Source organism: Panthera leo, chromosome C2 (assembly GCF_018350215.1).
Source record: "Panthera leo isolate Ple1 chromosome C2, P.leo_Ple1_pat1.1, whole genome shotgun sequence".
NCBI classification, from domain to species: Eukaryota; Metazoa; Chordata; class Mammalia; order Carnivora; family Felidae; genus Panthera; species Panthera leo.
This window is the reverse complement of record NC_056687.1, coordinates 124,771,064-124,838,500: the sequence shown is the minus strand read 5'-3', so window position 1 is coordinate 124,838,500 and position 67,437 is coordinate 124,771,064. Positions and strand designations below refer to the sequence as shown.

The 67,437-nt window shown below is 45.6% G+C and overlaps 1 protein-coding gene across 5 annotated transcripts; it reads right to left on the bottom strand.

Annotated features, from left to right (window-relative positions):
* Window positions 1–19,688: 19,688 nt before the first annotated feature.
* DZIP1L (DAZ interacting zinc finger protein 1 like) lies at window positions 19,689–60,769 on the bottom strand. 5 transcript variants are annotated; one of them, XM_042903171.1, is made up of 17 exons: window positions 60,100–60,769; window positions 59,568–59,833; window positions 52,953–53,534; window positions 50,492–50,576; window positions 46,623–46,744; window positions 45,778–45,939; window positions 42,256–42,384; window positions 37,969–38,031; window positions 35,901–36,041; window positions 33,589–33,619; window positions 32,502–32,555; window positions 32,025–32,158; window positions 30,090–30,282; window positions 26,539–26,755; window positions 25,909–26,096; window positions 22,069–22,208; window positions 19,689–20,493 (listed from the first exon to the last, which is right to left on the bottom strand). In XM_042903171.1, exons 3-17 carry the CDS (start codon window positions 53,451–53,453, stop codon window positions 20,332–20,334), a joined length of 2,322 nt encoding a protein of 773 aa, XP_042759105.1. In that variant the 5' UTR covers window positions 53,454–53,534; window positions 59,568–59,833; window positions 60,100–60,769; the 3' UTR covers window positions 19,689–20,331. The 5 variants fall into 5 exon arrangements, with proteins under 5 accessions (XP_042759105.1, XP_042759106.1, XP_042759102.1 ...); XM_042903172.1 differs by having other exon boundaries at window positions 59,754–59,833; XM_042903168.1 differs by lacking the exons at window positions 59,568–59,833; window positions 60,100–60,769 and adding an exon at window positions 56,656–56,665.
* Window positions 60,770–67,437: the final 6,668 nt, after the last annotated feature.

Sequence of the window (67,437 nt, the reverse complement as noted above, 5' to 3'; positions counted from 1 at the left end):
TTAAAAAAATAATAATAATAAAAATTTTAAAAAAATTAAAAAAAAAGAAAAAAGAAAAGAAATATGTACAGCACCGCCCCCCTCCTCCCGCCCTGGGCAACAATGGAGTCCCAAACGGTTAGACACTTCACTTCCTGGTTCTTCTTCCCCTCTCCTTTTCTTGAGCTTATTTTTCAAGAGCTTATTTTTCACTGGCTTTGCAATGAGCATGCCCCAAAGAAGTGAAGTCTCTGCGTCACCTCAAGGAAGGTACATTTGTTCCAATCAGACTACTTTTTGCCTTACGTGGACATAGGTGACTTCTGGGTAAGGCTGTAACCTCTGTGGTACTCAACCAATGAGGAATAAGGGGAGGGACTTCCCGCTTCTAGAAGATAAATTGTCTGCTGTAACTGCCCCAAGTGTACCTGTCCATCAGACACCCACTCTTGCAAGAACATTGATTAAAGCCTTGCTTCACTGTGCTCCAAGTCTCTGCATCCCTCCTTTGATTGGGTCAGTGGGCTTATTTCTCACACCCATCAAGCCAAAACTCACCACAGCCTCACCTCCTGTGCCCAGTGTGCACAGGCCTAGGACTCTCCTCTGCCTCTGCTAATGGTGTTATGGTCATCTTAATGAGGAGAAGGGCAGGAGCAATATAACACTTTGACACAGGCAGGCAAGGGGCGCAGGCCTCAAGGGCCTCTGCTCTTTCACATGGCCCCATTAGGATTTTCAAAGTCCCCTCCAGGGCCTGGACTAGCCAGGGCAGCAGTACCATCTGATAGGGCTCCTTAAGCCCAGAGAAGGGCACAGAGAACTCAGTCCCTGTTTCTCCCCTTCTCAGTGCTCTATGATTCTCTACCCTAAATGAGCGATCAATCAGATGCCCAAAGGGATTCTGGGACTTGTGGCAGCCAGGCAAGCACTTCACTCTTACTAGTCGGTGCGTTGTTTCTCTGAGGGATCATGCAAAACTGGCCCCTAAAATGGTATTAACAAGCTGATTTGGAGTGACATATTTCTTAAGAATAAGTTTGGGGTTCTGAGCTACCCAAAGTCCACTGCCACATGTATGGGCCATGCATTAACTCTCACCCTTCCATCCTCAGTACCACCTCAGAATGACACCGTTGGATAGCAGCAGGTGTCATTTATCCTGTGTGTCCCTCATGGCTGGCACCCAGGGCAGTCCTCCAAGCCCTCCATGCCATGTGTCCAGCAGTCCTCTGGGGGTGGTCCCTTCTATACCCCCTGAAGTGTTTTGAGACTATCATTATGCAACACAAATGAGTTCTTCCAATTGATGTCCTCTCTTGCCTCCAATTGATGTGGTGGCATCTTGCTCTCCTGAGTCAGTCTTAAGCCATGGTCAAGAACATATGGACATACTTTACTTAATGGACATACCTTGTTCTTCCCCACCCACAGCCCCTCCACCCATCCTCACTACAGGAATCTCTCTGTGGAAAGCAAGAGTATGGTCAACATGGAAAGGGATCACATTCTAGAAATGCAGCAATTAAAGTCTAAAAATTTCAAGAGAAGGGGGCCTGGGTGGTCCAGTCAGTTGGGCATCTGGCTTCAGCTCAGGTCATGGACTCGCAGTCTGTGGGTTCAAGCCCCGCATCAGACTCTGTGCTGACAGCTCAGAGCCTGGAGCCTGTTTCAGATTCTGTGTCTCCCTCTCTCTCTGCCCCTCCCCTGCTCATGCTCTGTCTGTCTCTGTCTCTTAAAAATAAATAAACGTTGAAAAAAAAATTTTAAATAAAAATTTCAAGAGAAGACATGAACGGAAGATGTGTTACTCTATATTTATGTTATAAAATTCTAAATTTTATAAATTTGTTATAATATACAATATATATAATTTGTATATGTATATATATACAATATATATGATATATTGATATATCATATATATTTATATGATCTATAAAGTATATAATTTGTTAAATTCTAGATTTAACAAGACCAAAAAATTACCACCCTCATTTTCCCATATACTCTGGGCAAGATTTATATTTATGCTCATCAACAACAAAGCACTGCAAAAATATTTGAAAGAGTCATTGGAAGAGGTATTCACAGGTTGCAAGATGCAAATGTGGCATTGTAAGCAACGACATAACCAGCATTGAATAACAGATATCAGGGAATTGCAGAGACAAGTAGATCTATATTGCTTCAATACACACAGCCAACAGCTTTGGGAGTAATAACAGTGTTGCTACCTTTTCCTCATGATGAGGGAGATGAAATTAGTGGGGAATGGGGCATTTGACAATAAAGAACATGAAAAGATGGTTCCTGGACCTGAACAGGATGAGATAGTGCCAGGACACTACCAAGGGTCTTCACATGCACTGACTAGACAATAAATAAATCCAAAAGTCCCTGTTCTCCACCGATTTGTCTGTGTTGCCCTGGATAAATCACTATATCACATATGAGCCCATGAGTTTTGTAATTCTTTGTTTTAATAAAATTGTTTATGTAGAGAGCCCCATGAAAAATATTTGCCCAAGGCCCTGCACAGCCTGGAGTTTCCCTGGGCAGGGGTGTCTTTCTGAGGCAAGGGAATGGGATTTGTGGTGAAGAGCTGGGCAGAAGCTTGCTTGGGAAAGTGCACTCAAACCTGGGCACCTGGGTAGCTCAGTCCGATAAGTGTTCAACTTCAGCTCATGATCTCATGGTCCACGAGTTCAAACCCCACGTCAGTCTCTGTGCTGACAGCTCAGAGCCTGGAGCCCATTTGGGATTCTGTGTCTCCCGATCTCTCTGCCCCTCCCCCACTCACACTCTGTATCTCTCTCTCTCTCAAAAATAAATAAAAACATTTTTAAAAATTTTAAGAAAAAATATGAGGACAGGAGAACTTGGTTATGAGGGGAGGCTTTTGTATCTTTCAAATAATCTTTATTAGCCTCCCAAAGCCTCCCCCAATATAAAAAAATAAATTGTAAAAAAGAAAATTGGGTAAAAATAAAGGTTTGAACACTTGAGGTTAATGTCAAAAGGAAGTATAGCAGAGTGGTTAAGAACAGTAGCTTTCAGGGGAGCCAAGATGGTGGTACAGCATGGAACTTTTTTGTGTGTCTCACATCCATGAAACACACCCAGATCAACACTAAACCATCCTGCACACCTAGAAAACTGATTTGAGGATTACAAAACAATCTGCACAACATGAAACACAGAATTCAGCAGGCACACGGCACAGAAAGGTGAACTTGAGAAGCAAGAAGCCGCAGTGGGCAGGGAGCTGTTTTTTGGGTGGAAAGGATGGAGACAAGGGGGAGGGGATATGGGAAAAACACCCCTCCCCAAAAGCATCTGGAGAGAAAGTAGAAAATTGGAAACAGCCGCAGGGACTAAACTAAAAAGGGAGAAAGGAGAAAGGAGAGGGTTTAAATTCCATTAAGACTGTAAACAAGGGGAGCACAGTCTGCAACTCCGCAGCTTGATAACTGGCGGTGCTCTGGTGGGAAGGGCAAATCCCCAGGAGCAGAGTGGGGTCCGGGAGGTTCTCAGGCTACACGAGGAAAAGCAGTTCCACTGTTGGAATGACATTTGGTAGAGACTGTGAGGCAGCCTGGGCCCAGCAGACCCCAGAGAATGGCCACATTCACTGGTGCTGGAACAAGGTCGTTAAGGGTGGAGCTTGGTGCCAGATGTGTGTTGTGATTTTCCACAATCCCTGAAATGCTGCTGCTACACTATCTCTCAACTTTTTCTGGGACAGGCTGGCACCTGACCACAGTCTCTGGGCTTTGGCAACATCATGATCCCGAGAACATTCCTGGGTAGGGCCAACATTCGGCCATTGCTCAGGTAGACCCTCCGCAGAGGGGCAGAACAGGTCAAATCTGCAGTCCCTCAGAAGTAAGGGGCCAGGGAAAACATCTGCATCTGAGACAAAACTCGGGAGAGAGGTACTACCTGGGGCTTGGTCACCGACAGTGCAAAAGCGGGGAGTGGATGAAACCTGAAGACAAGGACGGGTGCACGATTGCTGATTGGGGAGAACAGAGTTCTGATACTAGAGACTGGGTATCTGGGTGGCGCCATTTTCACCACTCCTGCACATGCGCATATGCACCAATGAGCGTCCAAACAACCCACACCAGTAGGCTAGCAGTGCCATCTAATGGAAAGTGGAGCGATTACACTAAGCCCTGCCCAACTGGGCCAACCTTCCTCTTCAAGAACAGAAGTCTCACAGCCTGTTTAGTTTATGGACTATAAAGCACTTCATAGTCTGACACTAGGGGAAAATGAAGTAATTTCAGTCATATTTCAGTCTGTTAGCAGGTCCATCTATTCAATTTTCTTTCTTTCTTTCTTTCTTTCTTTCTTTCTTCTTTTTTTCTCTCTTTCATTTCTTTTTCTTGAATACAGAAAGAAAAAATTCATTTTTATTTTTAATTTCCATTAAAATATTTTTCTTTAATTTTTTTACCATATTTTCTACTTTTGTGTAAATTTTTTCAAATTCTAGTTTACTTCCATCATTTCATTTCAGTCTACTTCAGTGTACTTTAGTCTACTTCATTTTTTAAAATTTTCAAATGATTTCCCTTTTTTTTCTTCTTTCCCTTTTTTTCTCTAATGTATCAAGCCACTTTCTTTTTTTTTTTAATTTTTTTTTAACGTTTATTTATTTTTGAGACAGAGAGAGACAGAGCATGAACAGGGGAGGGGCAGAGAGAGAGGGAGACACAGAATCTGAAACAGGCTCCAGGCTCTGAGCTGTCAGCACAGAGCCCAACGCAGGGCTCGAACTCATGGACCGTGAGATCATGACCTGAGCTGAAGTCAGACATTTAACTGACCAAGCCACCCAGGCGCCCCTCAAGCCACTTTCAACACCCAGACCAAAACACACCTAGGATCTAGCATCATCTATTCGATTTTGTGTGTGTGTGTTTTTAATTTTAATATTTTTTTATTTTTAATATTTTTTAATTTTAATTTTTTCGACCTCATTAATTCCTTTCTCCCTTCAAAATGATGAAATGAAGGAATTCACCCCAAAGAAAGAGCAGGAAGAAACAACAGCCAGGGACTTAACCAACACAGATATAAGCAAAATGTCTGAACCAAAACTTAGAATCATGATAATAAGAATACTAGCTGGAGTTGAAAATAGATTAGAATCCCTTTCTGTGGAGATAAAAGAAGTAAAAACTAGTCAGGATTAAATAAAAAATCCTATAACTGAGCTGCAATCATGGATGGATGCCATGGCGGCAAGGATGGATGAGGCAGAACAGAGAATCAGTGATATAGAAGACAAACTTATGGAGAATAATGAAGCAGAATAAAAGAGGGAGATTAAGGCAAAAGAGCATGATTTAAGAATTAGAGAAATCAGTGACTCATCAAAAAGGAACAACATCAGGGGTGCCTGGGTGGCTCAGTCAGTTAAGCCTCTGACTTCAGCTCAGGTCATGATCTCATGATTCCTGAGTTTGAGCCCTGCGTCAGGCTCTGTGCTAACAGCTCAGAGCCTGAAGCCTGCTTCGGGTTCTGTGTCTATATCTCTCTCTGCCTCTGTCCCACTCACACTCTGTCTCTCTCTCTCTCAAAAATGACTAAACATTAAAAAAATCTAAAAAAAAAAAAAAAAAAAAGAACATCAGAATCATAGGGGTCCCAGAAGAAGAAGAGAGAGAAATAGGGGTAGAAGGGTTATGTCAGCGAATCATAGCGGAAAGCTTTCCTAACCTGGGAAAAGACACAGACATCAAAATCCAGGAAGCACATTGTGAATGGGATCAGTTTCATTATTTGCCTTTCTGTTGGCTTCAGAGAAAGACAGATACCATATGTTTTCACTCCTATGTGGATCCTGAGAAACTTAACAGAAGACCATGGGGGAGGGAGGGGGAGGGGAAAAAAACAAAAAGGTTAGAAAGGGAGGGAGCCAAAACATAAGAACAAACTGAGAACAAACTGAGGGTTGATGGTGGGTAGGAGGGAGGGGAGGGGAGGTGATGGGTATTGAGGAGGGCACCTGTTGGGATGAGCACTGGGTGTTGTATGGAAACCAATTTGACAATAAATTTCATATTAAAAAAAAAGGAAAAAAAGACCTTTATTAAATAAAAAAAAAGAAAAAAATCCAGCAAGCACAGAGGACTCCCATTAGATTCAATAAAAACCAACCATAAACAAGGCATATCATAGTCAAATTAACAAAACACTCAGGCAAGGAGAGAATCATGAAAGTAGCAAGGAAAAAAAAGTCCTTAACCTACAGGGAAAGACAGATCAGGTTTGCAGCAGACCTATGCACAGACACTTGACAGGCCAGAAAAGAGTAGCAGGATATATTCAGTGTGCTGAATCAGAAAAATATGCAACCAAGAATTCTTTATCCAGCAAGGCTGTCATTCAAAATAGAAGAAGAGATAAAAAGTTTCCCAGACAAACAAAAATTAAAGGAGTTTGTGACCACTAAACCCGCCCTGCAAGAAATTTTAAGGGGGACTCTCTCAGGGGAGAAAAGATGAATAAATAAATAAATAAATAAATACCAAAATCAACAAAGATTAGAAAGGACCAGAGAACACCATCAGAATCTCCAACTCTACAAGCAAAATAATGGCAATAAATTCATGTCTTTCAGTACTTACTCTAAACATCAATGGACTCAATGCTCCAATCAAATGGCCTAGGGTAACAGAATGGATAAGAAAACAAGATCCATCTATATGCTGTTTCCAAGAGACCCACTTTCGACCTAAAGACACCTTCAGATTGAAAGTAAGGGGATGGAGAACCATCTATCATGCTAATGGTCAACAAAAGAAAGCCAGAGTAGCCATACTTATGTCAGACAATCTAGACTTTAAAATAAAGACTGTATCAAGAGATGAAGAAGGGCATTATATCATAATTAAGGGGTCTATCCACCAAGAGGACCTAACAATTGTAAACATTCATGCTCCAAAGTGGTACCACCCAAATATATAAATCAATTAATTACAAACATAAAGAAACTCATTCATAGTAATACCATACTAGTAGGAGACTTCAACACCCCACTCACAGCAATGGACACATCATCTAATCAAAATCTCAACAAGGAAACAATGGCTTTGAATGACACACTGGACCAGATGGACTTAACGGATATATTCAGAGCATTTCATCCTAAAGCAGCAGAATATACATTCTTCTCCAGTGCACATAGAATGTTCTCCAGAATAGACCACATACTGGGACAGCCCTCAGCAAGTACAAAAAGATCGAGATCTTACCGTGCATATTTTCAGACCACAACGCTATGAAACTCGAGATCAACCAGAAGAAAAAATTTGGAAAGGTAAAAAATACTTGGAGACTGAAGAACATCCTACTAAAGAATGAATGGGCTAACCAAGCAGTTAAAGAGGAAATTAAAAAGTATAAGGAAGCCAATGAAAATGATAACACAACAACCCAAAACCTCTGGGACACAGCAAAGGTGGTCATAAGAGGAAAGTATATAGCAATCCAGGTCTTCCTAAACAGGAAAGAAAGATCTCAGATACACAACCTAACCTTATGCCTTAAAGAGCTGGAAAAAGAACAGCAAATAAAACCCAACACCAGCAGAAGACTGGAAATAATAAAGATTAGAGCAGAAATTCAGAAATTATTGCTATCAAAACCAAAAAAAACAGTAGAACAGATCAATGAAACCAGAAGCTAGTTCTTTGAAAGAATTAACAAAATTGGTAAACCACTAGGCAGTTTGATCAAGAAGAAAAATAAAAGGACCCAAATAAATAAAATCAAGAATGAAAGAGGAGAGATCAAAACCAACACAGCAGAAATACAAACAATAATAAGAGAATATTATGAGCAATTATATGCCAATAAAATGGACAATCTGGAAGAAATGGACAAATTCCTATAAACATACACTACCAAAACTGAAACAGGAAGAAACAGAAATTTTGAACACACCCATAACCAGTAAGGAAATTGAATTAGTAATCAAAAATCTGCCAAAGAACAAGAGTCCAGGGCCAGATGGCTTTCCAGGGGAATTCAACCAAACACTTAAGGAAGACTTAATACCTATTCTCTTGAAGCTATTCCAAAAAATAGAAATGGAGGAAAACTTCCAAACTCATTCTATGAAGTTAACATTACCTTGATTCCAAAACCAGACAGAGACCCCACTAAAAAGGAGAACTATAGACCAATTTCCCTGATGAACATGGATGCAAAAATCCTCAACAAGATATTAGCCAACCAGATCCAACAATACATTAAAAAAATTATTCACCACAACCAAGTGGTATTTATACCTGGGATGCAGGGATGGTTCAATACCCGCAAAACAATCAGTGTGATTCATTACATCAGTAAAAGAAAGGACAAGAACCATATGATCCTCTCAATAGATGCAGAAAAAGCATGTGACAAAATACAGTATCCTTTCTTGATAAAAAAAAAAACCCTCAAGAAAGGAGGGATAGAAGGAATCATACCTCGAGATCATAAAAGCCATATATGAATGACCCAGCGCTAATATCATCCTCAATGGGGAAAAACTGAGAGCTTTCCCCCTAAGGTCAGGAACAAGACAGGGATGTCCACTCTCGTCACTGTTATTCAACATAGTATTGGAAGTCTTAGCCTCTGCAATCAGACAACACAAAGGAATAAAAGACATCCAAATCAGCCAGGAGGAGGTCAAACTTTCACTCTTCACAGATGACATGATATTCTATATGGAAAACCCTAAAGATTCCACCAAAAAACTGCTAGAACTGATTCATGAATTCAGCAAAGTTGCAGGATATAAAATCAACGCACAGAAATCGGTTGCGTTCCTATACACCAACAATAAAGCAGCAGAAAGAGAAAACAAGGAATTGATCCCATTTAGGGTTGCACAAAAACGATAAAATACCTAGGAATAAATCTAACCAAAGAGGTGAAAAATCTATACACTGAAAACTATAGAATAGAAAGCTTATGAAAGAAATTGAAGAAGACACAAAAAAAATGGAAAAAGATTCCATGCTCCTGGATAGGAAGAACAAATATTGTTAAAATGTTGATACTACCCAAAGCAATCTACGTATTCAATGCAATCCCTATCAAAATAACACCAGCATTCTTCACAGAGCTAGAACAAATAATCCTAAAATTTGTATGGAACCAGAAAAGATCCCGAATAGCCAAAGCAATCTTGAAAAAGAAAACCAAAGCAGGAGGCATCACAATCCCAGACTTCAAGTTATACTACAAAGCTGTAATCATCAAGACTTATGGTACTGGCACAAGAACACACACTCAGACCAATGGCACAGAATAGAGAACCCAGAAATGGACCCACAAACCTATGGCCAACTAATCTTTGACAAAGCAGGAAAGGAATATCCAATGGAATAGACAGTCTCTTCAGCAAGTGGTGCTGGGAAAACTGGACAGTGACACGCAGAAGAATGCATCTGGACCACTTTCTCACACCACACACAAAAACAAACTCAAAATGGATGAAAGACCTAAATGTAAGACAGGAAGTCATCAAAATCCTCAAGGAGAAAGCAGGCAAAAACCTCTTTGATCTTGGCCACAGCAACTTCTTACTCAGCACGTCTCTGGAGGCAAGGGAAACAAACGCAAAAATGAACTATTGGGACCTCATCAAAATAAAAACTTCTGCACAGCAAAGGAAACAGTCAGCAAAACTAAAAGGCAACCGACAGAATGGGAGAAGATATTTGCAAATGACATCTCAGATAAAAGGTTAGTATCCAAAAGCTATATAGAACTTATCAAACTCAACACCCAAAAAACAAATAATCCAGTGAAGAAATGGGCAAAAGACATGAATAGACACTTCTCCAAAGAAGACATCCAGATGGCCAATCAACACATGAAAAAATGCTCCACATCACTCATCATCAGGGAAATACAAATCAAAACCACCATGAGATACCTGTCAGAATGCCTAACATTAACCTGTCAGAATGCCTAACATTAACAACTCAGGCAACAACAGATGTTGGTGAGGATGAGGAGAAAGAGGATAGCTTTTGCACTGCTGGTGGGAATGCAAAATGGTATAGGCACTCTGGAAAACAGTATAGAGGTTCCTCAAAAATTAAAAATAGAACTACCCTACGACCCAGCAATTGCAGTACTAGGCATTTATCCAAAGGATACAGGTGTGCTGTTTCGAAGGGACACATGCACCCCCATGTTTATAGCAGCACTATCAACAATAGCCAAAGTATGGAAAGAGCCCAAATGTCCATCAATGGATGAATGGATAAAGATGTGGTATGTATATACAATGGAGTATTACTCGGCAATCAAAAAGAATGAAATCTTGCCATTTGCAACTACATGGATGGAACTGGAAGGTATTATGCTAAGTGAAATTAGTCAGTCAGAGAAAGACAAATATCATATGACTTCACTCATAGGACGACTTTAAGACACAGAACAGATGAACACAAGGGAAGGGAAACAAAAATAATATAAAAACAGGGAGGGGGACAAAACATAAGGAACTCTTAAGTATGGAGAACAAACAGGGTTACTGGAGGGGTTGTGGGAGGGGGGATGGGCTAAATGGGTAAGGAGCGTTAAGGAATCTACCCTTGAAATCATTGTTGCACTCTATGCTAACTAATTTGGATGTAAGTTTAAAAAAATAAAAATAAGTAAATAAACAAACAAACAAACAAACAGTTGCTTCCAAAGCCAATTTCCCTGGATTCAAATCCCACCTCTATCATTTATAGTCATGTGACCTTGAACCTGTCTGAGCCTCAGTACTCTGCTCTCCAAAATGGGGGAATAATAGTAACTCCCACTGACATGCCATTTGTATAATAAGTACCTCTCAGTTATATACTATTCATACAATAAATGCTCAGTGTAAACTACTATTATTTGTTTGTAGAGGGAACACGTCAACCATATACAGAAAAAAAAATATCCCAGATCTGCTTCTATAAAATCCAGATAATTATCCCATTTATGTTTATATTTAGCACACTTCAATTTTTTAAAGGTGTTTTTAAAAGGATATGAATTCTCCATTTTAAAAATTTTTTTTTCAACGTTTTTTATTTATTTTTGGGACAGAGAGAGACAGAGCATGAACGGGGGAGGGGCAGAGAGAGAGGGAGACACAGAATCGGAAACAGGCTCCAGGCTCCGAGCCATGAGCCCAGAGCCTGACGCGGGGCTCGAACTCACGGACCGCGAGATCGTGACCTGGCTGAAGTCGGACACTTAACCGACTGCGCCACCCAGGCGCCCCTGAATTCTCCATTTTAAAATCACACTCTATCCTAGTAAGGATAGACAAAAATCAATTCATACCTACAAACACTGTGTTTTTTGTAGAACTACAGAGATAAAAAGAATACCTTAAACTTAATCAAGGTAAAGATTGACTACAAAGCAACAGCATTTGGAGTAATGACAGACTTTTCCAGAACACAGAGGAATCATGTCTTAATGTAAAGATGGAAAGCAATTATCATCCTAGTATTCCATACCTAAATAGTCTATCTTTTAAAAAATGAGAGTGAAATCGTCTTATTTTCTATTTTCACTTAGTCTAATGGCACACAATTCAAGTAAAAGCATACAGCATCCCTAAATGTGTGCAACTATAAGACAGTTTTTCACGTGCCTTATCCTCTAGTCAGACTGTCACCACGAAACCCCTTCAATATGGAAACAGGCAACCACCTACGTGAGTAAAGAATGTATTGAGAATGCCTGAATCCACACTCCAGAAAGAGGAAAACATACAAGTTAATGGGGTATTAAACCCAAGTATATTTGCCACCTAGGCTGTAGTGGCTGATGAGTAGAAATTATGTGATCATTCATATACAGCCACATTCCAACTATTGAGGCTCCAAGCCCCTATAACTTTGAGTAATAGAAAGTTCCATCTTTGGGGACACCTGGGTGGCTCATTCAGTTAAGTGCCCGACTTCTGGTTTTGGCTCAGGTCATGATCTCACGGTTTGTGAGTTCAAGCCCCACATCAGGCTCTGCACTGACAGTGCAGAGCCTGCTTGGGGTTCTCTCTCTCCCTCTCTCTCTCTGCTCTTCCCCTGCTTGTGCTCTCTTTCTCAAAATAAATAAATAAATAAAACTTCTAATTTAATAAAAATTCCATCTTTTGCCACAGTACCCTCCCTAACCTTTTCAGATCTCTCAGAATTTATATGCAAAATGCAAATGAACCTAGATCTGCTCACCTGTGGGTCCTAAGTAAGGTCATGCTCCTTCCTGGGGTGGCCAGAAGGCCCCACATGAAAACAGCACTTCTACCTGTACCCTCCCTCAGCTCATACCCTCCCTGTGCCCTGCCATCCCTGCCAGTCTCACAGGTGAGCCTCATCCCCTTCCCTACAGAGCCCAGACTACTATTTTCTGGCTTCCTCCAGGCTACCCTGAAACTGTCTCACCAGTGCAGAACTGCCTCTGACCTGGGCAGCCTCTTTCTCCCCAGAACAGGGCTGTCTTCCCTCCTGAGACCCAGTTCTTTCCCAGAGCTGTGTGGGCCCCTAGTGATGCAGCCCTGAACCCATAATTCCTAAAGGGCTTTTTCAAAAGTCATTTTGTTTCTGCTATACATTAACCACAAGAGAACTAATTCTAAAGCAAAAAAAAAAAAAAAAGACAATTATGTGAAAAACGGCTCAGAACCATGAAATAGATGCTGATTATAAATATAGGCTTTAGGCATTATGAAATGAGGCAGCTCTAAATTTTCAAAGAACAAAGAGAAAGCAAGAGGATTTTTTAAATATCAAAAGGACTTTCAGGTTATAATTAGTAAATTGACTAACCTTTTTAAAGGTAAAAGTGAATTTCTAAAGCCTAAGGCGTTCATGGAATTCTACAACACTGTAAGTGTGGGAGATCGCCTCTGCCAACCTCCTGACTTCACAGGTGAGAAAACAAAAGGTGACGTGACTTTCCCAAGGCCCCCAAACATGTTTGTGGCTGTCGGGATTCTAATCGGGGCTCCTGACTCCCTTCTTCAGGTTCTTTCCCCTCAAGCGTATGGTAGGTGTGTTCACAAAGGGGCAGCAATCCCCAGAATTATATGAACAAATACATGGTGGTGTTGCTTGTGGATGGGAGTGGAGGTGATGGTGGTGGAGGAGCCAATGGTGCTGGCAGTATGTATATGTGCTGAGGAGTAGGGGACAGTTCAAGGGCAACCCAAGGGCATGTGGGCCAAAGCTGAGAAACAGTCACAATGGGGTGCACCTAAGAAATTGATGGACTGAGGAACAGGATGAAGCAGGTATAGACAAATCAATTCGATGTATCCATAAACAAAATGAGAGAAATAGTACAGCCACTGAGGAAGCAACAAGGTCATGAGGGTTTTGCAGTGTGGGATCGCCATGCGCATTGGCTGTTCCCAGGATGAGCAACGCCTCCTAACAGTGAGACTCCTTGAGAGCACACAGTGTGGAAACCCATTAATTATCTGTTGACTATTCTTTCCATGCAAGTCTCTCGGGTAGGCTTTGCCAACATGACGGTAAGCAGGAAAGCAAGAAAAGTCCCTGCTCTACACCCTATCTTTAAAGGTTTTGCTTTTTGGTTTTTGTGTTTTAATCACAGGGGAGTTGCCTGGCTGAATGAGACAGTTTGCCAAGTCCTGCCCACCTGTCCTGGAGAGGTGGTACAGGCTAGAACCCTGGGTATCTCTTGCAAAATCCACACATCCTTAGTCTGTGTGTGGCCATCCGCTTTGTGGCCCACAGCGCCACCGTGTGGTGGGCGCTGGTTGGCTGATCCTGCATAAAATCTAACCAAAGCAGTAGCAGCCTTACCCAGCTTGTCACTTCTGATCAGGGAACCCTAAGCAGTTTCCTCTGTATGGCTGCTGAGCTGAACCAATGCCGAAAAAAGGCTGTTGAGTCTTAGGGTGCAAAAGAACTAAGTGACCAGCTCTCGGGCTCAAGTTCTCACCCATCTCCTCTGTAAGGTGTGACTGATCAGAATCGTGAAATCAATGAGCAGTGGGCGGTGGCTCTCTGCTCCTTCAGATCACCCATCTTATCCAGTCCGCTGATGAAATGAAATGCACCTTCAGCTTTCACAAGAGCCTAGCGATGACCAGCTATTGGAAGTGGCAGGACAGTCCAGATCATTATCTCGCTCTGGATCAGGTCTTTCCACTCGCCACGCTTTCATCTTTATTTTAAGTCCCCTCTACCCCTTGGAAATATTTTTCTTTCTGGTTCCTTGCTTAGTTCTACTGTCTTGTCATTAGGTAGAACAATGTATGAAGACACTCCTGGCACAGAAACTGACTTGGAACCAGCCCAGTTCAGCGTATGGGATGGCAAGTGTCTGCTCTGTGCACATTCGAGTGATACAAGGGTCCGCAACGCACCCTCCTCCCTCCAGCACTTAGCAAATATTAGCGCCTGGCAGCTCCCTTTTCTGCCTGTTCTTCTAAAGGTAGAGCCTGCAGCATTGTCTCCTGCAGGAAGGCAGACTTGTAGCCATTTGTAACAGCCACAGGCATGAAAACAGATGGAGAGCAGGCCATGTGGGTGCAGGAGGATTCCTTCCACATTCTTCCTCCTAAATCTAGAGCACACTTGATGCGTCTTTGAAATACTCCTCAGAAACTGGCTGAGAAGTGGGGCGGGGCGGGGGTGGGGGTTGGGAGGAAGGCTAGGATCCCACTGGAGGTTCTGTTGGCTTTAGAGGTTGGTTTATTTGAATTCCCTATCAACTTAGAGTTTGATTATAGTTTGTAGATCAACTTATGATATGTTATTTCATATTAGATTTTCCAAAGTTGAAAAATGGTCTTAATTTTCATCTCAGCTATATACTACTACCAGGTTCCAGCCATGAGACCAAAGCGTCTTCTACTCCCTAAACTGTGGGTTTATATTTTTATTGGTTTCATGTTGTAACCGTAAACTTATTACTAACTTCCAATCAATGTCATCCCTATATGTTTAAGTGGACTCATTTTTTTTTAAGTAAGCTCAACGCCCAACATGGGGCACCACATCATGACCTCGAGATCAAAAGTCACATGCTCTTCCAACTGAGCCAGCCAGGCGCCCCTAAGTTAAACTCATTTTTGAAGTTACTTTAGAAGATATGACAAATTAAATTTAATTTTTTCATATTGAATCATGCAATCATAGAATGTACAAGCTGGTGTAGTCCGCAGATACAAATCAGTGCAGGGATTCCCAAGTGCCAGGCTGTGGACCAGTTTCAGTCCACAACCAGGTTTTCGTTTGTCCAAGGTGAAATGAGAAAAATGAGGGGGGGGGGGGGGTGTCCTTGTGAGAGGCCAATGATCTGTTCTTGGGAAGTTCTGTCTTTTACCCTAAGATTAACTCAAATCTGACTCTTGTAGTATTTAAGATGTCTTTTATAAAATAATAGTGTGCTAGTGCGTGCCAACTGTTGCATACTTTCTTTCATGTTCTTACTTGGCAAAATATAAGTTGGGAACCTTGGATCACTACCAGGGGTTTATACCCCCACTTTATAAAAAAAAAAAAAAAAAAAAAAAGCCTGATGAGAATCCAGAACAGGAAGAATTGTGAGGAATGAGACATTCTGCTTAGAAGTATTCATAACATAACCCAATTAAGGTCCAAGTAGTTTCTTAGTTTCTGTGGTTATACATCAACAAGTTAATCACATCACCTGGAGTGGGGGGAGGGCTAAGAATAGGATCAGAAAATGGGGGGGGGGGGGGTTGGAGGTTTTTTTTTAAGTTTATTTTATTTTTGAGCAAGAGAGAGACAGAGTGCAAGTAGAAGAGGGGGAGAGAGAGGGAGACACAGAATCTGAAGCAGCCTCCAGACTCTGAGCTGTCAGCACAGAATCCATGAACCGTGAGATCATGACCTGAGCCGAAGTAGGATGTTTAACAGACTGAGCCACCTAGTTGTCCCAGGATCAGGCCATTTGTAAAAACAGAAATAGAAATAACTGATGTGAAAATGAAAAAGAATCCTAATAGGACATTAAGAAATGTCAATTTCTATGAAGTGAGCTTTCATTTCTCACTCATTCCATTGTCCACAACATTTAAAGAGGAACGATTCCCCCTGGTGGCAAGGGAATGTGCAAATGAGCAAACCCTGCAAACATTAAGCTACACTGGCTCAGGTTTTCTGGAGAGCATTTGACCACTGGTAACAAAAATCCCCAAAAGCACACGGTCAGAAGCCGGGGTCCAAGGCTAGCCGGCCTGGGTCAGATCCCTAGCGTACCTTTGCTGGCAACAGGACTTAAAGTTCTGTGAAGACCTGCTCTACAATGTACTCATTGTACAATGACTGTAATAGTTGCACCTGACTGCTGTGAGGCTCGACCAGTGAATATTCATAAGCACCTTGGACCAGTGCCTGGCATATAACACAGCTTTCATTATTATGTTGGTCCAGCAACCTCACTTCGAAGTATTTATCCTAAGGAAATCTTAATTAAGTGCACAAAGATGTATATACACATTTGCTTATCATTTCATGATTTATCAAAGGCCAAAAGTGGAAATGGCTGGTTAAATAAATTTTTGCCATCTTTACCTTATAATACCATGTGACCATTATTATAATTATGTTGATACGTACGTACTGATGTGAGGACATTTATAATCTATTTTCGAGAAGGGAAATCAAGCTAAAGAAGAATAAATATAGTGGAATCCTAGGAAGCAGACATATGTATTTTTTTAATCAGTGCATATATATCTAGATGTCAACGGTGGTTGCCTCTGGATTTGGGGGTTATTCAAATTTATTTTTCTTTTTTTGATTATCTGTGTCTTCCCATTTTTCTAGATCAATCTTATTGTTTGCATAATTTTAAAATAATTTAATATGTTACATATCGTGATGGTTAATCTCAGTCAATTTGACTGAGCTAAAGGATGCTCGAATAGCTGATAAAATAGTCTTTCTGGGTGTGTCTCTCAGGATGTTTCTGGAAAAGATTAGCATTTAAATCAATAGACTGGGTAAAGAACACCCATCCTCACCAATATGGGTGGGCATCTTCCAAACCACTAAGGACTCAAAGAGAACAAAATGGCAGAGGAAGGATGAGCCAGCTCTCTCTTCTTGAGCTGGAACATCTATCTTCTCCTGCCCTTGAACATCAGAGCTTCTGGTTTGGGGGCCTTTGGACTCCAGGACTGACACCAGCAGCTTTCGTTGTTCTCCAGCCTGAGATGGCAGACCATGGGACTCCTTGGGCTCCATAACCACAGGAGCCAATTACTATCATAAATCCCTTTTTTATATCTGTATCTATACCCATACCCTATTGCCTCTGTTTCTCTGGAGAACACTGGTTAATACACATATGTTCCAAAGTTCTTATAAATCTTGCCAAACATTCTAAAATGTATCTGCAAGTGGGGAGGAATAAACAGCATAGAAATACAAAACCAATGTGTTAACCTCCAAAGTAGATAGAAAAACACATTTGGAAACAGAGAACTTAATAGTGAACATTCAGGAACAGAGTCATTCCCATTGGTAATTATCACTAGTGCGCATGTGCACATGCAAACACATATGCACATACATCTATTTCACTGGGACTTGCCCCTGAAAGCAGAGCCTGAGGCAAGGACTTGGGAACAGGTTATTTCAGAGGTGCTCTGAAGACGCAGAAGTGAGAGAGTGAAAAAAATGAGACGGCAGGGAGAAAGGCCAATAAAAGGTGCACTAATTAGTAACGGCTACAAGCAACTGGGATTCAGTCCCATCGGGGCTGAGAAACCATGGAAGAAACCTTGGAATTGTCCCACCCCTGCATGGGAAGGCTGGAACGATTACTCAACAACTACCCTCCCACCTTGGTCGTGGGCTGCCCTGGTGTCAGCTTTCCCGCACTTCAGGGTTGCACCTGCAAAGACTATGCGACCTCCCACAGCATCAGAGACCACCCTGAGGCCAAAAAGCAGAGACCCCCAAGGTGCATGTGTGATGTAGGGGCTGACATCAGACATATGACGGGGCTGCAGGAGACCAAGACTTGGTGGGGAGGGAGACCAGGAGGTGGTGGGGGGAAACCAGGAGGTGGTGGGGAGCACCATAATTTTACACGTCCCTTGCCCAAACCCAGTGACTAGGAAAACATGACTTTGTTGGGAGAATCCTGGGAGGGGGGTGAACCCACCGCACTTCCCACTCAGTGCCCCTTTCCCCCTCACGCACTCACTGGGATCATCCACTGCACACGTCCTCAGCTGCTCAAAGGTGTGAGTTACACAAAGGGAGTTCACCCTCCAGCTGGCCAGGGCTGCACTGGCCCCGAGTCCCACATAAGTCCCTTCACAAGCTGTGCTCTGGCCTCGCTGAGCAGCCTGGTACCACAAGCCCCCAAGCCCACCCCGCCCCCAGATGCCCTTTGCCCTCTGCAAAGCCTTTCCTCCTTCGTTTCCCCTGGTTCCTCCCACCAGAACTTCAGGCCTGGCCAGGTAGCAGCACCTCTACCCAGAGGCTATACATAGACTGGATGGAGGGCAGGGAAGGGCAAGGGACCCAAGGCAGGGGAAGAGATGGATGGAGCAAGACTGCCCATGAGTTGAGCTGATAGTGGTCGAGGCTGGGTGTTGGGGACGTGGACTTTGGGGACACTATTCCTGAAACCTGTAACCCTAGGCGACCCATCGCAGCTGTAGACTAGTAAGTACAGCTGCAACTTTTTACCCAGCCCTCTTGTAGTTTGTCTTTATTTATTTTTTTAACACTTATTTATTACTGAGAGACAGAGACAGAGCATGAGCAGGGGAGAGGCAGACACAGAATTCGAAGCAGGTTCCAGGCTCCAAGCTGTCAGCACGGAGCCCAACACGGGGCTCGAACCCACAAACCGCAAGATCATGACCTGAGCCGAAGTCGGACGCTTAACCGACTGAGCCACCCCGGCGCCCCATTATAGTCTGTCTTTAAATTGCCCTGACTCTCCTCCTTCAGAGAGCGGTTTCTGGCTTGTCCTCCCGTCTCCCTGTTTGGCTGCCGCTCGCTAAACCCTTCCTTTGCTGCATGCTCGAAGTCTTGATCATCATCTCTGCTAGGTGGGCAGATGAACTTGGAGTCCTCTTGGAGGTACAGGTATGGGTCTCCCTTCAGGCAAAACACTGCTGTTCAACTACGAGCAATGAAGTAGGCCGAGAGGGTGAGGACTCCAGGGCCTGGCTGTTTCTGCCCAACAGGGACTCCCTGCTCGGCAGCTCCCACTGGGCTGGTGGAGATGTCAGCCCCAAGCGGCAGTCTGGGCCCCCCCCACTCCCCGCCTGCTCCTGCCTCCTGCTCCCTCTGCTCTCACGGTGATGGGACCTGCATTGCTTTCGGAGGGCTCTCCCTGCCGATCCTGCTTCCTCCCACTTCAGCCCAGCAAAGCTCTGGCCCTCCTTACCCCACGTTGGCAACCACATCCCAATGGACCTCACCTGCCACAACACAGGTGCAGGTGCCTTCGCCCCCCTGTGCCCCTGCTGAAGCTCCAAAAATAATGATTGCAAGCAAGTTATAACCATTGTACTATATTTAAATGTTTCCATATGATAAATTAACACCTTTTACATAAAAAAAAATACAGTGGTTACATATATAACCTAATTTTAGAAATAATGTCAAAGATTAAATTTGTGGTCCTTTGGGCATGAGGCCCCAGCCAGGCGGCCCGCCCTCCCTCCCTCTCTCCCACCCATAAGCAAGCACAGCCAGACTTCAGCTCTGGGAGTCTCTCCAAGATCTCCCAAGCCTGCACTGGGTGGCCCTCACTATGCTCCCATGACACCCTAATCTCTGTCACTAGACTACTACCCAGTACTTCTGCCCCACTCACCTCTGCCAGCACCCCAGCAAGGTAGGGAGAGCCTGGAGGACCTGGCCCAGAGCAAGCACTCAGTAAATGACTTTGGATCAATCACTGAATGACTGACTGAGACATATGTGTCCCTAGAAGGACACCAAGTAAGGCTCCTCTCCACAGCATTCCCACAGATTGACAATACGTCACAAAGATCAAGTGGCTCCTTCAGTCTGGAGTGAACATGGAGGTGGGGGGAGGAAAGGGCTCATTATAACCCTTTCTCAAACCATAGGACTGGGAGCACCCAGCCAGGTGCCCCTGGAGCTCTGAAACAGGACCCCTCCTCACAGGCAAGAGAGGAGAAATTATATCCCCCTTCTGCTCTGTTTATCTCCAGAGAGACCTTCTCTTCCAGAGAAGACCTCTCAGTTACTGGTGAAGACAAGAGCGGCCTAGTAGCCTCTTGTGTTGGGGGGGGGGAGGGTGGAGGGCACCCTGAGCTGGCCCCAGCCAGGTTCTGGGGTGGGATCACCAGCCAGGGACCCTGGGTCGGCCAGGGCTCCAAGGGCTGGTGCCAAACTTCTCCGGCGGCTTTGAGCGAGACAGGGGCTTCAGTTCTTCTCTCTGGCCCAGGTCCTGGGGGAGATCTTCCAAGGAAGAGATCTCCAAGTCAGTCTCATCATCTGAAAGCTGCAGGGAAGTAAGGGGGGAGAAGAAAATGCATTCTGACAAGGGAGGATGAAAATGCTGGACAGACACAGGGACAAAATGCAGGTTTGGAAGAAGCAGTTGGGAGACATTCCTTCTCCTGCTTTTTCATGTTTCCCTGTCTGAAAACCTGCTTCAGAGACCTGGGGTCAGAGTGATTTCAAACGCTCCTGAAGTTCCACTGGCCAAACCAAGGCAAGCTCCTTGGAAAGGCTTACAGCAAACCAGGCTGCTCTTATCATCTAAACTTTGTCTAGATTTTTCAATCCCCCACATAGATGGAGCTGAACGCCCAGAGCCTTGACTTTCCTGAATGCAGCAGGGGCTAAAGTCCCTCCCCACCTGCCCTCAGATGGCTTCTGCGGGGCTGGTTAATACCCTGACCAAAGGAGCAGGAGGATAGCTCTTGGGGACCAGGAACCGTCAGCCTGGAAAGGGTCTGGGCTGCAGCCAATGCAAGAGCCCGGGGGTACCCCTGAGCCACAGTCACCCCTCAGAGCTCTCAGTGCCCCACCCCCTGGCACTGAGGGCTACCTGGGTTTTGATAGGAACATCCTGTGCATTTTCCCCCAGAACATAAAGCCAAGCAATCAGAACCACCCCGGGCCCAGGGCAGCAGGCTAAGCCTGCTGTTGGATATTGACCCTCTTTCCCCAGGGGAAAAGGGGCAAATTTATTTTAATCACCTGGACTAGATACTCACCAATGCACATGGGCTGCATAATAAACCAAGCACATTATGTAATAAGAACATGGTCTCCTAAGAAAGTGATTGCCCACTACTTCAGACCGTTAGGGCAATAGCTCTGGTCATACCAGGAGGCACCTTTTTGACTGAAAAAGGTGATACAGGAATGTGAAGTAGTGAGAGCTCTAAATGTTTCTGCCCCAGAAAGTAACTGGCACATGGGAGTTACTCCCTGACCGGAGGTAGTGAGGAGGGCGTCTGAACGGTAATGTTGGGGAGTCTGAGCATCTGAGCTCTAAGTCTGACAGCAGCTAGAGCCTCAGAGAGGCAAGGCCACCAAGGCATTCTTAGTGATGAGGAATGGCCTGGAATATTGAGAATGAAATATCTAAATATTCCCATTATATGTTGTCGCCCACTCCAATGCCTGCCCTTGAGGAGAAGTCTGCTCCGCACTCAGCCTGGTGTTGGGGGCCTCGGCTGAGTGAAGGAAGGGGGCGAAGCCCGTGGTGGGGTGAACCAGAGCCAGGAGAGCAGCTACTACCAGCAGCTGGGCACAGAGTCAGGTCCAGGCTGTGTCAGAGGCAGGAAATGGGAGCGTGAGTGACCAGGAGAAGTGACCTATACAAGCAGTTGCTTGTATAATGAACCAAAAGGCTTTTTAATGTCAACAGAGATACAAAAAAAAAAAAAAGCATTTGAAAGTGGCCACCCCGCCACCTGGGCAGGGACAGAGGAGACAGTGAGGTCACCTGTGATGTCCCACTAGGGCCAAGGCTGACACTCACTAGACCCCACCTCAGGCCCCCAAACTCAGAGCTGGCTCTGTGGGAAATGGCAGGGCAACCTCCAAGAGTCCTGCACCCTACCTGGGGCTTCCTTCCTGGCACGGCAGCCTTCTGTGGGCTGGCGCTGGGCATTAAGAACAGATTGACCCCTCCAGCAGGCTTCTTCACTGGAGCCTCCAGCTGTTTCTCAAGGTTTTTGACCAGCGACTGCACCAGGGTTCCTGGAAGGCAACCAGAGGGAAAACTCCAGAGAATGAATGCCTCATCCTTGTAGGTCATGACCAGGCTCTGGAGTGGACAGAGGGAGTGTAGAGAAGGGTCAGGAGGAAGAAGAAAGGGTAACCACAAAGAAGAGGGGCGAAGATAGAGAGAAGGCCCAGGCCAATGGGTGCCAGAAAAAGAAGGCTTTGACCATCCTAAAAATATAACTGCACTTAACAACATGGCTGCAGACAGAGGCTTAGAAAGCTGTTCTTCTCTCCAAATGGGAGGCAGAGGCAGAACCTCTGCTCACTTGGTACATGAAAAGCAAGACTAACATGCAGACACAGCCTCCTTCAACATCTGCACTGAGATGAGAAGAAATATCATAAATATAAATCATCACAGAAGGACTGAGGGCCAGACAGGCTTTCTGCAAACTCCATGCAGGAAGGGGGGCTAAGCAAGGCACAAAGACTATCAACAGACTCCTGGTGACATGGTAAACCATGGCGGATGGCCAGAACTCAAGAATGGCCAGGAAGCAGGGAGCTAACCATGGCCTTGTAGGATTCAACCGTCTGAGGCTCTGAGCAGCCGTCTGGGGCTCCAACAGCCCTTGGTTCAATGACTCATTGGAGAAATGTTTGTTTTCTAAATTCTTTTATGTTTATTTATGTTTGAGAGAGAGAAAAAGAGATGGAACAAAAGCAGGGGAGGGGCAGAGAGAGAGAGAGACACAAAACCCAAAGCAGACTCCAGGTTCTGAGCTGTCATCAGGACAGAGACCAATGCGGGGCTTGAATCCACGAGTGGTGAGATCATGACCTGAGCTGAAGCTGGACGCTTAACAGACTGAGCCACCCAGGCGCCCCTCAAGAAATGTTTGTTAAGGGCCACTATGTACGAGGCACTGTGTTCCTCACTTCTCATTGTCTTGTCTTGATACCTCATTTTATAGAAAAGAAACCAAAACCCCTCACACAAGCGGGTAACAAGTGACAGCACCCAAACTATCAGAGGACTCCTGACTCCCACTTCTAACACCTTTCCATCTTATTGCCCCACCTGGTGGCCTTCGGTACTTCTCCAAAGATTTACTTCTGGTGGATTCTGAGGGACTGGCAGGCTTGGAATATGCTATGGACAAGATAAAGTTCTGCAGAATCCATTAAGAGCATGGAATTTACAGGTTGTTCAGATATGGGTTTATATTCCAAAGTTTCCACTTGATGACTTTGAAAAGACAAAACTCTTCATTTCCATGTTCTTTAAGCCTTGGCTAGAAAATGCACCTGAAGGGGTGCCTGGGTGGCTCAGTCGGTTAAACATCCGACTTTGGCTCAGGTCATGATCTCGTGGTTCACAAGTTCGAGCCCCACATCACGGTCTGTGCCGACAGCTCAGAACCTGGAGCCTGCTCCGGGATTCTGCGTCTCCCTCTCTCTGCCCCTCACCTGCTCACACTCTGTCTCTCTCTCTCTCTCTCCCAAAAATGAATAAACATTAAAAAAAAATTAAGAAAAAGAAAATTCAACTGAAGCCAGAAGCTGCAGGCCTTTCCATTAACAGTTTTATAAGAAAATCTTAAAAGAGGGGTGCCTGGTGGCTCAGTCAGTTGAGCATCCGACTTTGGATCAGGTCATGATCTCACGATTCATGAGTTCAAACCCCACATTGGGCTCATTGCTGTCAATGCAATGACAGCATCCTCTGTCTCTCTCTCTCTCTCTCTCTCTCTCTCTCTCAAAAATAAATTTAAAAAACATAAAAAGAAAAAAATAAAAGAAAATCTTGAAAGAATGGGAGTTGACTTAGTTGTTTCAGAAGAAAAATGCTCAATTAGTTATTGTAGTACACTGTTAGATAGAAAGTGACAGGTTTAGGGACGCCTGGGTGGCTCAGTCAGTTAAAGCAATTGACTTCGGCTCAGGTCATGATCTCACGGTTCGTGAGTTCAAGCCCCATGTCGCGGGCTCTGTGCTGACAGCTCAGAGCCTGGAGACTGCTTCAGATTCTGTGTCTCCCTCTCTCTCTGTCCCTCCCCTGCTCACATTCTCTCTCTCTCTCTCTCTCTCTCTCTCTCTCTCAAAAATAAATAAATATTTTTTTAAAATCTTAAAGTGACGGGGTGCCTGGGTAGCTCAGTCGGTTGAGCGTCTGACTTTGGCTCAGGTCATGATCTTGCGGTCCATGGGTTCGAGCCCCACATCGGGCTCTGTGCTGACAGCTTGGAGCCTGGAGCCTGCTTCAGATTCTGTGTCTCCCTCTCTCTGCCCCTCCCCCACTCATGCTCTGTCTCGCTCTCTCTCTCTCTGTCAAAATAAATAAACATTAAAAAATATTTAAAAAAAAAAATCTTAAAGTGACAAGTTTAATGGATATATTCATTCCAGTTAATCATAACATTTAACTCAAATTTCTATGATGTCTTTTCATCAAGTGAAATTGCTAAATCTCTTTGCTGAAAAGGACAAAGAACTTTCCTGTAAAAATGCCACTATGTCCCTAAGACCATTGGTGGCAATGAGCCTGCTGTGAAGGTTCACTGTGACCTTCTGAAGCTGTCACCCTCCATCTTAAGGTTAGCTGGAAAACCACACTTTTCATTACTGTTTTGTTACAAAAACTTTCTTTGTGTGAGGCTGCATGTGTTACAACCAACTATATCTCTCAAAATGTTCATTGTAACCTAGGTTTGCCCTGGAGGCTACTTTTACTGCAGTGATAGTTGACTGGGTAACCACAACCCCTTGATCTGGTACTAATGAACTCAAGAAGCATAAAAGACTGTGTGGATATTCTCAAAATTAGGAAAATGGCTAAAGGCAGTTCTTTCTGGGAAAAATTTATTTCTCAAGTAAAAAAAAAAATGCCACCAACACATTAACATCAAAAACATAATACAGAATCTGTTTTTCACGTTATTAGTTCTGGGACCTTGAACAAGTAACATAAGGTGTCAGAGACTTAGTTTGGACATCAGTGACAATGTGTGTGGCACACGTCACCTCATGCGTGGTATGAAGGTGTTCCTCCTCTACCAGGTTGGGCAAGCAGAGCATGGACACCCTCTCAGCGCCCCCCACACTTTCTTACCTCTCCTATCCACTGGAGTAGCCAAGCAGAGGGACTGCAACATCCCCTGGGCCATCTTTCTTTTTCTGATATGCTCCCTGCACCTGTGACTGCATTTGGAGGCCAGCTGGACTGTCCCCACAGCGGCATACTTCAGCCCTCTCTGTGGTTTTGCTGACCCCCCCCCCATATAGCCACAAGTACGGTGAGAATCTGGGTTGGGGACGCTGGAGGGGTCCCCACATTGGCCTCAGGAGCCAATCAGGCTCTGAGAGGAAGCCTATGCCTTAGCATTACTAGGCACTATCTCCAGTAATAGAACAACACTTTAATCTCCATTTGTCTGGCCACCATGTTCATTCTCTAACGGTAAGGATGTGGAGGACAAAAGGAGTGAGCTCCTCCAACCTCCAACAGTTAGGCAATTCAATGACAAAACAAGGGGCAAAATAAAACTCACTCAGATTCTATCCTTCTTCTACTGTCTCTGCGACCACAGGAAAGTACCTGATGGGAGGGACAGTCACTCTCTCCAAGTCACAATGAGTTGCCAGATCAGAGAACCCAAAGAAAAAGAGTGTTTCCGGGACTAGAGAAATCTGGGCTGGAGAAGGGCTACCTCAGTGGTCCCAGATCACTCACCTGAGGAAGCCAGCCCACCTGAGCCTTTTTCAGGGGGCTGGGCACTCCCCTCCGACGTCTCTGTGTCAGACCAGTCCCAGTTGTCCTCTGGCCGGGGCCCCATCCTGGAAGGACCTCGTGGGGGCTGGAGAGATGTCCGCTGCACGGAATTTCCCTCTGAGTCCTCTTCAGAACTGAATGGGGGTGTACTGTCATGGACAAGAAGAAATGAGGGCTACGTGGGCCAGAAAAGCTTTGGAAGCCAAACCTCACCACTTGCAAGCATGTCTGATTTGCCCCAAGTCAGCCCTGCTCCTTCCTTGGGCCCAGATGATAGCCAGGAGTCACTCTGGAGCATAGCAGACACACCAGCAACTCTGTTAGAAGATGAGGACCCAGCCTTTCCGGCGTGGCAACTAAGGCTTTTAAGGAAGAGATGGGGAAGGTAGGGGTGGGTTTGTCCTGGCCAGGAGCAAAGGACCCCAGTCTCTTCGTGAGGTCTCAGGATGGACCCCAACTGAGGCTTCTCCTGTTCACATCTGTCTCTGCCCCTCACCTGTCTGCAGAAGCCTGCGGGAAGCCCAGATCAGGGCTGCCTGAGGCTGGTAGCCACTGCCAAGACCCAGGGGGAGTGCGGAGTCCGGGGCTCACCTCGGCCCGGGCCCTGAGGAAGCAGAGGTGCCGGAGGGTCCACGTGCTCTGGGGCGCGGAGTAGGGGTGGGCACGGGAGCCAGGCCAGGACCGTGGCTGCTGCGGCTCTGAAGAGTTGTCATGGGTGGCTCTGCTGGCTTAGATGGCAATGCCACATGCAGCGTCCTGGACTTTGGCTGGGCCTCTTTGATGGCCAGTGGGTTCTGCTGGCTTTTGACTAGAAACACAGATAGGAATAAGTTCCAAGGCATGAGCATCTGGGGCTTCAAGCCCGAAGAGGACGTAGAGACAGGCTCCAGCACACTAGAAATGGACAAATCAGTCTGTCGCAGCGTACCATGATAACCAGCGCAAATATGACCACCGCCCCCACCGCAGGAGTCCTGCTGCTGGCCAGACTCAGGGCTGGGACCCACAGTTCTAGCACAGACCGGGAGAGCAGCTGGTCTTCCAGGGTCATGCCATCATTCCACGAGTCCCACAGGAGTTGGCAGGTCTGAAGTGGGGCCCGTGGGGTACCTGGGTGGCTCAGTGAGTTGAGCATCCAACTTCAGTCAGGTCATGATCTAATGGTTCGTGGGTTCAAGCCCCACATCGGGCTCCGTGCTGGCAGCACAGAGCCTCCTTGGGATTCTCACTCTCTCCTCTCTCTCTCTGCCCCTCCCCTGCTCTCGCACTCTCTTTCTCTGTCTCAAAACAAATAAAGAAACTTAACTAAAAAAATGAAGAGGGGCCCAGCTTGTCAGCAGCTTAACCCTCCCCGTGTAGTGCTAGGGGCTGACCTCGCCAAGAGCACACATCCTCTCCACCCACCCGGGCTGCAGCCGCTGGAGTGCAGACAACATTGCAGGGAGACCGTGCTGCCACCAGAGGTCGCAACAGGACCACATGGGCCACCCAGACCCACTAAATCCTCCCGGAACTCAGTCCTTTAAAGGCAAGCACTCAGGTTCCTTAGAAAATTAAAAATAGACCTACCCTATGACCCAGCAATAGCACTGCTAGGAATTTACCCAAGGGATACAGGAGTACTGATGCATAGGGGCACTTGTACCCCAATGTTTATAGCAGCACTCTCAACAATAGCCAAATTATGGAAAGAGCCTAAATGTCCATCAACTGATGAATGGATAAAGAAATTGTGGTTTATATACACAGTGGAGTACTACATGGCAATGAGAAAGAACGAAATATGGCCCTTTGTAGCAACATGGATGGAACTGGAGAGTGTGATGCTAAGTGAAAGAAGCCATACAGAGAAAGACAGATACCATATGTTTTCACTCTTATGTGGATCCTGAGAAACTTAACAGAAACCCATGGGGGAGGGGAAGGAAAAAAAAAAAAAAGAGGTTAGAGTGGAAGAGAGCCAAAGCATAAGAGACTCTTAAAAACTGAGAACAAACTGAGGGTTGATGGGGGGTGGGAGGGAGGGGAGGGTGAGTGATGGGTGTTGAGGAGGGCACCTTTTGGGATGAGCACTGGGTGTTGTATGGAAACCAATTTGACAATAAATTTCATATATTGAAAAAATAAATAAAAATAAATAAAAATAAAAAATAAAAATATAAAAAAAATAAATAAAAAATAAAAAAAATAAAGGCAAGCACTCAGACCCAGCCCCTCCCTTTTCCGAATTCCCCAGCGGGGTATCCAGGATCAGCAATTTTTTTTTTTTTTTTTATGGAAAGCGAAGAGAAGGGCATCGCAGAGTATCAGAGTACTTTCCCACAAAACTCTTACGTGTGTGGACTGTCACAGGTAAACTGTGTTTCTTACTGCAGTTCAAGATCAAAAACGCTGAAAATACACCGCTCTCAGAGAATGCATTTACACAGAAGTGGACCTTCTAAGAACAGACTGGAGAGAAGGGGAAAGCAGACAGACTCGCTGACGGAAAGTAACAAGAATAGCTACAGTTACTGCACACAGACACCAAGCTAAGCACTTTAACCACAGCACCCACCTGGCCCCAGATGCCTTAGGAGAGTGTCGTTTTCCCTACTTTACAGGGGCTGCAAGAGATCCAGGGACTCAGGGCCCACAGCTCCACGCAAGTCAGTGGTACCTGCAAACCCAGGTCATCAGCCACCCCAAATCCAGGGCTCTTGCCACTCACAGCCTTGCTACATCCCACAGCTCTGCCCCAAAACCAAAGAGGCACAATCTAAGTGGAGATCAGAGGTGAGCATTTATGCAGCACTCGTGGGACCTAGAAAACGAGCATGTGGGCATCCAGCTGGAAAGAGAGGTCTGCAAAATGCTGTGGAAACACAGTGCTCACGTCACACCTCTGTGACATACCCTGGAGACGGCAGGGCCCCAGGACCAGGGAAGGGGAGATAGGCAAGGGGGTGGTTCTCACTCCGGTTTTCTGACCACAGGAGCAAGGGCTGGAGGGGAGGGGGTGCCTGGAGGAGCAAGATACCTTTCCTCTTCTGGAAGCCTGTCCTCAGAGGATGCTTTCCTTCTTCTGCCGTGCCTCCCGGTCCCCTCTCTCTGCCGCACACCCACCACCCCTGTGCTTGGCCCCATCATCACCAAGTCTGGGCCGGTTTCCCAGCAGAGGATTTGTGCTTGGCACGGATCGGCCTTAGTAAATTCTACAATTATTGGTCCACGTACCAACTAAAATCATCTCTCACGTCCCCAGAGAATGTGGTCCACACTCTGGGAAATTCCTTAGGATGACGAGTTCAGGCTGGGTCTGCCTGGACACAAGGCGATAAGACAATCAATAGCTCCCTGGTATATACTCATGAGGAAAAGGAGCTGCAGCACCACACTGCACAAACAGCCTCAGACCCCCTGAAGCCCTCCCCTGGGCCCCTAATTTCAGCAGCTCGGTGGATCTGGAAATCCTCTAGAAACAGGGGGCTCTCGAACCTAGGAACACAAGTTCCCTTGCTTCCTCAGTTCCCCGAGGACAGAGACTGGAGGGCCACCACTCACACACTTGAATCCTCCCCAAGAACCTCCCCCCTCCCCCCCCCCACCCCGTCCCGGCCTTTCCTTGTCACAACCCCCAGGGGCGAAGCAGTGGCTGTGACCCAGCCCAGGGAACCAAGTCTGAGCTCTGAGGGTGTGTCAGCAGGCAGAGCTCGCCCAGCCTCCCACAGCTCCCATGCAGACTTTGCATTTGATCCCTTTTGCCCCTGCCTGCAGCCCCAGTGCTCTCAGGCCTTGGGCCCTCTCCCAGCACTGACATCCCTGGCTTCAGAGCCAGAAACTGTGTGTGTTCTTCTCTGTTGGAGCAAAGTTCAACTTGCGGTCAAAGCAAGTAAACCCGCAAAGTAGGGGCAGCAAGCTCAGGGCTAACCACAGGCTCTAACGCCGGCTCTCCTCCAGCTTCCCTGGGTGACCCTGGGGCCCACTCCTTGACCCTGTTTCCCCCAAAAGAGGACTTTTGGACTCAGTCACCTGCAAAGACGCGGCTATCTCACTCTTTCAAGCAATGCCCTGCTGGAGGCAGAAAGTACACCCTCCTCGTGTGCAAACAAGCCTGGACCCTGTCAGCCCCAGCCCCCAAGCAAGCCCTCTGACCAGCTCACCTGGAGCCCCGCTGTCCAACTGGGATGCCGGGGCCATGTGTCTCTGTCTCTGCTTCACTCTGCTGGTGGCTTCCTTGACAAGCTTTTCCCTCAGACTCAGAAATTCAGAAAACCTCCGTGCCTTCTGCTCCCGGTGGGCTCTCAGGAGGGACTCGAGGTGTCTGAGAGTTTGCAAGGGGATTCCCTTTGCATCCTAGAAGAGACAGAAGTTCCCCCTTTGGAGACAGAAGTTCCCCTACTCCTTCCCCTAAGCCTCTCGCACCTGCTGCTGGCCTGGGAGTCGCTGTGCTCAGCACCCAGTGCTTTCTGGAAGATGATGGGGAGAGCGTCAGAGCAGGGTGGGCAGCGGTTGCACACGCTGCAGGAAGTGTAATGGTTTAGGGTCTGGGAGCTGCATCAAAACATGCATGGCAAGATGATGCAATGGGGCTACGCACAACTCCATCGTCATCACAGCTTCTGGGGCTCAGGTGGGACATGCCCTTCTGCCACCCCACTCATCTGAGGACAGAGACCAGAGCTTGCTCCTTTTGTACCTCATTTGTACCTCATAACCATCATTATGCCAGACAGGTTGTCCTCTGTGCCTAACAATGTGTGAAAAATGAACTGCAGGGACGCCTGGTGGCTCAGTCGGTTAAGCATCTGACTTCGGCTCAGGTCAGGATCTCATGGTTCGTGGGTTCAAGCCCTGCATCAGGCTCTGTGCTGATAGGTCAGAGCCCAGAGCCTGCTTCAGATTCTGTGTCTCCCTCTCTGTCTGCCCCTCCCCCACTCATTCTCTCTCTCTCTCTCTCTCTCTCTCTCTCTCTCTTAAAAATGAATAAACATTTTTCTTCCAAGACCTACTGGAAGTTGCTTGGGCTTTTGACACCCACCCAGAGCCCATAAGGATTCATTCAAGGTTAGAAAGAAATGTTTTAGGGGGCACCTGGGTGGCTCAGTCAGTTAAGAATCTGACTTCGGCTCAGGTCAGGATCTCACAGTTCGTGAGTTCGAGCGCCACATTGGGCTCTGTGCTGACAGCTCAGAACCTAGAGCCTGCTTTGGATTCCATGTCTTTCTCTCTCTTTCCCCTGCTTGCACTCTCTCTCTCTCTATCTCTCTCTCTCAAAAATAAACATTTAAAAAAAGTTTAAAAAAAGAAATAAATGGGTTTTTAAATTTTTTTTTTAAATGTTTGTTTACTTTTGAGACAGAGGGAGACAGAGTGCAAGCAGGGGAGGGGCAGAAAGAGAAGGAGACACAGAATCTGAAACAGGCTCCAGGCTCTGAGCTGTCAGCCCAGAGTCCAACGCGGGGCTCGAACCCATGAACCGTGAGATCATGACCTGAGCCGAAGTCGGGTGCTTAACCGACTGAGCCACCCAGGCACCCCAGAAAGAAATGTTTTAATCAAATCTGATCATAGGGCCAAAGTTAGATGGAACAGTAGTTGAAAACAGTCAAAGGTTAGTGTTTTTATTTAATAAAATATGTCATTGATGCCTTTAATGATAAAATGCATGCTCTGGTTAAACACGGGCATGAGGGTCCCAGACATAGCTTTCACCACAGCCACTTGCTGAGTGCCGTGGCCACGTGTGCCACTGATGATAGACAATTCACCCAAGGGACCCTTTCAGAGGGCAGACTGAACCAATTAAATTCCCTCTGTAAGAAATAGACACAGATGAGCGGAGAGCACAGAAAGGTCAGGATGCAGGGCGACACCCCAAGAAACCACTGGAAACAGAGAAGAGAGACCACATTGCTGCCGTGCGGTGAGGGGAAGCTGTGTGGGCTCATGTTCCTGGGTATGAAAGGCACCCCAGTTGGAACAAATAAGAAGAATAAGCCTACACTGTAAAGAGCAATCAAGCATCTGTCAGGTTAAGAACATCATGTGTCTAAATGATAGACAGCAGCCCTCACATCAGTAGCCCGGGAGCTTACTCTCTTTATCCCCATGCTTTCCAGCTTCTCTTCCAAGGTGTCCTCCAGGATTGGCCTGAACTGCATCAGCAGGGTGGGGTTTCGCCTCAGCGCTGCCAGCACCTTCTGCTGTCCGTCTCCGGAGTCCTCTAACTCTGCAGCGCAAGACAATGACCAAGGTGAGAGGAGGTGAGACAGGCACACGGGTCAGGCTACGCATCAGATGCCATTCCAAATCCTGCCTCCACACACCTGCCGGCTCTGTGACTCTGGGCAAGTCGCTGACCCATCGGTGGACCATTTAGATCGCATGTTAGTGCCTGTGTGTAACGTGCCCGGCACACACAAGGGGCTTCAGAAATACTTATTTCCTTGTCCCTAATTCTCCTCCCCCCCAGCTTCAGTAGCCAGATACAGTGAAGTAGACACAAACTAAACAATGAAGAGGACAAATCTGTGTCCTGCATTAGACACCAGGGAAGGAAACTAAGACCTCACCTTCCTCGGAAGAGTCCTCCTCTGTGTCCGTAGCCTTCAGGCCCTTGTGGATCCCTGAGAAGAGCAGGAACAGTTAGTGTGGCCTCAATGCCCTGGACCCCATCCCTGACCCAGAGGAAAGCATGGGACACGTGAGTGTCGGCAAGAAGGGGTACGCCCTCCAGTTGTTTCTTTACCCGGGATGGAGCCATGGTCACAAACACTGACACCGGGAGCCAGAAAGACCAGAGTTCACACGGTCCAGCCCTGCCCAACCAGCTGTGCACAACACAGGGAGTCCCAGAACCTCGCCAAGCCTCAGTCTCCTCATCTAGAAAATGAGGATGATAATTCCCAGCCCACATTAAATTGTGGGGACAGTGTAATGAGACCATGAATCCAAAGTGCTCAGCGAAGCCCTTGGGAAGGTTGGGGCTGCAGGGACAGTGCTTCTCTGAACTGCTTGCAAAGCTGGGAAAGAAACGTCTGACCTAGAGGCAGGGATGGGAAGAGACGTGTGGATTTTCAAGAAAAGGCAGAAGGAGGCTAAAGAGCTAGGACAGAAGAAGTGGGATGGAGCAGGAAGGGCCAGGTTTCATAAGGGGCTGACCAGGGCCGTCCAGGCAGGGGCAGTGCCCTGCCGGTTACTGTCTCCCTTTAGAGGCCAGCACGTGCACTCCTGCACACAAGCACAGCAGAGGAAGACAGCATACTCCCTAAACCGGCCACATTCACACTGATTTGGGGACAACGTGCTACCCCCTGGGAGCAAGGTAAAAGTTGATGGTCCAAACCGCAGACGTGATGAGTTAGAAAGAACCTTTTCCCAAACCCTGCTCCATCCATCACTGCCCCCAGGATCCTCACCCTTCCCCATATCTCCACCACCCTACAGAGAAGAACAGGCCAGGTAAGAATCCACTGCAGGCTGGAGCCCTATATGTCCCAGAAGAAAATATCTTCCTGCCCTCCCTCACCCAGCCAAAGAGCCTGACAGCACATGTCCCCTGAGCTGCTGTCACCACCACCACCACCCTCATTCTCCAAATTGACTGGTGGGGAACAGGAGAGAGAAGAGGACAAGACAAAATACCCCATGCAGGCTTACCCTCCTCCTTCCTCAGAGACATGGTCTGGATCTACAAAGATGTGGAAGAGAGCAGGTTACAGCCAGCAGGGGACTCTACTCTGAGCAGTGCCTCTGCCTAGCACCATAAAGAAGGGACAGCCACTGTTTCCATGCCTCCCCCTGGGAGCGAGGAGCTCAAAGTACACTGCCCAACAGCATCTCCATAAGTGGGGGGAGGGGGGTGGCACCAAGGCTGGATGGCAGCAACCAGCATGGCATCGTGCTGCCTTTTCCCCTGGTGGGAAAGCCCCCTCCTTCAGAGAGGGACTGTGATTTGAAGGGCAGGAGCCCCATGCAAGCTGAGGGGGACAGGGACACAATCAATACTTTTGGTACAATTGGTGGACGACCAGGGCAAGGTAGGCTCCCTCCCATGATGGGGGCATCTGAGCTGAGTGCCCCCTGGGAGGAAGGAGGAGTGATGTGGACGGTCACTAAACTGTCTGCACGGCCCCCCTCCTCTTCATCCTCCTTCCACATAGCTGCACATGGGACAGCTGCTTATGAGTATGTGACCCCCCCCACCCCCCACAGAGCTGACTGTCTAGGTTTGGGAGGAGAACTCTGAACTGATAACATGTGAAGTCAAGAGCCAGTGGCAGCCAACTGGTTTTGGTTTGGGTTTTGTTTACTTGTTTGCTTGTTTGTTTTGCCACATGGGACAGATATGAAGTGAAAGGTGATCTTCAGAATAAAAGAAAAAAATTGAAGCAGATATACAGAACAGAGGTACACAGCAAAGGAAAACCCCTGACCACATTCATGTATCTGGTTCCAGTTTATTCCCAGGCTCAGCTGCTCTCCTGCCATGAACTCTGTGAGACACCCTGTCTACCCTAATGACAAATTCCCTCTTCTGCTTAAGCTTGAGTTGTTTTTTATTATCTACCAATGAATGACACATCCAATGTCCATTTCCAAATGTTTCCTCCCTTGTCTACCTCTATTCTAGAGACTGTAAAACTAATTACTTGCTTTCTAACCTTCTTTGCAGCTGTAGTTGCCCATGTAATTCAGCTTTGATTGATAAAACATAAGCAAAAGTCTTATAAAGGGGCCTTTTCATCCACTTCTTCTATTGAATATGGTTGTGATGGTTGGAGCTATGGCAGCCATCTTGCAATTGTGAGAGTCAAGCATGAGAACAGAAGTCAACACACTGAAGATGGTAAAAAGAAAAACAGCCTGGATTTCCAATGGCATAATTTTGCTGCTAAACCAAGGCCATCAACTGTCACCTCTTTTACAATAAAAATAACCCCCTATTAACCTATTCTAAATCCATGTTTAACCAATGAGCTCCTAAGTGAAATATTTGCAAACAAGAGTTCTGGATAACAGAAGGAAGAGATGTCCAGACTGGTCCTGAGGTGGCCACAGCAGTGAAGCTAAGTGTTTGCAGAGGTGGGAGGAGGGGCTGTGCAGTAAAAAGAAAAGCAGCAAGGGACGGGGTTAGACACCTGGCTGAAATATGGCTGGGAAAACAGAAGAGCACAAATAGCCAGCGTGCAGGAACAAGAACACTGAACTAGATAGTGACAGGAAGTGCTGTGCCTAGAGAATCTGTGTGGAGGGGGGTATCAGAACCATGGCAAGGACCTGAGGCCACAGAGGGGCCCCTCTGAGGACAGATACACTTCTCTGCTGACCTGGAACTCAGAAGGGGGAGCTGAGCCTGAGCAACAGGTGCAGAGTCTTGGGGCCAGTTTTAAGAGAGAGGCATTCGTGAGTAAGTGACTTCTCATCATACCAGTTTATCTGACGACCTCACCAGAGGGTGTTCACTTATGAAAAGGGTATTGGGTAGGAAATTATGTCTGTGGACACAGTGAAAAGAACACAGGCTGTGTATTCCACTGCCTGGCCAGGGCTGAATCCTCCCCTGGCTCTTACAGGGTGTCCGATGTGGATGCAAGACAGGCACTTGACTTCTCCAGCCGGTTGCATCATCTGTCAAGTGACAATGAGGAGGCAGCAATATCTGCCTTGAAGAGTGAGGTTTAAATGAAGTACTAAGCCAAGTACCCACCAGGTGCCTGTCCTTAGATGGTCTCTGATGTTAGTGTGAACCCAGTAACACAGCCCCTAAGGACAGCAGGCACATCTTCGGCCTGGAAAAAGACAGGCTGCATCCTCACCATTCTGTACCCCTGAAGCCTGAGGACCTTTCTCTCTCCTTAATGAGCCTGACTAATGAGACCAGTGCCAGTAGTGAGTCCCAGAGAAGGGAAGGAGATCCTCGCAGAGGTCGAGGGGCACTGAGGCCTGGCTGGGAAGGGGGACAGACCTACCATCTCTTCCTGGGAGGTGATGAGCCTGGCTTGTTCCTGGAGCTGGGCACGGAGAGCACTGATCTGGCGCTGGGCCTGGGCGGCTGCTTTCCTCTGATCCTGAGACAGGGAGGCCTGGAGCCTCTCATTCTGCTCCTGCAGCTGATGGGCACAGGAGAGTCAGTCACATGTCTGCAGGGACCTATGGCTGCCCAGGATCTGCAGGGCCTGCACCTGTAGGCAAATACTGGCTAGACAAATAGCTTCTCAGGAACGTGAGATGGCTCTCTGAAATTAATGCTATAATTATCATATGGTACATTTCTCAAAGCTTTTCAGATATCTGTGTATACCTGAATGAGCGGCGACCTTGGCCACGCTGAGATATTCCTGTCAAGGAATAACAGGCACACTATTTTCACAAATATTAAACTGGTGCATTTAATTAACCCCTTAGAACAGGTCCCCACAGTCCTCCACATCTGAGACTAAGCCTCAAGTTTTATTGCCCCAGGAGAGGAAAGCTACAGCTCGACAATAGACTTGGTAAGGAAACCACAGCTGTGCTTCCCTGTGTGCAGAACATACCTCTGTGCACCACTGAAACCTCAGATATACAGGGAAGCCTCCCCTGAGGACTTGGGTGGAAGGAGAAAGGGAGGAGCAGGCCTGGAGAAAGACATTTGCTGCCGGCCCCATGGAGACATGTGAACTACTTAAATTATTGAGTTTCACCTGAAGCAGGGGAGGGGGCTGCCAGACCTGGACAGGTGGCTTTCTAACAAGATTGACTACAGTCCACGCTTCACTCAAGGGAAAATAAGAATTGAACTCAGGCCCCTAAGATCAGGGCAAAAAGGCTCTCTGTCCAGTGTGACTGCCCACTGAAGCACAGTCAGATAACCTGAGGCCATTCAAAAGTCCTCAAATTGTGTTTTTAGGTAAAAACAAAAGGTGAAGGAAATATGGTCACATGCTGTTGTAAGAGCAGACAGAAGATGATATTACTTATGTTTGCATAAAGAAACTTTAGAAAACTACACTAGAAAGCAATAAAAGTCAGCTGTGGGGGGCGCCTGGGTGGCGCAGTCGGTTAAGCGTCCGACTTCAGCCAGGTCACGATCTCGCGGTCCGTGAGTTCGAGCCCCGCGTCAGGCTCTGGGCTGATGGCTCGGAGCCTGGAGCCTGTTTCCGATTCTGTGTCTCCCTCTCTCTGCCCCTCCCCCGTTCATGCTCTGTCTCTCTCTGTCCCAAAAATAAATAAAAAATGTTGGGAAAAAAAAAAAAAAAAGTCAGCTGTGGGGTGGGTTTTGGGGGCAGGTAGACGGAGATGGGGAGGAAGTGAACCTTAATATATCTCAGCACACTTTACTGAGGGTACCTTAACATATTTCTTTTGCTTTTTAAATAAATTTAAGTGTATTGCCCATTTTAAAACATTTTAAATAAAATAAAACCACCAAGATGGAAATTACAGGAATTGGGGGTGTCTATCACGTGCCAGCCTCTGATCTGAGACTTTTAACTTCCGAGCTTTCTACAAGCAGAACATAGGGCTCTTGTTAATTGGCTTCCTCCTCAATTTGCTTTCTTCTCAGGGGCGTTTTCATAGAAGTTGTTTTCTCGGCCTGAGGCCTGCTGCTCTCTGTTCCCTGGTCTCAGTATCTGAGCCCTTCCATTTGGGCTCCCTCTGAACTACAGCTGAGGTCCACAGCCACCTGCTTCTCTCCTGGGTGGGGTTTCAAAGAAGGGCCCAAACATGAAAGGACCAGGCAATTCATCAGAGGTTATCAGCACAACCCTCCTCGCAGAGCCTGAAGGGGTCCCTGCAGAGAGGACCACAGTGTAAAGCAGGTGTTGGGTTCAGAAGAAAAGGCCAGGGGGCCCTACTCCTGGCCTGGGAGGCTGCTGTCTAGGCAGCGGACCAAGGTCTTCTCTGTATGGAGGGGAGTCAGCTGCCAGGAACTGTGTCAGCAACAAAATACCTGCCAACCAGTTCGAGAGGAGTAGGGGTGAAGAATGGGGGTGCCATAGGATGAGAGGAGGTCACAGGAAACCAAGCTCCCCCAGACCACCCAAGGAGGGCTACCTCTCGCTTCTGAGCTGCGTGCTCTCCCTGCAGTTCCTTCATTTTTCTCTTCCATTCTGTTTTCTGGAAAAGATAAAAGTTTGTCAAATGGGCCCCTAGATGTTAAAATATAGTACGGGGGGCACCTGGGTGGCTCAGTTAGTTAAGCATCTGACTTCAGCTCAGGTCACGATCTCACGGTTCGTGGGTTCGAGCCCTGCATCGGGCTCCATGCTGACAGTGCTGAGCCTGCTTGGGATTCTCTCTCTCCCTCTGTCTCTGCCCCTACCCTGCTCATGCTCACTCTCTCTCAAATAAATAAACTTTAAAAAATAAATTAATTAAATAAAATATAGTATAAAGCTACAGGAATTAAAAAGTACTGGCTCATATTAGGCAGAGTAGTGAAAAGAATAGAAAGCCCAGACAAAGATTGGGGAGAAAAATGGAAGCTTAGTCTGGAGAAAGATAGATTATTGACAAATGGAGTTCAAGAGGTAGTTAAACTGCCTAGAAAAAAAAAAATGAACTTGAATCTTTATTTCATATCTTAAACCAAAATAAATTTTAGGTGGGTCAAAGATTTAAACTTAAAAAATGGAAGTTATATCAGCAAGACCGTACAATAAGAAGTTCCAGCTCTCAAACCCTCCACAGATGAGAATTCCTTTATGGGAGCCCACAAACCCAGCTGAGAGCTTCCAGCACCTCAATGGAGCAAAAACACCTGAGAATAGATGCATTCCAGAGAAGTTTCACTTTACCTGCATCAGCTCTCCCTCAAGGTGGCACAGCTCAGTGCCAAGGGAGACCTCCTCAGCCCACAATTTTTCCCACGAGGGAAGGGGACAGAGAGTGAGCACCCACTGCCCCAGCCTTGCAGGATGCTGCCCGGGAGGCCCGCTTCTGTCCCACCCCTGTCAGAACTGAGGGAAAGAGCACAGCTGACTCAGCTTGTGGCGCTGGCACACAGATCTCAACAACCAGCCACAGATCCAACTGGACACCAGCTGGTGTAAGTGAGAAGTAAATGTACAGAGTAGTTATATGCGATTGATATTAAGTTGTTATCAGCTTAAAACAGACCGCTGTCCTAGATGTTTTATGTAAGTTTCATACTAATCACAAAAAACCTACAGCAGATATGCAAAAGATAAAGCAGTCAGAGCATACCACTACAAAATAAAACCATCAAATCAAAAAGGATGGCAGCTGGGGCCTCTGGGTGGTTCAGTGGGTTGAGTGTCCGACTTCGGCTCAGGTCCCAATCTCGCAGTTCGTGAGTTCGAGCCCCACGTCGAGCTCTGTGCTGCCAGTTCAGAGCCTGAAGCCTACTTCAGATTCTGTGTCTCCCTCTCTCTCTGCCTCTTCCCCTCTCTCTCTGCCTCTTCGTGCTCTCTCTCTGTGTCTCCCTCTCTCTCTGCCTCTTCGTGCTCTGTCTCTGTCTCAAAAATAAATGTTAAAAAAAATTCAAAAAAAAAAAAAAAAAAGAATGGCAGCAAGAGAGGAGGAAAGGAACAAAGTAACTACAAAAATCTGAAAACAATTAATAAAATGGCAATAGTTAGTCCTTACTTATGAATAATTACTTTAAATTTAAATGGATTAAATTCACCAGTCAAAAGACAAAGAGTGACTGAATGGACTAAAAAAATAAGATCCAGCTGTGTGCTGCCTACAAGAGACTTACGTTAAGGGCACACTTGCAACTGAATGGATGGAAAAAGATATTTCACACAAACGGTAACCAAGAGAATAGGGGTAGCTTCACTGCTGTCAGGCAAAAAAGACTTTAAGTAAAAAACGATTACAAGAGACAAAGAAGATCATCACATAATGATAAAGGGGTCCATTCATCAACAGAATATAACAATGTAAATATATATGCATTCAACGTCAGAGCACCTAAATATATAAAGTGAATATTAATACAACCAAAGGGAAGAATGGCAGTACAGCAAGAGCATTGGGCCTCAATAGCCCACTTTCAAAAATGGAGAGATCCAGACAGAAAATCAATAAGGGAACACTAGACTTGAACTGCACGCCAGACCAAATGGACCAAACAGACATATACAGAACATTCTACCCAAAAGGAGAACAACCTATAGAATGGGATAAAATATTCTGCAAACCATATTATCTGCTAAAGGGTTAATATCCAAAATATAAGGAACTTAACTCAATAGCAGGGAAAAAAATTAAATGGACAAAAGACCCAAATAGACATTTCCCCCAAAAGGCCTATAACATCATTAATCAGCAGAGAAATGTAAATAAAACCACAATGAGATATCACCTCACACCTGTCAAGATGGCTGTTATTAAAAAGAAAAAAAAAGATAAGCGTTGGTAAGGATGTGAAGAAAAGGGAACCCTCATACACTGTTGGTGGGAATGTATATTGACACAGTTATTATGAAAAACAGATTGGAAGTGCCTCAAAAAATTAAAAATAGAGTTACTCATTTCCCCCAGGGTATCTCCAGGTGTACATGAGGTATACTTGTTAATAAACTTGATTGCTTTTCCTGTTGTTAAAAGAAAAAAATTAAAAATAGGACTACCATATAATCCAACAATCCCACTTCTTGATATCGATCCAAAAAAAACTGAAATCAGGATCTCAAAGAGATACACTCCCATGTTCACTGCAGCATTATGAACAGTAGCCAAAATAGGGAAACCTAATAATCCATTGGTAGATGAGTAGATAAAGCAAACGTGGAACATACATACAGTGGAATACTATTCAACCTTAAAAAAGAAGGAAATCCTGCATCAACATGAATGAACCTAGAAGGTATCATGCTAAGTGAAATAAGTCAGTCAGGCAAGAAACACAAATAGTGTATGATCTCAGTTACGTGTGGAATCCAAAATAGTCAAACTTACAGAAACAGAGAGAGAATGGTGATCACTAGAAGTTAAAACAGGGAGAAAATGGGGAAGTTATGGTCGAAGGGTACAAAGTTTGTTATGCAAGATATATATACTGTTGTGCTCGCTTCGGCAGCACATATACTAAAATAAGATATATATACTGTATTGTATACTTTGCTAAGAAAGTAGATCTGATGTTAAGTGTTACTGCCATACACACAAAGAAAATAAAATAAAGAGTGGAAGGAAACTTTGGGAGGTGATGGATATGACTGTGGCCTGATGGTGGTGAGGGTTTCAAGGGTGAGTTATTATCCCCAAACTCACTGAGTTGTATACATCAAGCATGTACAATTTTTCACATGCCAATCATATCTCAGTAAAGTGGTATGTATGAATGAATAAATAAGGCCATAAAAGCACTACAAGAAAATGCAAAAATATTTTCTTTTTAAACGTCAGAGTGGCCATAAACAAATTGATGATTTGATCATTTTGACCACATAAACATTATTAATTTTGTATGACCCAAACCACAATAAAGAAAATTGAAAGACCAGTGTTATGGGAAAAATAAGTATAAGAATAACAGAGGGCTGGGTTCACTTCCATATGTTATACAAACTCACAAACCGGGAAGGAAAATTAGGCAAAAGGATGTGAACAGAGGTCATAGAAAAAAATTAGCTTCCCTTACCGGGAAACTTGTGAAAGGAAACATCAAGCAGTAGAAATATTTTACTGCTGTTAGTTAGACTTTAAGCTCTTTCTTCACAATCTTAGAGAAGCAGAAACAGAAGCACAACCTGATTTAGTAATGATCCCCATTGCCCTTCCTTGCCGTGGGATTATCAGTGATTTAGACCCTATCTCGCTGCATCCTTGCACGATTCATCCAGGGGTGGCCAGAGCCACCTCCTGCCGGCTCATGAGAGCAGACTGTGCACCAGCCTCTCCAATGCCATACCCAGGGACCTCACGGTGGTAGCACGAAATCAGAGATGACGGGAAATTCTACACCATGGAAAATGGCAACTGCTACCTATTAAAGCAGACAGCCGTTGTTAAATATTTATCATCACATCACTAGATCCATCCCAAATACCTTCAAATCCAGAAGATTTGTTTCCAACGGGGTTGGAATCAAAATGAGAGTAAAGGTGCCCAATAAGAGACATAACTGTATGTGTTTTGAAAAGATCCCAAGCAAACCTGATACTGTACTCATCTGTATCACCAGCCCCACCTTAAGCCCCAGCCCCAAGCCTAAGAATCCTATTCCATGATTCCATGTATTGGCAGAAGGTCTGAAAATGTAGAATTTGATGTATTTCAGCTTCCGTAACACCATAGGGCAAAACTAAGAAACTTTGTTGGAAGACAACCTGGCTGGCGGCGGAGGAAAAGCATGAGACGTTAGCTCACCTGCATTTCCATCATCTCCTTCAGGGCCCGGAGTTCCTGAGTCTGCCTGAGTCGCTCCTCAGACTCCTCATCCCGTAGTGACCCGAGGTTGGACTCCATCATATTGTGGGACTGCAATGCCTGCAGTTTCTGAAAAGGCCGGGACACAGTTTTATTTAGATGAAGATCTAGTCTTGATGTTGTCTTTTACACCTTGAGCAATGTCAAAAAGGCACACCTTTCCCAACCACAAAGTCCAAGCTGTCCTCACCAGATATCTACATGCCTGCAAACACACCCACAAGTGAGCATTCCCCTTGCCCAGGGTTGAGAGCTCAGTGCTTACACAGGAGAAGCAAGTTCCCGTGGAAGAACAGAATTTGAGAACATAATTTCAATAGCACTAGCATTCTGCTGCATTCAAAATCCGGAGCTCACTAGACAGATGCCCCCTTTCCTCTTCAGTCTCAAACAGGCTGAAGAGAATCAGACTCCTATGGCCTTTGGGAGGGTCTCAGGTACTCTGGACCATTCCCTGAGGACTCCTGTCCCACCTCCCACAAAAAAATCCTGGTTGTCACCAACCAGACCTGGTTTTGTGTGGCTTGGAGTGGTATCACCCATACCTAATGATTCCCCAGCTAGCTGCATGTAATCTGAAGGAAAAGACACAGGAAAGTGGATCCGAGAGAAGAGGCCTTTCCACCTATGGCTATATTTTTAAATATATCACTGCTGTATTCACAAAATTAAATTATCTCCATCTCTATTATTACATACAAAACTCGTAAGACCCATTAAAGCTTTCAAGAACTGCAAGTCCCTGAGTTTAACCTGATACCATTCTCGATAATCTTTAACTCTTCTCTACTGCTAAAGCAATATCTGGTCCAAATGTTAACCATTTCTAAACCCCTTGAGTATTTTCATAGAGTCAAATGCTTTATCAAGTGTATGCACAACCCTCGGCTTCTCGCGTGTCATCTCTGCCTTCACCCCAATATTTATGATGCCCAGAGAGCTGGCTCTCTCGGCATATGACAAACCGGCATGGTGATTTCCATTCAAATGGGTACTCCTTTGGCCATTGGATTTACCCTTTATCTTATCTCTCTTCAGTCAGGTAACTCAGCCAAAGTAAGCTCACAGACTTCTGTACCAGGGGGGAAATTTTGAGGAGAAACATCTTCAAAAAGTATTTCCCTCTACCCAATGGGGCTCCTGGGTGGCTCAGTCAGTTGAGCGTCCGACTTCAGCTCAGGTCATTATCTCACGGTTCGTGGGTTCGAGCCCCACATCAGGCTCTGTGCTGACAGCTCAGGGCCTGGAGCCTGCTTCGGATTCTGTGTCTCCCTCTCTCTGCTCCTCCCCTGCTCACACTCTGTCTCTCTCTCAAAAATAAATAAAGATTAAAAAAAATTTTTTTTAAGTATTTCCCTCTCATTGGCCCTCCGGACAGCAAGGGAAATCTTTTGTTGTGTTATGAGGTAGACTGTCTTACAGTGTTATTCACACTCACTCTAACCGAAATCTTCTCTTTTTCTCCCCAGAATTAGAAAAAAAAAATAACAAAGTAATTATCCAAATACACTGAGAATTTGGGTCTCCAGTTTTGTTCCCATAATAAAAGTAAAATAATGAAATGTCACATGAGAGGGGACAGGGAGAGACACACAAACACAAAAACACAGCATATGCAATCCTACAGAGAAAAGACAAATAAAAAATAAAAAACAGAAAAATGATGTTCCAGTTTAGGGAAATGTGATCCAAGTTAAAAAGAAACCATGGATGGTAATTATGTCCTCACTCACCAAAGCTTAGAATTTCCTAGCCAAAAGTAACCCTCTGACCTTTGATGGGGTGGTTTCTGAACAGTAACTCCAAATTCAAATCAATACCTATCTATCAAACATCCAGTCAGCTAGTGCCGTGTCAGAGGATGAGAGTCAGCAGGGCACATGCCAGCTCAGGGAAGATGGGTGTGGAGCTGGGGGGGTAGGACCATGAGGTCCATAAGGTGGGGGAGCATCTTATCTCCCACAAATCATTCCTGACCACACTGCAGGAAGGGCTTAAGCCACAACAGACACACACACACACAGCTCTCATCTCAACCCCACAGCCATCCCTATCCTTGGCTTCCCATCTCAGATTGAGATGATGGACCACCCAAGACTCCAAGCATATCCTATGACAAGCCCCTTCTGGAAAAGTTGTCAAGGTATTCCTTTAGCAAAACATGGAATGACTGTGAGAAATGCATAGTTCATTTTCAAAAACAAGAAATGATTCTCCTTGATGTTAGAAGGACCAATAAGAGCTCAATACATTCTGAAAATATTTCTCCTCAAAACTTTTTCCCTGATATGGTTTTAGTCATACGGGTTTATATAGGAAGATACAGTCTAGGGATAATCTTTAATAATGTTTTCCTGAATGAACTTAACAGCATATCCATTAGAAGAGCAGAGGCTTACAAGTTTAAAAAGTTAAGTTCAAATCCCAGGTCTACCTCTTAGTAGCTGTGTGACCTTGAGCACGTTATGTGAACCCCAGTGTCTTCACCTGTAAAGGAGGAATGATAATAGTGTTGTTTTAAAAAAAAAAAAAAAAAAACTTTTAAAAATAAATTATAAACCAGGGGCACCCGGGTGGCTCAGTCGGTTGATCATCCAACTTCGGCTCAGATCATGATCTCACGCTTCGTGGGTTTGAGCCCCACGTCGGGCTCTGTGCTGACAGCTCAGAGCCTGGAGCCTGCTTTGGATTCTGCGTCTCCCTCTCTCCCTGCCCCTCCACCACTTGCACTCTGTCTCTGTCTCTCAAAAAGAAATCAACATTAAAAGAAAATAGAAAAGAAATTATGAACTAATAATGTGCCTACTTTGAGAATGTTATGGTTGTTTTGTTGTTATGAGAATTAAAAGTTAATGTATATAAAATGTACTGTACAGGGGCTAGAAACCAGTTAATACACTCAGTAAATCTTACTATTATGCTTGATCTCCACAGACCCCAACAGGGTGCCTAGCATATAGCCAGTACTCAGCAAATACCCGTTAAGAGAAAAATGCATTCATTCAAACTTTGCCTCATAGCTCATCCAGTGACAAAAGAAAGCCCTTTGCAAAAATAAAGATAATGTCTAGGGAGTTTCTACTATATACCAGACAATGTTAAGTGCTGTCTTATATATATATATATATATATATATAGTGTTATATATATAGTGTTATATATAGTGTTTCTACTATATACCAGACAATGTTAAGTGCTGTGTTAATTTAACCATTTCAGCAACCTGTCGTACAGAAGAGAAACTGAGGCACAGGAAAGTTAAGTAACTCGCCTAAGGTCACACAGCCAATATGTGATAGAGCAGGGATTCAATCCCTGGCACTGGCCTCTGATATCCAGCCTCACAGTATATTAGCTCCCAATGGCAGATGAAATAAAACGAGTACAAATGAAGAAATGAATTTTGAGAACAAATAAACATATTTTCAGCAAAAGAACACTGAAAGACTTTGTGTTGGGTACCTCTTCTAGAGTTGAGTTATGGTTGGCAACACTTTTAAATTCATCCCAAAATAATTTTTTTAGCTTGTCTATTTCCTCATATAGCGTGGCCCGCTCTTTTTCTTTCCATTCATCAAATTCTTTCTTAGCTTCTATCTCCTTCTGACGAGCAATCTCTGCTTCCTGGAAAGAAAAACAGGAACAATAGAATCACTAATTCTACATCATGGCAAATATTTACTGAGAAACTGCTAGGGCCCCTTGTCTGTGCAAGTCACTCTAGAGACCAAAGAAGATTCGTCCTACTGTTCCTATTGTTTGGACATGGAGTGAGACAAGTCTTCTCTGAACTGTAAAGTCCCTTGACAATAGAGATCTTTTTCTCTCTCTTTATGTTCCTGGCATAGTTGGTGCTCAATAAATGGATGCTGAAGAAATGAATGAAGAATAAAGAAATGAAGGAATGAGTAAGGCAAGATTACATATTTTCATTCTACAAGTATCTACTAAGTATGTCCTCGAGACTGGACTTTGGAGTTTATCCAGTCTTGGCTTTCAAAAAGCCAAGTAGCATTGTAGTGTAAGAAGTTAACATTCAGGTTCAAATGCCTTCAGAGGATGCTGAATAGGGCAGAAAACAGCAATTCTCTCTCCTACTTTTGGCCATACAGATCTGGGAAAACAAATGGATTTTCCTTTGCAGATAACCTAAGATCATTTGCCACAACCAAGAAGATGCCATCCTAGCTCTGACTCCCAGCTCCAGGAAATCAGCGAGACTTCTGGTCCTGTGGGACACCCGTGCATCATGGGTCTCCTGCATGAGACTCGAGCAAGTCTCCCTGGTGTTTCCTCTCCGTGCCCACCTGGAGCTGCCGGTGCCTCTCGGCCTCTCTCTGGGCTTCCAGTTCCCCTTGGGTCCATTTTAGTTTGGCCCGAAGCTCCTCCAGTATCTCCTCCACTGGCTGTTCCTGCTGCTTCTGCTTCCCTGTGGGCTCCACGCAAAGACAGGGTGACCAGGTTAAGTCAAAAAGTTAGTGGAGTGCAGTTCGTCGCCTATGCAATCAGTCACACCTCAGTCTGAGACCAGTTTGCCACTCCCATTGGATACTGACCACAGGCAAATTGACATAACCTCCCTGACTCTCAGTTTCCCCAAATTGGAAAGAGGAGATAACAGCACCTAACTCAGAGGGTTGTCATGAGGATGAAATGTGACAGTGCAAAGTGCTTGGCATGACCGCTCAATAAATGTGAACTATTATTGTCATTTAAAGTAACTATTTTGACAGTACTAACACATGCAAATGTAAAAGCAAAATTGATAGAGTAACAGAAGCAGAATACCAAATAGCATGTACACGGTGATTATCAATACAAAGAACATATCTATGCATCCTCACAGCCATCAGAGAGGAGTTTAAAGTAGTGAAAATAATTGTAGTTTTAAGTTCCCTTTTTTTCAGAAATACGTATAGTAGTAAGTTTCAAGTGAAAAAAAAAACCAGTATGCATTATGAAGGAAACTTTCAGCCAAAGTTTTTTAAGTGTATACTTCAAACTTTCTGAGATTAAATAATAAAAGAATGAATTATTGGGGCGCCTGGGTGGCTCAGTCGGCTGAGCGTCCGGCTTCGGCTCAAGTCATGATCTCGCGGTCTGTGAGTTTGAGCCCCATGTCGGGGCCTGGAGCCTGCTTCGGATTCTGTTCCCTCTCTCTCTTTGCCCCTCCCCCACTTATGCTCTGTCTCTCTCTGTCTCAGAAATAAACATTAAAAAAATTTTTTTAAAAAAGAATGAATTATAAAAGAACATTCTAACTAAACCACATACAGATAAACCAATGAAAAAGACAATTGTACTTGCACAATTGTTATAATTTTTTTTTTTTTTTTTTGAGAGAGAGAGGGCACAAGTGAGCAAGGATGGGGAAAGAGAGAGAGAGAGGGAGACAGAGAAGCAGGGCTCGTGTTCACAGGATGTGGGCTCGAGCTCACCAACCATGAGATCGTGACCTGAGCTGAAGTCAGATGCCTAAGGGACTGAGGCACCCAGGCACCCACATGTGTCACTTTTCAAAGTACCTTTAGTGACTATTAGATAGATGGTACTGTTACTAAAACTCTAAGTCTTTCTTTGAAAAGAGAGATGGTTTTTCTCAGACTGTACTTTTTGGAAAGAAGCAATTTTAGACACAGTAGAAATTAATTTGGGTTAACAGAATGATTTAGGATGATATGAAATAGGAGAGTGGAGATATCTGAAGAGCCATATCTGCCTGAGAATAAAAAGGTCATGAATATTAATTTAGCAAAAGTTGCCTTAAGAACATATTTTCCCTCTCCTTCAGCGCTTAACCTTAAGAAAATAATAAGGAATATGCCCAAAGACTTACGTATAAGAATGTTGATTAAGTGATTTATAAGAAGGAAATTTATGAGTAACCCCTATAAAGTATGTAATAATTTAATCATGAAATAAATTATGATAGCTGCATGATGGGATATTATTCAGCCATTAAAAATCATGTTTTCCAAGATGCCTGAATGACACTGGAAAATGTGATATATTTTTAATTAAAAATAAGCAATAGGGGAGCCTGGGTGGCTCAGTCGGTTAAGCATCTGACTTCAGCTCAGGTCATGATCTTGTGGTCTGTGAGTTTGAGCCCCGAGTCAGGCTCTGTACTGACAGCTCAGAGCCTGGAGCCTGTTTCAGATTCTGTGTCTCCCTCTTTCTCTCTCCTCCCCCGCTCATGCTCTGTCTCTCTCTTCTCAAAAATAAATAAACGTTAAAAAAAAATTTTTTTTAAAAGCGATAGTCACAACCACATGCTGTATGATTACATATGTACACAGGAAAATAATAACAGAAAACACACCAAAATATTAAGTAGGTGATATTGTCGATGGTTTTTATTTTCTCTTTTCTACTTTTCTGTATTTAAATTTTCCAGGTCAAAGGCATTTTTTCCAATTTTTTTATTGTGGTAAAATACACATAACATAAAATGTAGCATCTTAGCCATTTTTAAAATTTTATTTAGAGAGAGAGAGACAACATGCACGAGCAGGGGAGAGAGGCAGAAGGACAGAGAGATAGAATCTCAAGCAGGCTCCATGCCCAGCACACGGCCCTGGGATCATCCCGAGCTGAAATCAAGAGTTGGAAACTCAACAACTGAACCACCCAGGAGCCCCACATCTTAACCCTTTTTAAAGGTACAGCTCAGAGGTATTAGTACATTCATAATGTTGTGTAACCATCACGACCATCCACTTCCATAACTCTTTTCTTCTTGTAAAACAAAAATTCTGTATGCTTTAAATAACTTCCCATGGTCTCCCTCCCCACAGCCCCTGGCAACCACAATTCTACTGTCTGTTTGTACAAATTTGACTACTCTAGATATCACATAAGTAGAATCATACAGTAGTTGTCCTTTTGTGGCTGACTTACTTCACTTAGCATAATATCCTCAAGGTTCATTCCTGTTGTAACATGTTACAGAATTTCCTTTCCTCTCAAGGCTGAATAATATTCCCTTGCTTGCATAGACCACATTTTCCTTCTCTATTCATCTGTTAGACAGTTAGGTGCTTCCACATCTTAGCTACTGTGAATAATGCTGCCATGTACCTCAGTATACAGATATCTCTTCAAAGAACTTCAAAGATCTCATCAGAAAAATTCATTTAAGAAGTAGAAAATCTGTTTTCCTTTAGCAGCCTCCAAAGTAGAATCAAAAATAATTAGATATCTAATAAATGTATCACAACTAGATAAATGGTGCTGTTTTAAAACTCTATGGGGCGCCTGGGCAGCTCAGTTGGTTAAGCGTCCGACATCGGCACAGGTCATGATCTCGTGGTTTGTGAGTTCAAGCCCCGTGTCGGGCTCTGTGCTGACAGCTCAGAGCCTGGAGCCTGCTCGGATTCTGTGTCTCCCTCTCTTTCTGCCCCTCCCCCACTCACTCTCTGTCTCTCAAAAAATAAATAAATGTTAAAAAAAATAATAAAAACTCTAAGTCTGCTCTTTGGAAAGGAAATTAAAATGAAGAAAAATAAGAAAAAGGTTTTACTTAATGGAATTTTTAGATTTATATTGTATGATTTATATTTTCATATCTGTATTTATTTTATTTGTTAGCAGCTATTTGTTATGTCACATATTAAAATATTAACATCCATTAAAAATGGATATAAAGTATGCAAATCTCTCGATGGGGAAACATACAGCCTTGCTACTCCTTTTGGAATTTGAAATGATGAAATTAAAGCGATTAAGTCATAATAAGCTCATGTACATACAGAGTTAAAGAACCAGTCTAACTGCTTATTAACCCCTTTTAAGCTCATTCATAGTTAGCATCAAAGAAGAGCAGATTCACAGAAGGTTGGGAGGTAAGGACCCTTCCAAGTCACCCCATCTGACTGCCCAATTCACAGCAAAGGCCACTGAGACTCAGAGGGAGGGGCAATGACCGTGGTCACATGGTAGAAAGGGATAAAGCTAACACTGGAACCCACTGTCTGACTCCCTTTTTCTCTACACACATTGTCAGAAACCCTCCCAGGCCCATGTTGGATGGATCTCCCCAGTGTGGACGATGGGATCACATCTTCCTCTACTGGAAGATGAGGCCTGAGGGCAGCTGTGGTGGTGTATGTGCCCCACACCCACTGAAGACCAGCCCAGGCCCTTCCACGGTCCCAGGAGGGCCACCTGGACTCACCACCTTCTGCCACGCCCGCATGCCTGCGCTGGATATGGCCCCGGAGAAAGGTGGCATTCATGAACGTCTTGTCACACAGGTGGCACTGCATGGAAGGCAAAGAGTGGGAAGTGTGGTATCAGATTACCTAGCTCAGCCTGGGGCTCTCCCGAGATCAAAATTCCCATCTCTTTGGGACCCGTGGGCTGCTTCAGAAATGAAGGATCCGATTTGAACACGACCAGTACCCTGGGGAGCTGTGAGTGCTGACTGGGTATTTGATGATACTGAGGAGTTTTTGTTGGTTTTTCAAAGGCGTGATGATGGTCTTATGTCTATGTTTAAAAGCGGGAGTCCTCACCTTTTAGAGATCCATACTGAAATAGTTAGAGATAACACCATATGCCTAATACAGCCAAATGTAATGCAGGGCCGGGGGAAGTGGGTAGGGGAGCATACGAAAAAGCATTGGCCAGGGTTGATAATGAGTGGGCTGGGTAGTGCACAAATAAAGGCTCATTACCATACTCCCTCTTTTGTACATGTTTACATTTTTTCACAGTAAAAAGTTAAGAAAAAACAAAAACAATATCCAGGTCCCACCCCAGGGCTGAGAACCACCAGAGCATAGGACAGCAAATAACAGTATCTCTAATTCTGCTTCACTCTCCTCAAGCATTTCAGACCCTACCAATCTTTCACATCATCTTTTCACTGTAAAACTTCAAAATTTTTCCAACACAACTTTGCAGGCGGCCAATCCTACTCAATCAGACTAAGAGGGTCTATCTTTACACAAATGTGACGGAAACTGTCAGCTGTCCCCTGATACCTATTGCCCCCTTTTTCTTAGTTTTAGAAACCCTGATTTTTAGCTGGTCATGAGGTTAATGAGAATAAACACTATAAGTTCCAGCCTCCCTTGCAACCAGGTATGGCCATGTGACTACATTCTGGCCAATGACATGTAAGCAGAAGTGACAGATGCAACTTCTAGAAGGTGTCGTCAAAGAGTCATGATAGGACACTAGCCACTCCTTCTTCCTCTGACAACAGAACCCCCGTTTTCTTCTGGGGAATTACCCTGTCCTTTACTCTCCAGCCATAGACTTTGGTCAATCCCCAGCTCCATGGTGGGACACGTGACTTAGACCAGCCAGTTACAACCCTGAATTCCCAACCCTGAGCTCACCAACCGAGATGGGTAGGAGACCCAAACACAGCCAGATACAGGAGACAGTGAAATACTAGTCAGGTTTCTGGGACCAAAGTAGGCCCTCTATCATGCCAGCCTTGAATCTGGGAAAATCAGATGCTAGCATTGCGGTGGCCCAACTTGCTACCACACAGACAGCAGCTTTCTAAGAACGGAACCCACACTGAGGAAGAGTCACCAAGAGCCACAGACAAACTAAATTCTAGTGCCACTGTCTGATTCCAAGGACAAGCCATACCTGAGTCCCACCATGGCTCTGGATTTTTCAGTTAAATTAACCAATAAATTCCTTATTGACCTAAGCCAACTTAGACTGCTGTTTTGTCACTTACTACTAAAAGATTCTGACCCTCTTTATCATAATTGACATTATATCAGTTATATCAATTACCATTCAATCAATTAATATTGTACCATATATTCCTTCTGTCCCACCACCCACCCCTAAACTATGAATTTCTTGAAAACCTGAATGAACATGACTTGTGCCTACACTCTCAGAACTCGGCACAGGGCCTGGCCACCATGACAATTCACCAAACTGCAACTGTCCCCAGTCTACACTTTCCATGCAGCTGCAAATGTTCAAATGCCACTCTGGGTAATGAACTGTCACTTGGCTGAACATGTCGGAATGGGCCTGGCAATACCAGTCCCTTGCTACACACCAATTCTACACACACACACACACACACACACACACACACACACCCCTCTTACACACACCTTTTCATATCACACTGCTACATGCACACACAAACCCTTCAAACATATGCTCCTGCCCTCCATAAATACACACACCTTTGCACACATATACATCTTTCATTCATTCACACACACCATAAATACATCTTTATACACACACTTTCACACACAAGCACGTTACACACCACATACTCTATATACATACACACACATATCATGCACAGATGTATGCTCCAAACATTCACACGTTAAGACACACATATTCACTCACACATCCTACATATACATTCACACATGCACATCCTGCACATGCACCCTCTCCACAAGCACACATATGCACACACATCCTTCATATACACACCTGCCACACATATGCAATCTACACACACACACACACACACACACACACACACACACACTGTGTAGAACTTGATGAGACATCTCTAACATCTGCTTCTAACCTCAGTAAGCATGGCCCCCAGCAACCCCGGGGCCCAGGGCGGCGGTACTGCCCAAGTGGCCGGGCGACCTCCTATCTCCCACCCTGAAAAGACTCCTCACCGTGTGGTAGCCATGGGCCCCCGTCTGCAGGAGCAGCTGCTGCAAGGTGCCGATCATCTTGCGACGCCGGCGGCTCTCCTCCCGCACGCCCTTGAGCTCGTCGGCCTGGCGACCCAGCTCCTGCTGGCCTCGCTGCTGCTGCCCCAGGCTGGCCTGCAGCCGGGCCTCGAGCTGGGCAACGCCGGCGCTCAGGCAATCCTGGCAGTGCAGCAGGTACTCGATGGTGAGCTGAGCCAAGCGCAGCACCTTGAGCAGCACCGGGTCCACGGGCTGCCCGCAGCGGCTGCACGCCTCCCGGTCCAAATTGCAGAAGGTGACACCCGTGATGTTCTCCTGCAGGGTGGCCACATCCAGCTCCCGTGCCACGCGGTCCACATCCAGGGCGCTGATGCGCCTCCAGTCCACACTCTCAGAGCGAGGCTGGAACTTGAAGGTAGGGAGTGGGTAGGCCCCAAAGGGAGGGCCACTGAGGCCCTCAGCAGTGGTAGCAGGGGACTGCATGGGCTGAGGAAGCCCCGGGCTGACCACTGAGGGAGGGTGCCACCAAGGCCACGGCAGCAGGCAGAGGAGCTGAGAGAGGGCCTGGAAAATGAGAAAAGAGTCCAAGTTAGGCAAGATGCATGTGGCCGCGCGTGCTACACACGTGGCCAGCAAGAGCCTAAGTGGGGTGAGGTGAGGGACGTGTGCAACAGCTGTAGTATGCCTGCATGCTCGGGCATGGCGAGAGAGGTGTAAGGCCAGGGTGTGGGCCTTATAATCACACAGATGTGGATTCAGATCACAGGTTCACATCCTGAAGCCTTCTGTGTCCACTGGGGAGCAGGGGGCCTACTTTGCAGGCTCGTGGTTAGGAATGAGGCATGGAGTGGCCCCTCCGCCGTGCCCCATACCCAAGTCCACTGCAAGAGTGCCTGCCAGAGGTCTTCGTCAAAGGGAGCCATCAAATGTCTAAGTGGTCCTTCTACAACCCAAAGTGATTTCAGGATAAAGTCCAATAACTTGCCGTGAGAGACAGAGCCGCCTAACTTCCCCCACATCCCATCCTCCCTCCTGTAACTGCAAGATTGTAGCGGAACAGGAGTGCACTACGTCTCCCAGTGGCCCCAGCTGCAAAGGGTGACCCTTACAACTATGCTCTCTGGTGGGATATGAGCAAAATGATGGGGATGCTTGATGTGGCAGCCATGTCTCTGCACACAGATTGTGCTCAATCCATCATGGTCTTTTTTTCAAACCTACTGGTTGAGAAAAGAGGCCCAATTTGTTGTCAAAAGACTCAGATTCTCCTCTGCACTCTCTAGGTAGTCACAGAAACTGTTCTCTCTCTTTAAGGAGTAAACTGACAGTAGCAAGGGGGTTTTAAAAGGAAAATTCCACTACTAAGAATTATACTTGTATAAGATAAACTTATACAAGTGTGCAATGGTGCCTGTGCAAAAACCATCATTGTTGTGTTGTTTGTAACAGCAAAGTACAAGAAAAAATATAAGAAAGTGAAGCACAAAGTACAAGAGGGGATACAAATGGTATCTCTATACAATGAAATACTATGCAGGTATTGATAAGAATAAGGCAACTATTGGGTGGCTCAGTCGGTTAAGCATCGGACTCTTGATGTCGGCTCAGATTGTGATCTCACAGCTCGTGAAATCAAGGCCCATGTTGGGTTCTGCACTGACAGTGCAGAGCCTGTTTGGAATTCTGTCTCCCTCTCTTTCTGCCCCTCCCCTGCTCGCATGTGCATTCTCTCTCTCAAAATAAATAAATAAACATTTAAAAAAAAAAGAATAAGGCTACTATTCATGCACTGATACAGAATGAGTGTGTGTGTATGTATACACACACAGAGATATATCCCTATCTGCTTGAATGATAATTAATATCATATCTAATAATAATATGCAAAAATAAAGATATGTATACCTCACATCTGTATCTACCTATATCTATTCAATATATCTATACCTGTATATTCTATGTATAGAATATGTATATTCTATATATATTCTATATATGGAATATACAGGTATAGATATATCCCACATTAGAGTGGTTGCCTATAAAGGAGGAAGGAAATGGGGTGTGAAACAGGGATAAATAAATAAATAGATGGAAAATGCATCAATAGGAAATGGATAGACAGGGAAGCCTTATACAGACCAATAATGGCAATGGTACATAAATAATATATATGCATGTACATACATACACATATATGAATGATTCAAAGTTGTTACTCATATATAATAATAATTAAATAAAATATACTAATTTATGATTCCTATATATGATTCATTATCTCCAACATTTTGTAAGCATAGACTATGGTATTTCTGTAAAAATAAACAAGCTGTGAGCAATGGTTGCCTCTGGGAGTGGGAATGGAAGCTGAAGACTGATTTTCCACTTTCCACCTTTCCATACTATTCAAAGTTCTTTACTATCATCATCTATTACTTTTATAATTTTTATTTAGAAAATACAATTTCTGGGTCGCCTGGGTGGCTCAGGTGGTTGGGCGTCTGACTTCGGCTCAGGTCAGGATCTCACCGTTTGTGAGTTCAAGCTCCGCATCGGGCTCTGTGCTGACAGCTCAGAGCCTGGAGCCTGCTTCGGATTCTGTGTCTCCCTCTCTCTCTGCCCCTCCCCTGCTCACATTCTGTCTCTCTCTCTCTCTCTTCCTCAAAAATAAATAAACCTTAAAAAAAAAACTTAAAAAAATACAATTTCTGCCCTTGAACTTTGAATCTGACAGGGGCAACAAGAAGTACAGGTGACCCTATTTAATCAAGTTCTTTCTAGATGAGACTTTTCAGCACAAGAGAAAGTCAGAAGAGAGGTCACTGACCTCACGAAGGAGAAAGGCCTTGAAGGAATGGTGGGGCTAGACTTGCAAGGTGGGGAAGGCCTCCAGGAAAGACCCCTGACCTCCTGAGCCTTCATCTGAGAAAGACAGGGACAGGCGTAATGGCCTGCCCTACCTCCCCATAGGGTCCTTGAGAACTGGAGAAGGTGCAAGGCGAAGGCACTCAGTAATGTTCCGGCCCCGGAGTATCAAGTGCCAGCCTCTGTGCCACACACAACCTCTACATACAAATTTACAAACAGGTATCACTGTTCCCATTTTACAGACAGGAAACTGACGTCTGGAGAAGTTACGAGTGTTGTCCCAGGTTAGGGGGCCAGAGCTGAAGTACGGTTGGAGGTGCATCTGGCTCCAAAGTGGACTCTGAACACTGATTCTTAAAGCTGTTTGTCCTAAAACTTCGCTTTGATCAGATCATGACTCCTTATGCCTCAAACTCCTTCATTCATTCACTCACCACCCTCCCTCATGCACAGCATGCCTAGTGGTGCCAGGTCTGGTGCCCAGCACTGGGGTTACCGAGGCATATTAACTACACATCCGCCCTCCACACAGGATCTCAGCATGGCCCCATGTTGCCACAGTACAATGTCCAAACCCCTCAGCCCAGCCTTGAAGACTGCTCACAGGCTGCCACTCACCCACCTTTTCCACTTTAACTCCCATGCTTCCCTTTCTCAGATACCCCTCCCCCAAATATACTCCAAAACCAAAACTATCCAGCTACGTGCACCCCCATCATGGCCATGAGAAGAAGATCAGCTCATTTCTACTTCACATGTTGCACTACTTAAAATAAAAAAAAAAAAAAAAGGAGACAGGAGACATGATACTTACCATGCTCAGCTCCAAGCTGCCACTGTGTCACTGCAGCCCCAGAGACAATTACCACAACAAGCTATGCCTCAGAGCAACAGCAGGTTACCAGGCATGCCGTGGGGTAACTGGACACCTGCTTCCTATCCTTCCCCAGACTGAGAGCTCACCTAGAGCTCACCATTTAACTATTTAAGCTTTAGCCTCAGAGGTTTGCCCACAGTCCTCTCTCTAAGATTAAGGCCAAGAATGCTCCACCAGCAACTCTCTCACTTCTCCCACCTTTTTGAATGTTTCTTCCAGCCTCTTCCTGGAACAGTTGCTATCTTTTTCCCCTTCCTTTAACGTGGGGAAGAGTTGTGGGTGGGCAATGCCCTTGTGATACTCAGTTGTTCATTCACAACCCATCCCTCCTTGCACACTCACCCAGAAGATGAGCTCACACATACCCACAGCGTCAGCTACCGAAGGCCTGCTTTAGGCTGAGCCTCAGCCACTCCCAAATCTCTTTCTCGCTGGCCCATCTCTCTCTTGGGACCTTTAGATCCAGCCTTCTAATACTGATATACCAGAAATTGCAAATCCAAACTCCCCTAGGGCCAGGAAGGTAGCATTAAATGCAGGAAATATGACAAATGATTCCCTACTCAAGTGTCCAAGATACAATTAGGCAGTGGTTCTCAAACTGGTCCCTACTAGCAACAGCAGCAGCAGCTGGGAACTTGTTAGAAATGCAAACCCCCAGATTTATTGATTCAGAACAACTGTACTAGGAAGTGTTGGGGATTGTGGCAAAATGGGGAGTGCACACCCTGTTTAAAAGGGGCAGCTCGCCTGGTGGTTCAGTGGGGTGAGCGACCAACTCTTGATTTCAGCTCAGGCCATGATCCCAAGGTCATCGGATTGAGCCCCACATCAAGCCTCTATGCTGAGCATGGAGCCTGTTTGAGATTCTCTCTCTCTCTCTCTCTCTCTCTCTCTCTCTCTGTCTCTCTACCCCCCATCCCCACTTGTGCTCTCTCTCTCTCTAAAATAAAAAATAATAATAAAATAAAATCTTAAAAGGGGCAGCCATCACTGGGCTTCAGCCATATGGGAATGGATTTTATGTGTCCCTCATTGGCTAATTCTAAATTCTAGTACCTAAAAAGATATTCAAAGACCTTTATGAACTGTTTTCAAACCAGCTTTCTAGCTGCATCTCCCACTTACAATATTACTTACTGTGCACACATTCATATCTCTGGCATATTTATTTATAGGCCCTGTTTTTAAGCGCTTTATAAAGAATAACTCATGTAGGGGTGCCTGGGTGGCTCAGCTGGTTAAGCATCCGGCTCTTAATTTTGGCTCAGGTCATGATTTCACAGTTCGTGAGATCGAGCCCCACGACAGGCTCTGTGCTAACAACGCAGAGCCTGCTTGGCATTCTCTCTCCCTCTCTCCCTGCCCCTCCCCCGCCTGTGCTTGCATATGTGCGCTCTCACTCTCTCAAAATAAATAAACAAGCATTTAAAAAAGAATAACCCCTGTAGGGGCGCCTGGGTGGCTCAGTCGGTTAAGCGTCCGACTTCGCCTCAGGTCATGATCTCACGGTCCGTGAGTTCGAGCCCCGCGTCGGGCTCTGTGCTGACGCCTCAGAGCCTGGATCCTGTTTCAGATTCTGTGTCTCCCTCTCTCTCTGACCCTTCCCCATTCATGCTCTGTCTCTCTCTGTCTCAAAAATAAATAAACATTAAAAAAATAAAATAAAATATAAAAGAATAACCCCTGTAATCCTCAGGACAAGCCCTCAAGGGGGTACTAATATTATCCAAACCACAAAGAAGTAAAGAAGTTTGCCCCAGACGCAAGAGGCAAGATCCAGACCTATGCAGCCTGGTTACGGAGTCTGACCTCTTAGCCACTATCATGCTGCCTATTGGTAGAGATGGACCTGCACCACATCCTCCTGCTCCCACTGCCCGTGAATGAACGCATGCTTCAAGGCTTTCCTCACACCTGACAGCCACCATAAATCCCTCCCAGGCTCACAGTCAGAACTCCCTGCCCCTCCCCTGGGCTCCCAGAGCAGGGTGTACACTCCTTTGGGCACCTGGCCACGCTCCGGTCTGTACTGGTGTGGCTGTGCAAATCTGTCATCAACAAATGACTCCTGAGCCCCTATTAAGTGCCAGGCACCATGACTGGCACTCAGAATTGATGGCGACCCAGGCAACAGTCCCTCCGTTGTTAATGAAACCAGTTAGCAGTTCTGGAAGTGTGTGCTCCACACAGTTATAAGGCTCGCCATGCACTATCCCACTTAGTTCTCACTACAACCCAGGGTACAAATGAAGAAACTTAGAGGTGACCCAAGAGGGCAAACGACTTTCCCACACTCATACAACTAGAAAATGACAGTGTCTGCCTCCAGAGTTCTCTAGAATGATAGAAAAATACACAAAAATTACCCTACAGACTGGTAAGTGCCAGGGTAGGAGCTAGGACAGGGTGCAGTGGGTGTACCAAGGAGAGGCCATACCAGGACATTCCTGTCTCCCTTCTCCCCCCCTTCTCCCCCAGCTATAAGGTCCCCCAGGGCTTATTCATATCTGTTGTATTCTAACCCCTAGCATATTACTTGTACTCCAGCTTGCTATTCACCTGAACAGAACTGTCAAAGTTTCTGTGTACCAGGCACTGTGCCAGCCTTGCTATTTCTACCCATCATACAACCTTGTACGTAGCTCTGATCTGCCTCATCTGACAAATGTAGAAACTGAGGCTCAGAAAAGCTAAGAGACCTGCCCCAACTCACTCAACTGTTAAATTTGAAGCCAAAATTCGAATCAGATTCTGACTCCAAAGCTTTGGAGTTATGCCAAACTACCTCCCAATGACGATGATGATGATGGCACATAGATTACTTCCCATCATGGAAATGACAGTACCTGAGATCTCTTGTCCAATCTCCGAGAACAGAAAGATTTTACAGGAAATCACAAGAGGATCAGTGCCGGAGGCTCGAAATTTTCTCTGTATCTCCACAGAGAGTAGCTGAACACGACTCAACTCCACAGCTTGCATCCAGATTGGGATGGCAGGAGACAAAGCCAAATAAGAGTGCTGCGGGTTACCTGGAAACCACACACCCCCGACAGGCAGGAACACAGTGCTTTCTCCAGACTGAGTTATCAGCAGACAGCTTTCCCCACATCTGGAAATAGAAACACAAGGCAGAAATGACTTGCTGTCATTACAAAATCTGAAGCCATGTTAACCGTCTCTAGATGTTTTGATGGGATCCCAGGAAACTTCCAATCCTAGATCAATGCCATGCATTAGTGGACCCCAAAGAATGCTATTTATGCTAACATTCCAAGGTTGCTTCATTACTGAAGAGATGGTTTCTACCTGGGGCAATCCCACAGCCAAGAAAGAAAGCTTTCTTGCCTTGCACACCCACCGTGATGAGGTGCTCACCACTTCACGAGGCAGCCATCCCACGGAGGAACAACTCCTGAAGACTTTACGGTTCTTCTGAAACCTGCCCACCTATAATCTGTCAAAGATAACTTGCACAAAATCAATCAAATGGCTGATTCTAATACAAATTGACAGCTAGACTATACCACTGCTGCTGCCACCTTACTGTCTCTTCTGCTCCTTCAAGAACACAGCCAAGAGGAGCTGTTAGAGTCAAGGTGCCCTGGCTCCTGAGCCACCTTCAGCAGTACACGCCCTGGGAAGCCCAGACATGTCATTAGCGCTCACTGTTATGGCTGCCAAGGAAACCCTCACACAGTTTGCAAACAAGCTATGCTCACACCAAAGACGAGAGAGCCCTGGGGATCCCAAAGGAGATGAGAGTGACTCAAGAGCTCTTCTGGAACACTATCATTACAGATCTTAGCCTTATTCCCTGATTCTGTTGTTTTCTAAAGAAAGGTGTACCTTTCCCACTCCCTCTTGCCCTTCCTGGGGTCTGCACCCACTCCCAGAACCAGCAAGTAGCGAACCGCTCTCTCCCTTAACAGCTGGCTTCCATTCCCAGGAACTTTAAGGAGGTAGTTTTCTATCTTTATTCTTTAGTGTAGTTGACACACAATGTTACATTAGTTTCAGGTGTACAACCTAGCGATTTGACAAGTTTATCCATTATGCTATGTTCACAAACATAGCATACATAGTAGCTACATACAAACATAGTAGCTACTACCTGTCCCATTCCATCGCTACTACAGTATCACTGACTGTATCCCTTATGCTCTGCTTTTTATTCTGTTGACTTACTCTGTAACTGGAAGCCTGTATTTCCCTCTAAGGAGGCATTTTTTAAAAACGGCACCAATAGTTTTGTCAAAAACCTCTCTTAGGTTTTTACCAGAGCAGCATTTTCTTTAAAATAAAAATTGGGAGGGGCGCCTGGGTGGCTCAGTCACTTAATTGTCAGACTTAGGCTCAGGTCATGATCTCGAGGTTCATGAGTTCCAGCCCCGCATCAGGCTCTCTGCTGACAGCTCAGAGCCTGGAGCCTGCTTTGGATTCCGTGTCTCCCTTTCTCTCTGCCTCTACCCCGCTCTCTCTCTCTCTCTCTCAAATAAATAAACATGAAAAAAATTTTAATAAAATGAAAATTGGGGGAAGGGCTTTGACTGGCCTTGCTTAGGAGTATTTTAGGGAGGAAGACTACAAACCGACATGACCTATCTTCCTAGGTACAGAATTGTCAAAACTCACTACTGCTTTTCACATCTAAAAGAATACCAGTTCAGAATATACTGACGCTTTCTTTCCCATGGAGCCCCCACAGAAACCCCCCTAGAGGCGCAAGGCCTAGGTACAGCTGGCATTGCAGGTAGTCAACCCTGCTAACCAGGACTGGCCCTTTACAAAAGGGGCCTGCCAGAGGGTTCGGAACAGCCCACCAAGTTGCCCCCTTCCCTGCTCCTGTCAGTGTCCACTGAGCCACAGGCCTTTTGACCAAACCCCAGCTCTGTGGCAGAAGCCAGTTACATTCCACAAAGGAATTCAGGCTTCTGTTCCCAACCTGAAGCATATACACCTCTGTGGGACCATTTTATCAAGTTGGACAGTATCCAAAAGTATCTCCACATGAGGAAGATGTCTCTAGACCCCTGGTGCTGACAGAGACAGGAAAAAAAAGACTGTTTATCAACCACTTGACTGTAGGACTGGCCTTCTGTAAGTGGGGTTGTTCTCACTGGCCAGTCCTCAGCTCCAGGGGGACAGAAGGAAGTGATGAGGGACCCTGACAGAGGAGGGAGACCACCCACTCTGTCTGCAGATGAAAAGTGTGAGAGGCCACAGTGAAAGCACCTCACTCACCAGGCTTCTCTTCCAAGTGCTGTGCTGTTAGAAATCAAATTCCATGAACAATGGAGGGGCAGGTAGGGGCCGGGCCCTTAGGGGTGCTGGGTGAAGGCTAGCCCCTGTCCAAGCCCTCCAGACCCCCTTCTGGATCCTCGTTCGGTCCTGTACAAAGCAAGTCTCCCCTGGACTTTATCTGCATCGACTTCAAAAGGAAAATACCATTGTGCTGCCTCCTGCTAAACTCCAGCCCCAGAGCACAAGAGGGACAAACCAAGATGCCAATGTGTTTGTTTTTAAATCACCTCATTATCAAAAGATCCCCCTTTACCTGCAGAACTCAGAGCATCAAGCCCCCCCAAACCATTTTACTTTTTTCAAAAAGTAAGCATCCAAGTCTGTCCACCCAGGGAAGCCCAGTCCTGGGGGTGCAGTCACTCCTGCTTCCCTCCCGGGGTACCTCGGTCCAGGGCAGGCCGAGAGAGCTGGATTTGGGGGCCCACGCGGGGCGCAGGAAGCGGCGGTCCAGAGCCCCAGCTCCGCCGGCTGGTCCCCTGCGGGGCGTCGCTAATGTTTTAACCTCCGGCAGCCCGCGGCATCCACAGCTCGGACGGCGAGGGCGCTCCCCACCCGCACCCCTCCCGAGCCGAATTCCTGCCATAGTTTTCCCACGCAGCCCCGCTCTCCTGGGGGCCGCCGGAGCCGGCAGAGCTCCGGAGGTGCGGGCTCCCCAGCTCGGCCCCAGCCCCGGCCCCGCCTCCCGGCTCGCTCCACCGCCCCGACCTCCCGGGGGCCGTTCCCGGAACGCTCAGCGCCGCGCGGCCGGGGATGCTCCCCCAGCGTCGTGGAGCCCGGACGCCCTCCCCGGCGGGCACAGAACCGGCCGCCCACCCCCGTGCAGCCGACCTGCGGGCCCGCGGGCGACAGAGCCTTCTGTACCAGCAGCCGGAGGCCCCCGGGTCTACGACGCCTCGCGCTCTCGAGACTGCCTCCCCACCCTACCCAGACGGGGGTGGAGCTTCTCCCATCCCCCTCCCCCCCGGGACGAGCTATTTTTAGGTTGTTACGGAGAAGGGAAGGAGGGAATGCCACGTTTAATCCATTGCGAAAATCCAGGATCCAAGAGAATGGCTCCCAGGCCTTACTGAGAGGGCGGCCGCGTGGAGCCCAGGGAGGCTGGACGTGCTCCGGTCTACACAGCCACCCACCCACGCCACCACCACCACCACCACCACCACGAACAACAACAACAACAACAACAACAAAGGCTGTTCTGCTGAAAAGCCGGAGCAGTTGCAGAGCTAGTCCATATGGCGAGCAACCCACAACCCCCAACCTTCTAGCTTGTCCTGTGGATCTGCCTCTGAAACCCAGGACCCAAGAACTCTTTCTCCCCTGATATGGTCCCCCATCCCTAGCCAGTCATTGCTTTACTGAGACTCAGATTTCTGGCTTTTTTTTTTAAAGGTCTTCCTCCCGTTCCAGTCTCAATCTGCAAACGTGTATGGCAACAAGTGTTGGCAAGGATGTGAGAAATTGGAGCCCCTACCCCTCCTTTCATTGCTGGTGGGAATATAAAATGGTACAGCTGCTGTGAAAAAGAGAATGGTGAGTCCTCAAAGAATTGAAAATAAAATTAGCATATGATCTGACGATTCCATTTCTGGGTAAATACTCAAAAGAATTAAAACAGGGACTAAAACAGATACTTGTACGTTCCTGTTCATAACAGCATTATTCACAACAGCCGAAAGGTGTAAACAACTCAAGGGTCCGTTAACATATAAATGGATAAACAAAATGTAGTACATACATACGATGAACTGTTATTCAGTCTTAAAACATAATGAAGGACTGATACATGCCCCACTCTGAATAAACCTTGGAAATACTACGCTAGGTGAGATAAACCAGATGCAAAAGGAGAAACGTTATATAATTCCACTTACACAAGATAACTAGAATAGTCAAATTCATGGAGCTATTCCAGAAAGTAGAATAGTGGTTACCACTATTATAGTGGTAGATTGGTTAAATGCAAAAATGCAAAAATGCAAAAAAATGCAAAGTAAATGGTTAAAAGGGTAGATTTTATGGCATATATATATTTTACCACAATTTTTTAAATGGAAAAAAAAGAACTGGCTGGCCAGGACCAAGGCCAAGTAGGGATGTCTGTAAGCCATCTACTCTGATGGGGAATCTTGTTCCTCCTCTTCCTCTTGGCCAGGGCACACTTTTCACTCCAGGAGTTCCTGCCACCTACTAGAGGTGAGACAAAGACACAGGCTTTAGGGTCAAAGACACAACAACATCCTAGAAGAAAGCACAGGCAATAATTTCTCTGACATCAGCTGTAGCAGCATTTTCTAGGTATGTCTCCTGTGGCAAGGGAAACAAAAGAAAAAATAAACTATTGGGACTATGTCAAAATAAAAATCTTCACAGTGAGAGAAACAATCAACAAAACTAAAAGGCAACCTACCGAATAGAAGATATTTGCAAATGATGTATTCAATAAAGAGTTAGTATCCACAATATATAAAGAACTGATAAAACTCAACACACAAGTAAATCATCCAATTAAAAAATGGGCAGGGGACAACTGGGTGGCTCAGTCTGTTGAGTGTCCAACTTTGGCTCAGGTCATGATCTCACGGTTCGTGAGTTCAAGCCCTGCATCCAGCTGTCCGCTGCCAGTGCACAGCCCACTTTAGATCCTCTGTCTCCCTCTCTCTCTGCCCCTTGCCCGCATTGTCTCTCTCTCTCAAAAATAAATAAACGTTTAAAAATTTTTTAAAAATCATAAAAATATCAAAACCAACAGGTGGCATAACAATTCTTTTAAAAAATGGGCAAAAATATCAACAGACATTTCTCCAAAGAAGACATACAGATAGCCAACAGACACATCAAAAGATGCTCAATGTCACTTACCATCAGGGAAATGCAAAGCAAAACTACAAAGAGATACCATTTCACACCTGTCCAAATGGCTAAAATCAAACACACAAGAAACAAGTGTTGGCGAGGATATGGAGAAAAAAGGAACCCTTGTGCACTATTGGTGGGAATGCAAACTGGTACAGCCACTCTGGAAAACCGTATGGAGTTTCTTCAAAAAGTTAAAAGTAGAAATACCCTATGATCCAGTAATCACACTACTGGGTATTTACCCCCAAAAAATACACAAACACTAATTCAAAGGGATTTATGCACTTCTGTGTTTATTGCAGCATTATTTACAATAGCCAAATTATGGAAGCAGCCCAAATGCCATCAACAGATGAATGGATAAAGAAGAGGTGGCGGACACACACAAATACACACAAATACACACACACACACACGCAATGGAATATCACTCAGCCATTAAAAAAGAATGAAATCTTGCCATTTACAACAACAAGGATGGAGCTAGGGAGAATAATGACAAGCAAAATAAGTCAGAGAAAGAAAAATACCATATGATTTCACTCATATGTGGAATTTAAGAAACAAAACAAACTGGGGCACCTGGGTGTCTCTTGGTTAAGCGTCATACTTCTAACTTCATCTCAGGTCATGATCTCACGGTTCGTGAGTTCGAGCCCCATGTCAGGCTCGCTGCTATCAGCATGGAGCCTGCTTTGGATCCTCTGTCCCCCCCTCTCTCTGCCCTTCCCCCTGCTCATGCTCTCTCTCTCTCTCTCTTTCTCAAAAAAAAGAAAGAAATATTAAAAAGATAAGCATAGGACACCCTGTAAAAAATGAGAAACAAAACAAATAAGCAAAGGAAAAAAGAGAGAGAGAGAGAAAGGCAAACCAAGAAACAGGCTGTTAACTATATAGAACAAACTGATGGTTACCAGAGAGGAGAGGATGGGGGATGGGTGAAATAGGTGATGGGGATTAGGGAACGCACTTGTGATGAGCACTGGGTGATGTATGGAATTTTTGGATCACTATATTGTACACCTGAAACTAATATAACATTGTGTGTTAACTATACTGGAATTAAACATTTTAAATGATGCATTTACATTTCCACATTCCCAAACTATGTAACCCTGGAAAAGTCACTTTACCCTTCTGTAAAATGGGAAAAATAAACTCTGTCTAGCAGGGTCATTATGAGAACCAAATTAGCTAAGCCATCTCTAGGCTTAGCCCAGGGCCTTGCAGTCAGTGATGTGCCCTCTAGAGTTCATACAAATGTGAAATCTGTGGGGGCTTGGAAAATTTGTTTCTCAGTTCTCTTCCCACTGGATCCCTGAAGTATGCAGAAAGGAGCTCTGGCAGTACCCGTGTGTGTTTGTATGTGTCATTTACACCAGCCTCAATTCCCCTTTGTGTAACTGGTGTACCCTCCTTTGCAGGGTTGTTGTGAGAAAGTGAACTTGACATACAGCCTCATCTACCTTGTCAGTAATTCCAAAAGCTAAAACTGTCTTCGGCTGACCAAGACTTCCCATGCATGGAACCTTCACATCCTTCCCCTACTGGGCCACATTTCAACATTCGATACAGCCAAGAATTAGTGAGTGCCTCCTATGTGCTCTATTTTAGGTTCCGAAGAATACCAAGAGGGTGGGTTCTGAATACCTGCGGTTCTCATCTGGCCCCATAGCCTCTCACCCCTTCCTCAGGCCAGTGACAGACACCCGCTCTCTGACTCAGTGCAGACACCATCACAACTGGTCTCCTTCCTACACTTAGGGATGTGACAGGAGGCAGTGGGACCGACTGCTGACTGAAGGTGGACTTTAGACCCTAGGCAGCCCACCATGGGAGTGCTCTCTGCTGTCAACTGTTGGCATCACACCTCAGAAGCCAGCTCCAGAGCCAGCTCTAGCTTCCAGAAGGGCATCTGAGGTATATGGGACAGATCTCCCAATGCCCGGATGCTGGCCGCAAATGGTAACTGAGGTAATTGTAGGTCAAAAATATGTTGTTGGGTTTTCACAGTGGTGATGGATGGATTGACAGGTATATAGTCAAAATGAGATTTTACATAAAAATCCGGTTTGCTGATTTCTCTTGAAAAATCTGAGGACCTTGCAACAAGTGGCCTGCACTCTGACATGTCAAGAACTGGCTGAAGCTCGGGCTTCAAACCTCTTCCTTGGGCACAAACTATACTCTAGCACATTCCCTGAAAAAATCACCTTAAAGGCCATAGATGCACTTACAAAAGAGATCTCCTTTCTCAGGAAAAAAAAATTCTTTCCTGCAAAATGAAAAATGCAGCATCAGTCTAACCAGGACCCTCTGTGCGTCTAGAAACAAACCCAAGGCATGGCAAGCTGGGAGAAACTGAAAAAAATTACATTAAATAATAAAATGTTTGTGTCCTTAATATACAAAGGGTGGTTATAAATCAATAAGAAATAGAAAGGGGTGCCTGGGTGGCTCAGTAGGTTAAGCGTCCAACTTTGGCTCAGATCATGATCTCACAGTTCGTGGGTTTGAGCCCCAGGTCGGACTCTGTGCTGACAGCTCAGAGCCTGG

Bases quoted from the DNA above. Each gene is read 5' to 3' on its own strand.
- DZIP1L (XM_042903168.1), bottom strand. The intron at 50,577-52,952 runs GTGAGGAGTCTT...CCTTCCATGCAG, and splicing joins GGGCCCATGGCTACCACACG to TGCCACCTGTGTGACAAGAC. The intron at 22,209-25,908 runs GTGAGTGATCTG...GTTGCCTTCCAG, and splicing joins AGGTGGGCTGGCTTCCTCAG to GAACCCTGGTGCAGTCGCTG.